Raw genomic sequence first — 67,777 nt, 5'->3', positions numbered from 1 at the left:
AGACATTCAGTCTCGAAAATCAAGAAAAGAGAATTACATTTTGAGATATCATACATAAAATAGAAATTAAATTTGTACCAGAAAATATAATACACGGCCAACGAATTTCCAATTGACAACTCCTCTCGAGATTCCCACAATGGTTTTGACTTAATTCTCCAAAATTATTCAAAATTAATTAGATTCTTTAAAAAAAAGAAAAGAAATGACAAAAAAAATAGATAACAAAAATAAGACGACTTGTCTCTCACGATTTCACAAAAAGAATGAATAAAATGGCGTTGTTTGTTTATCACCTAGGAAATTCGTTGCCAACATAAAAAAAAGAAAGTCACATAACAAAACTAGATTCACGCGACATTAAAACGAATTGTGATTGGTTAATCCAGGAATCTTCTAATTTTCTCACGCTGATTGGTTGGTCTGAATAAAAAGGAAATTTAAATCTTCTTAAAAATGAATTCTTCAATTTTGATAAAATACTGGATTCTTGTTATTCTTCATAATAAATTAATTCGAAAGGAATTATTTTGACGCAAGATGATAAATTATCAAATCCTCTTCCATATAAAATTAGACGTGGTGAATACCAATTGTTGTAATCCCAGAAGACTATAAGCGACACTTACGCACAAAGACTGGACGACTGAATATCTCCCGATCCCAAACTTACATTGATATACAGGAACGTGAAAATTATAGGGTTCAATTAGAGTTTCGAGCAAAGCTCGCAAAATATGATAAATCCTTCCAAGGACAGAAAATTGTTAAGTATTTCTCCAGGAAACGAAGTCGATCTTCAAATTTAGAGTAGTAAAGACAATAATATTGAGTGGCATCTTAAAAAGATCCAATTCCAAGGGTACGTCAGAAGAATAAAATCCACAATAATCAGAAAATCCAATATATCCAAAAGATAGCTTATGTTTGACCAGCGGGAAAATCCAAAAAGATGTAATTTTGACAAAATAGATGAATTGAAATAAATAATCCGAAAGTTTCTTGAAATCTTCAAGCTTCTTATCTTCAGGCGGTAGACTCGACCATTACAGATAATATTTTACATGAAACGAAAGAAAGGATAACAATAATTGTGACGCGATCTGAAGAAAGGGACCTTAGAAGCAAATCATTTTAAGGTTGGGTTAGAGTTACTTTTTTCCTGTTTGAAAGTTTCTTTTTACTTATTTCGAATTAAAATCAGTGTTTATTAAATATTTTAGTTTTAATGAAGACTTAAACTTTAATGATTTATATTGACAGTTGATCCTTTTTTTGTATTTTCATTTAAAAAATTGCAAACATAACCTATAATTTTTTGCTTCTAAGGTCCCTTTCTTCAGATCGCGTCACAATTAATTTCTAAATTTGGGTTTTAATTTAATTTTTGTCCTATATCTCGAATTGTTGTGAAATCATGGAGTAATTCTCTAACACGAATAAATAAAATTTTGAATGATAAAAGCGCGAAATAACTTTTTATATAAAACTTTGTGAATTGTAAAATAATAAATTTTACAACGTCACAATATACTATATAGGTTTGGTTCAATAAACAGATCACTTTTATTTTTTTGAGTGCCTGTGTTTTATTACCCAAGGGCAATAAAGTACTCATTATTACTCTAGGGCAATAATGACCACTTTATTGATGAGCTGGATTATATTTTCAATAATTTCAATCGAAAAGGGTTGACAGCATTTATACCTCCAAAATTGTGTTTTGGCTATCTGCTTTGCAAAAAGCCTTTAAATCAACAAACAAAAAATACCTCAAAAACTATTAACTTTTGTGAATTTGTCATTAAAATTTTTTTTTTCACAAGATCTTTAAACGTTTTAGCTATATATAATTTAACCCCGGACCCAAAATCTAACGCTCTGTACGTATGCGAGGTTTTTTTTTCATTTCCTTATACATATATATATAAAAACTGTACAATAATAATTTGGTATACATAAATATCGGTAGAAAAAATAAATTTTTGCTAAAATTTCATGTTATACGAGCGTGAATAAAAGTCAAAATAGAAACTCGTTAAATGTTCGCGCACGCCTTATGCTACTGTATACACATGAACAAAGTAAGAAGATGGTATGTATCGGCAAATAGCGTCGTTTGGTGGAAACGGTTATGTGTGTGTACATATAGTATATATGAAAGAGTGAGAGAGAGAGCAAGGGGATTCAGGAAGACTAGCAGGGCCATGTGGTTCTCCAGGAGATATCAAATCATACCTCGTACGTTGTACCGCCACCTAAATATAGTTTATTGCGTTACCAAGTATTAATGGAGCTTCTATAGAAACGTCAAATCCAGTCTTAAACGTTGTAAATCTATAAGAATCAAGGAACGAAACATCTTGACTTTATTTATCTCTCTTTGCGATTTTAAAATGAATTAATTATTGACTTCCGATTTTTCTTCATATAAAATTTTTCTTCAAAAATTTATTTTCCAAATTTTGCATTTCGCGTCGATGCTAAGCTATATGTAAACAATATTCTATGGGATATTAACATAATTAATAATATTAACATGTAACTGTTGTGGAGTTTTTAATCCTAACTGATGAAGCCTTTAAATTTCATCCTTTTTCTGTTTAAAAAATAATACAGAAAAATCGAAGCATGTGCCTTTGTGAAATCTATTTTAGCGAATCAAGTTATATTTCTTTGTTTTGATGACGTTTATTTAACTTTAGCTGTGAAATTAACTGTTGATTAATTAGATATACTGGTGTTAACGTCCCTTCTGCATTCTGGAAAAGGCCGCACACCAGGAAGTGTATAAATAAATATAAATAAACTGATCGTTTCCTTTGCAATATATATAAGAAAAAGGGAGACGTCTTTAAAAATCAGAAATTTTTTTGCCACATATCACAACCCCCGTACTGTATATAAAAAACTTTTTATATCTTTATATTATGAATATATATATATATATATATATATATATATATATATAAACTTTTTTCCGCAGGGCTCGAACTAGATCCGTAAATCCCGTAAAAGTCCGTTTTTTTTTAAAAAAATAGGTCCGTAATTTGATTGAAAAAAGACAAAAAGTTCGTAAATTCTATATATTACGATATAATTTATTAATTTCTCCGAAATTTAATTATTTTCAAAAATTTTAATAAAATTCTTAGCAAAATTTCAATTATTTTTAAAAACTTTCCTCAATTCACTGATTTTTCAACATATTTACTATATATATATATATATATATATATATATATATATATATATATATATATATATATATATATATATATATATATATTTAATAAAAAATTGTCCTAAAGAATTCAATTATTTTCATAAATAATAAAATTTTTACACGAATTCAATTATTTTCGTATAAATAATAAAATTCTTTTTAGGAATTCAATTATTTTCATAAATAAATAAAAATCATTGCACGCAGAATTTCAATTATTTTTAATAACAATTTTTATCGAATTCGTCGAAAAATGTATAATTATTCTTAAAAATTTTATTAAAATTCGTCAAAAGAATTCAAATTAATTAAAAATTTATTGATATAAAATTCTTTATGAGAATTCAATTTTAAGAAATAATCAATTATTCAATAAATTGTTTTTTTTTGTATGTAAATAATTGAATTCTAGTAGAATTTTCTAATAAAATTTGATTTAAAAATGGATTTCAGTTAAAATTTTCGATTATAATTGAATATTATAAAAAGCATTAGAGTATATAGCGCGTTCGAATATTTAGAAATAATTAAATTTTGAAAAGGTTTCAAATTAAAATCTTTGAGAATCTGAATTTTTTATATTTTTAACTAACAATCGTATAGATTTTCAAAAATGTTGATTATTTAAAAAATTTTTAATTTTTTCGAAAAATCAAATTTTTTGAAAAATAGAAAAAAAAATTGTAAATCAGTTAAAAATTACTTTTATTAATTTACTATAGTGTAATATATGATTTCAGGTACTGAAAAAGTGTAAATAATATTTTGATACCCCTAAAATCGGTCATTTTTGTTTGGCTCAAATTTTACTTAGTATTATCTTAAAAATTCAACTAATTCCACATTTTTTTTTATTTTTTGTTGCCAAATTTTTTGTAGGCTTTTCTAACGATTCTGAATAATCAATCGTATGGATTTTGAAAAATTTTAATTTTTTCAAAAAATAAAATTTTTAAAATGGCCGACATTTTTTTTTATTTTAACTATATATATGTAGAATAAATTTAAACCCTATAAATAATGCTAGAAAAAATATTGTCTCCTTTTAACAACGTAATTATCGATTTATAAATTTCACCGAATTTCTTAAAATTCAACATTTTTTCTTCTCTTTTCTGGTGTTTTGCTACATTATTTTTGTGCTCTTCATAAATAATTTACTTGTTTAATAGTCTGCACCCTTTGGTAAAAAATCAAAAATTATCAAAATTTCGAAAAACCGAATTTCTTAAAATTCAACATTTTTTCTTCTCTTTTATGTCATTTAGCTTCATTATTTTTGTCTAATGTAGCAAATTTCTTACTTTACATACTAATCTTTAAATAAAAAACTTTAATAACTTTTCCTGAAAAGCTTTTGCTTGAAGATTAAAAATCACTAATTCACTATTTTTTTTAGAAAAAAGTTGATATAAAACAAGTTGTTCATTTTATGACCATTTAGCTTCCTCAATATATAAAAATTGCGCGGTTTTGCAAACTTTTGAAAAACTATATGTACAAAAGGGTTCGTCTAGAAGATTTTTAAAAAATAAAATTATATAAATCATTTATAAGTTGTTATATAAATATTTGGTGAAATTTACACTTTCATTTGCCAATTGCTTCTATTTTATGATAGAATAATCATTTCAAAATATTAATATTAATATTAAATTAATTATGAAAAAAATACAAAATTTGAATTTTTTGTAAAAAAGAAAAATATTTATTAATTTTATAAATTTTGATAAAATATATACTTTGTATACCATCAATCGATTCGTTTTCTTGTCAAGAATGTAATTTTGAGAATAATTAATAAAAAATATTAACAAATAAAAAAATTATTTCAAAAAATACAAAAAAAAATTTTTTCTGAATTTTAAAAAAATTGTATAAAAAAAAATTTTGTAGATATTTTTGAAAATCCTTGTCTCAGATTTTAGGTATTAATGACTGCAATAAACCTGCAAAATTTCAGGACAATCCATCAAAATTTGTATGAGATAATTTGTACACAATTTTTGTGACATACACACACACATACATACACACATACATACACACACACATAATCTGGACATTTGCTCATAATTGAATATACATATGTTCTAGATGAAAATGAGTCCATATAACCTTCTTTTGAAAAATTGAAAATCGTCACCAAATGCAAAGCTTCCTCATTAGGAAGCAAAAACGAAAACAAATTTCAAAATACGTCTTTTTTTAAAATTTTATTGTAGAAATGGTTTGTATTTATCTAAAAAAGTTAGCTAAGGATAGTTTTGCATTCATTTTACAAAAAATAAAAAATTTGCATTTTGTTGATTTTTCGAATTTTTTGGAAAAATGTCATAACTTTCGTTCAAGTTAATATTTTTTAATTGAATAAGGCTATGACTTTAAGTTATGTTAATACCTATAATAGACTGTCAAATTTCACTTTAATTGGTTAAACCGTTTTCAATTCATACGCGAACAAAGTTTTGCATATATACAGACGCAGACAGACAGACAGACAGAAATTTTTTTTTTACATTTTTCGAATTCTAATGTCTCAAAATGAAAAAATATATAAAAGTTTTCAAGCTTGGAGCAATGTACAAACAGAAGTCTGATTTTATTAATATATAGAAGATACGATAAAATATTAACAATATTTTAGAATGGCTTCTTATAAGCAAAAAGCAGAGTTTGCAACTATTCATTATGTGATTATTATATAAGCCATGTTCATGTTTTATAGTTATGATCGGATTGGTGATATTTTTGTCAGTAATAATTGGTCCATAAATGGTCCGTTATTTTTCATTTTTGGTCCGTAAAGTCCGTATTTTTAAATACTTTCACTATATATGGTTCCGCAGCCCTTTTTTTCGTTTTTGGAAAAGTTCCCGTAAATGTCCCGTTATGATTTTTTCTCCGCATAAAAAGAATAAAAAAAAAAACAAGTGGTTTCATCTATAAATAAAAGGTACCCCAATTATTCAATTTTGAAGTGGTTTTAGAAAGTGAATATTCCAATAAGTGGCCGGATGGAATGACTGATGATTTTTGGTGCTGGCGTATATAACATTTCCGCATCTTTGTCATATATAGTTTTCTCACAAGTGGTAAAAGCGATTAGAGTGATTAGAAATGTTCTGGTTTCCTTCGTACCCCTTCTCTTTTATTACAAATTTATTTTTCTCCTAGGTATCATATATACTGTATATACAATATACTAAACGGAATAGAATTCTCTTATTATTTTTTCGCCAGAAGCAGACTTCCCCCTTATAGCATTGAATTCTCCCTAAATTTTCCCTTCCATCCCTTCGCACTTACTGATTATTACTTAATAGACTGATAATCAAGAAGTAAAAGAAGTCGTCTTTTTTGGTGGTACCTCCATCATCTTATATCTGGCGCCTGTTTCGTAAAAGAAAAAAAATAGTAATGTGATCATCCTTCCGGCAGATCACATATTATTTTCCACCAAAAGGGTGTATTATATATACTGCAGTTAGAAATATTAGGCTTTTTAATCGTTCAAAAGAGCAACATCAATTTTTTTTTTCTCTTTTTTTTTATAATTGCCTCTTAAGGTTGACAAGAAGCACATGTTGTCTTTACTGATATACAGAATTAAACTACTTCTGAAAAAGAATTAAGGGTAGTTAATTCCCTTCATGTTGTCTATGATGGACTAACAACAATTTTGAAGTGTCCACTTTGAGAAGAATTTATTTCAAACCACCAAATAATTTAATTAATAGAGACAGGAACTTTATGCTTGAATATAATAATCATAAATTTCAGAAATGCTGTCTAATAATGTTAAAATTCACATTAAAAAGTATTTTTGAACAATAATACTTGTGAAAGCATTAAAAAGCATAATTTTCGTTGCTAAGCAGCATAATGTGTCTGAGCCACATAATTGCCACATAATTCAATAAAAACATAATTTTATAATTGATGATAATTGGTGCCCCAAGGTGGCCACCCATCTTTTGAACGACTGTAATTCCTAAACGCATAATTAATAATATATGCTCTGAAATTGTATCTCATTTTTAAGAATTTTAATTTTTTAAGGTTTTGACATCATCAAATTCAAGGTGTTTTCAAGGTTTTCAAGGAGTAAAAAAAAATTTTAAAATATCTTTTCAAGGTTTTTAAGGTATATATAGCTGGACACCCTGTGAAAGTTTAGTTATTAAGCTTCAAAACACACTCTGGATAATTGTTTCTAGATTCTGCCCTCCATGACATATTTTTACAAAAAGTTATAATAATCTCGAAATCCGAAAAATTTTATGTAATACCTATATATTCATGTTATTAATATACATTCTCTTTTTTTTTATTAAATCCCACAGAATAAAAAATATTTTTAAAGAATTTTTTTCAAATTATAATTTAAAGTATGTTTTTACTCTCTGTGTGTTAAAGGGGGGAGGGGGATAAGAACCACTTGACTCCCTTAAAGTCTCACGGTCTTGAATTTTTGATGCACTCGAGTGATTTTTTTTTCTTTTATTCTCTATATATATTATTTCCTTTTTCCTATATGCACCTAATTTTTGAATATCGTGAGATAATTTTAAGAAATTTTGGAAAACAGAAAGAATATATATGGAGTGAAATGGATCAAGTTGCAATGGCGCCAGTCTTGATCACTCGATACAATTTACGAGTTCCTTTACGTCCTTTCCTATATATTGGGGTCCGACAAGTTTAGGTACCGCATATAATACAAAACTATTCTCATGTCCAACCACTTGAGATTTCAACATATTTCACGCATATAATAATAACCGAATACTAATTTGTTCCTGCCGCAATGTAAAGTGGAAACTAAATGAAGCGTGTCATTGGAAAATTTAGTTTTTATCTTATTAGAAAATTGGGGTTTTAAAATCAGTTGCTCTTTAAAAACAGTTAATTAAAAAATTTTTTTTTTAAAACTTGTGGATTTAAAAAATTTTTTTTTCTTAAAAACAATTTTTTTAAAACTTGTGGGTTTTTAAAAAATGTTGTTTTCTATAAAAAAAAGTTTTTTTAAGCAAAATTGTAAACATTAAAAATTTGTAACACAGTCTTAATGTTCCTTAAAATAATAATATTGTTAGCATAAAAATATAATATTTAGAAATTATAAAAATAATTTTTAATTCCTCCTTTTTTGAAATAAGTCATATATATATCTCCCGTGAGAGGATTTAAAGAAAGTATATAAGGCTATTTCTGTGATAAAGTTTCTTTTCAGAGGCAAATAATTAAGAGACACAAATCTTTTTGCAATATTCATTTCAATCTTCATGGATCATAAGAGGTTTTATCTCCACTTTCCCATGGCATGACACATACAAAAAAGGCTGAATCTGTCATCTTGATTTCAGTTAGTGCTTTATACCACTGACAGTTTTATTATCGATTTAAACGCCCATTATACTCGGACACGTTGTCTTTAATAATAAATATTTAGAATATCTTTCATACACTCTCGTTCTAAAATTAAAATATATAGATCTATACAGTACTATGGACAAAATTATTGTCAGTTCACCTCGTTTTTCATTACTGCAAAAAGTCATTTATTTTCTAATCAATTTTAAAATTTGGGGAATTTTTCTCGAAAAAAAACTTACTACATTATATAGTAAATGTACGAGTTGTGATCCAAGTATTGTTAAAGATTTCAAGATGATATTATATGATTATTATAATAAATATAATAATAATAATAATGTTTACAATTTTAGAAGTAATTTGCCACGACCCATATATATATAAAATTTTATTTTATCAACAAAGAAAATTTTTTAAAAATTCTCCTCAAAATTTCAATTATTTTTATAGAATTCAATTAAATTCTTCTCCAAAATTCAATTAACTTTCAAAAAATTTAATAAAATTCTTGGCAATATTTTAATTATTTAAAAAAATTTTTCTCAATTCAATGATTTTTAATATCTACTATATATATTTAAATAAAATTCTACGCAAACATATTTAATTACAGTGGCGGATCCAGGGGGGGGGGTCATAGGGGTCATGACCCCCCCCCCCCCCCCGGGGCGAAAAATTTACATAAAAAAAAAAAGGTCAGCTAATTATGGTCGTTGCTCGCCGAATCTATAAATGACCCCCCCCTGGAGTAAATTCTGGATCCGCCACTGTTTAATTATTTTCATAAATAATAAAAATTTCACAAGAATTCAATTATTTACAAATTTTTAAAAAAATTTCTCCTAAATAGTTCAATTATTTTCATAAATAATAAATTGTTTTTACAAGGATTCAATTATTTTCGTAAATAAAATTCTTTTCTTAAAACTTTTACATTAAAATTCGTCAAAAGATAATTCAATTATTTAAAAATTTGTTGATAAAATTCTTTATGAAAATTCAATTATATTCAATAAATTATTTTTTTTATTTAAATAATTGAATTCTGTAGTAGAATTTTCTAATAAAAATATTGAATTAAAAATGAATTTCACTTAATATTTTAGATTATAATTGAATATTAAAAAGCATATATTATAGCGTGAGTTTTTAGAAATAATTGAATTTTGAAAAGGTTTCATATTAAAATCTTTAAAAATTTTAATTTTTCATACTTTTAACTATATAATAATTCTGTAGAAGAATTAATTTTCTTGAAAAAAGTTTATCTCAATTTTACTTGAAATTATTTTTTTGAAGTTGTTATTTTTTTAATGTATATTTAATATTGAAGAGTTTTCGAATAATTGAAATTTTGAAAAATTAAATTGTAAACTAATATGAATTCGAAAATTTTCAAACAACTTTTTCAAAAAATATTAAAAATAATGGATTTATAGAAGAATTTTAGTTAAAAACAGGGGGAAAAAAATTTAATTTTGGAGAAATTACAAATTATTGCAGAAATTTAAGAATTCAATTATATTTTCATAAAATAATAAAATTCAGCGCAGAATTTCAATTATATTTTTACTACGCAATTTTAGTCAAATTACTCGAAAAATGTATATAATTATTCTTAAAAATTTTATTAAACTTAAGTCAAAAGAATTTAATTATTAAAAAATTTGTTGATAAAATTGTTTATGAATTATGAGGATTCAATTTTAAAAAATAACATTTAATTAATCAATAAATTAATAATTTTCGTATTTAAATAAATGAATTCTCGTAGAATTTTCTAATAAAAATTGATTTCAAAATGAATTTCAGTTAAAATTTTAGATAATAATTAAATATTAAAAGCAATAAAGCGTGAATTTTTAGAAATAATTGAGTTTTGAAATTAATTTTTTTGGAAAAGTTGAATTGAATTTTTTTTTATATTTGTTTAAAGTTTTTATTTTTCAATATATATATTTAATTGAAGGATTTATGAATAATTGAAATTTCGTAAAAATTAATTGATTTAAAGAAGAATTTTAGTTATAAAAATTCTTGAAAATAATAATTGAACTGAAATGATGAGAATAATTTTGAGGAAGTACAATATTCTTATAATATAAAAAAATGATTTTATCACTCGACCATCTTTATAATTATTATAAAACATGTACAACTTTAATTTATAGTTTTATAAGTAAAATTTTCCATACAACAATTTAACATTGTTATCTAAGTGTAGCAATTAAATTCTAAAAAACAATATTTATTTAGTATATATTATAACTTTCATTTTCACATTGGGACATGCCAGGAAACTGAGAATTTAGCACTTGAATGCTCGCATTGAATTTTGAAAAGTCGTGCTATTTCTGTCAAAATGTTTGTAGTTCATGTCATTCATGCGACGAACATATGTTAGTTTGTCAAGAAATAAGAATATTTTGATAGAAATGACATTTTTCAAAATTTCGTCAAACTGGAGGGACAGTATAGTATCCATTGGGCTGTACGGTTTATGCCTTATAATTTTCAATACGCTTTAACCCCTTTGACCTATCAATACTCTCTAAAAACGGTACCCTAGCTCATTGTAAATATACCTGTTAGTATATAAATATACAACTCGAGAATGTCAAATCTCAATTTGAGAGGTTTGGAAGTTTTTTGCTTCACGTGTCCAAATAGGATGTCAATGTTTCAAGAGATTTTCTCACTGAATTTTAAGGAAGCTGTGTTAGAAGGGAAAGAACAAAGATGTCATATACACAAGTGTGTGGCGCTATCCTGTCGACAGTGAAAGGATCTTGAGGGTTGGTCGGCGCCAGTCACTGGGCTCATAAAACCATGAAGGACGAACCCCTCAATTGAAATATCACGCCTATTTAGGACGGAACATGATACACTAGGTCACACGCAATATTATCTCCTAAACATTATAATCTTATCTTTTTTTTTTAGTTTACGTTATTTTCAATTAAAATTATTAAAAAATTGATAATTTTATATAATTATTTGTAACATTGTTTAAAAAATTTGTTTTCACATTATATTTTTAAAATTATTTAAATGTAAATTATAATTTGTAATCATATTTTAAGTTCTAGCGTGCAGCGAATATTGGTTTTTGTTTTTTGGCTTCCAAGGACCACATCAAGAAATTAAAAAATAAGAAACAACAGGTCTAATAAAATATCTAAAAGTGATTACGATTCAAGAACATTGGGAACATTTCCAAGCGGAAAGTTCACAATATGGACCATATAGTTAGCAACAGAAGATATTTTGGAAAATCCAAACTTGAATGTACAAAAGCTTTACACATTTCCTTTAAAGAGTATATATATTATATTATTATACACTGAAAAAAAAAATTATTTGATTCAAATAAATTATTTATTTGGTTGTAATCCAATAAATGTGTATTTGAACCAAATACATAAATATTTGAACTAAATATTTTATATTATCGCACCAAATAATTGTTTATTTGAATTAAATACAACTAATTCAAATCAAATAAATAGAATATTTAAATCTAATAAATGATTATTTGAATCAAAGGGACGCATGATTATTCCCCAAATGTCATTTTTCCGAAATGTCATTTTACCGAACTGCACTTTTGCGAATTGTCATTTTTGCGAAAAGCCATTTTTGCGAAATATCATTTTTACGAATAGCAATTTTTGCGAAAAGTCATTTTTACGAATTTCCATTTTTGCGAATTGTCATTTTTGTGAATCGTCATTTTTACGAATTGTCACTTTTGCGAATTGACATTTTTACGAATCGCCATTTTCACGAATTGTCCCTTTTGCGAATCGACATTTTTACGAAATGTCATTTTTGCGAATAGCCATTTTTGCGAAAAGTAATTTTTACGAATTGTCATTTTTGCGAAATTTCATTTTTGAGAAATGTCATTTATGCGAATTGTCACTCTTGCGAATCGCCATTTTTACGAATTGTCACTTTTCCGAAAAGTCATTTTTGCGAAAAATACAATAGTAAACTTGTAGGTATATATAGATTCACTATTGTATTTTTCGCAAAAATGACAATTCGCAAAAATGACTTTTCGGAAAAGTGACAATTCGTAAAAATGGCGATTCGCGAAAGTTACAATTCGCATAAATGACATTTCTCAAAAATGAAATTTCGCAAAAATGACAATTCGCAAAAACGACAATTCGTAAAAATTACTTTTTGCAAAAATGGCTATTCACAAAAATTCGCAAAAGTGACAATTCGTAAAAATGGCGATTCGCAATAACGACAATTCGCAAAAATGAAAATTCGTAAAAATGACTTTTCGCAAAAATTACTATTCGCAAAAATGACTATTCGCAAAAGTGCAGTTCGGTAAAATGACATTTCGGAAAAATGACATTTGGAGAATAATCATGCGTCCCTGAATCAAATTCAAAATATTCAACTCAAATATATATTTATTTGACCCGAATATTTTATTTAATTGTATCAAATAACTATTTATTTGAATCAAATACAACTAATTCAAATCAAATAAATAAAATATTTGAATCTAATAAATGATTATGTGAATCAAATTCAAAATATATTCAACTCAAATATATATTTATTTGACCCGAATATTTTATTTAATTGTATCAAATAACTATTTATTTGAATCAAATACAACTAATTCAAATCAAATAAATAAAATATTTGAATCTAATAAATGATTATGTGAATCAAATTTAAAATATATTCAACTCAAATATATATTTATTTGACCCGAATATTTTATTTAATTTTATTAAATGACTATTTATTTAAATCAAATTCAAATTATTTTAATCAAATAAATCGAATATTTTAATGTAATAAATAATTATTTGAATCAGGTATGAAAATTATTTCATTCAATATTGATAATTTCAACATCAACAAATATTAATAAAAAAAATAACTAATTGCAAAAGATAAATACTGATGACGACAATTCATTGATAGTTCACTTACACATTTTTTTATACACTTAAACGCAATTTTTATTACATACACATTTGAAAAATCCTAACGCTTGGGGGTACGAACCCACGCCTAACCGAATATTCACGCACCGAAGTCACGCACGCTAACCACTATACTATACGCTCGCATGGAACTCTCAAATCTTAAATACTCTCAAGTGTCACTAGCTCAAATAAAACTTGTAGAATTACTACAAGGCAGTGAACAATTTTGCCGCTATATTTTCAATACTTTATTCAATGTATATTTACGAATATATTTCAATATTTCTTTAAAAAATCAACTTATTGTAATATTTTTATTTATATATTTTTTAATAATATTAATTATTATGTCAATAATAATAAATTTATATAGTAATAATATAAATTTATTTGTAATAATTATAAATAAAATAAATTTATTGTGTCAAATAATTTTTATTTGCATCAAATAAACGAAATATTTGTGTAAAATAAATGAATGATTAAATGAATTAAATAAAAAAAAAAAAAAAAAAAAAAAAAAAAAAAATAATAATAATAATAGGGGAATGTAGTCAAGGTTGGTCTACTGTCTAGGTAGGCCACTCGCGTTTTTTTGTCAAGTTCACTAGCGCCACCTACGCGCATATTTGTCGAAGCTTGTCTTAGTGAAACCTAACTTTTTGTTCAATTACATTTTCGAAAAATCAAAAATTGTGATTTCTGTGACGTCGGTACAAAAAAAGCTCAAAAAAAGTTTTGTGCATAATGTGAAAAACCATTAATAAAAGATAAAAAACAAATTGAATCGTCAAGGCAAGTATGCAGAAAATTTGTGGGACTCATGGTTGAAAGGAAAACAAAGTAAAAAATCGAATCCCGAAACGTATTTCTTTTTGGTTACAACAATTCGGTAATGTTACTTACTGTCAAGGTCGGCCACTATGTGTTTAAAATGCGCAAAGATGAGGACGAGCTACTTCATTTGCAAAAACTGCAATTCTGTATAACTCATAATATAATTGATCATCTTATTAATATTTTTATTTAATTTTATTAATATTTTAGTGCAAAATTTTTTTTTATTTATATTTATTTTTTTATATTGTTTATTTTTATTATTTTGTTATTTCATTAAGTTACAAACTGTAAACAATAAAGAATCAATTTTCCGTAACTCCAAACATGTTATTTTATTTTTTAAAGATTAATACCCTTTAAATTTTAAACATGGCCGACCTTGACTGTAATGGCCAACCTGGACTACAAATTTTTTTTTTTTTAAATCTTTATAACTTTTTCATTTTTAAACCTGTCAATTTACTTTGTACAGAAAAAATGTTCCTATTAAACAGGACTTTCCAACCATATACTTCAATTGTCCAAATTCATTTTTTAAAAAAAGTTATAAACAAAAGTCAAAAAGGTGGCCGACCTAGACTATGTTCCCCTAATAATAATAATAATAATAATAATAAAATAATATATATATATATATATATTATATATTATTATTATTATTATTATTATTATTTTATATATATATATATATATTATTTTTTATTATTTATATATATTATTATATTAATAATAATAATAATAATAATTTTTTTTTTTTTACACAGGCACACAAAAAAAAAAAAGTTGTCTGTTCATTGAACCAGACCTACATGTCTTATAGTATTTTGGCCCCCTGAATACGAATATGAAGTCAGAATTGCTCCATCACCCTCTGTTTTTTTTTAAATCGAAAAAACTACCCTTAAGTCTAAAATTCAAGAACTAAATTTAAAAAAATGAAATAACCGCGGTTTTCTTCTGAGTAGAAGAATATATTTATGCGTATTCTTCTTTCAACAACTTAGAAATAATGTCAAAATTGCTCCATCACCCCCTGTTTTTTTAAATCGGAGAAACTACCCTTAAATCTAAAATTCAAGAACTAAATTTAAAAAAAATGAAATAACATTATTTCTGAGTTGTTGAAAGAAGAAAACGCATAAATATATTCTTCTACTCCGAAGGAAACCGCGGTTATTTCATTTTTTTTAATTTAGTTCTTGAATTTTTGATTTAAGGGTAGTTTCTTCGATTTAAAAAAAACAGGGGGTGATGGAGCAATTTTGACATTATTTCTGAGTTGTTGAAAGAAGAAAACGCATAAATATATTTTTCTACTTCGAAGGAAACCGCGGTTATTTCATTTTTTTTAATTTAGTTCCTGAATTTTAGACTTAAGGGTAGTTATCTCGATTTAAAAAAAACAGGGGGTGATGGAGCAATTTTGACATTATTTCTAAGTTGTTGAAAGAAGAATACGCATAAATATATTCTTCTACTCAGAAGAAAACCGCGGTTATTTCATTTTTTTAAATTTAGTTCTTGAATTTTAGACTTAAGGGTAGTTATCTCGATTTAAAAAAAACAGGGGGTGATGGAGCAATTTTGACATTATTTCTGAGTTGTTGAAAGAAGAAAACGCATAAATATATTTTTCTACTTCGAAGGAAACCGCGGTTATTTCATTTTTTTTAATTTAGTTCCTGAATTTTAGACTTAAGGGTAGTTATCTCGATTTAAAAAAAACAGGGGGTGATGGAGCAATTTTGACATTATTTCTAAGTTGTTGAAAGAAGAATACGCATAAATATATTCTTCTACTCAGAAGAAAACCGCGGTTATTTCATTTTTTTAAATTTAGTTCTTGAATTTTAGACTTAAGGGTAGTTATCTCGATTTAAAAAAAACAGGGGGTGATGGAGCAATTTTGACATTATTTCTGAGTTGTTGAAAGAAGAAAACGCATAAATATATTTTTCTACTTCGAAGGAAACCGCGGTTATTTCATTTTTTTTAATTTAGTTCCTGAATTTTAGACTTAAGGGTAGTTATCTCGATTTAAAAAAAACAGGGGGTGATGGAGCAATTTTGACATTATTTCTGAGTTGTTGAAAGAAGAAAACGCATAAATATATTTTTCTACTTCGAAGGAAACCGCGGTTATTTCATTTTTTTTAATTTAGTTCTTGAATTTTAGACTTAAGGGTAGTTATCTCGATTTAAAAAAAAACAGAGGGTGATGGAGCAATTCTGACTTCATATTCGTATTCAGGGGGCCAAAATACTATAAGACATGTAGGTCTGGTTCAATGAACAGACAACTTTTTTTTTGTGTGCCTGTGTTATTTTCGTTTCAAATAATTATTTAATTGATTGAAATATTTTTTTATTTATCTTGATAAAATGTATATTAGCTTTGAATAATGAATTATTCGGATTAAATATTTCAGTCTATTAGAATCAATAAAATAAATTTACTGAATCAAATAATTCTTACTTGCATCAAATAAATGAAGTATTTGAGTAAAATAAATGAAAGAATAGTTTCAAATAATTCAATATTTGTATTAAATAAATTTATTTATTCAATTCAATTAACTATATTTATTTGAATCAAGTACGATTTATTTGGTTCAAATAAGTATGATTCAAATAATTGCAGATATTTAAATCAAATACATATTTTTTTGATCTAACTAAAAAGTATTTAAATCAATTAAATATTTTTCAAATAATTTGAATTATTTGAATCAAATAAATTTTTTTTTCAGTGTACTTTGATGAGACAAAAACTATACTTTGGCGATGAGTTACAAAACAGATATCACAGATATTTTCGAGAAAACAGTAATTATTTTTTTGGACAATCCAAGGACACATATATATACGATTTTTGCACAGAATGTAAAATTAAATTGAAGGTTAATGCTGAAGATCCTTGAAAGAGCATCAATATTTAATTCACTAGGAAAAAATCAAAGTCTACAATTTCGAGAAAAAAAAATATTTCTAGATATATAATTTTAAAAACTCTTGCTAAAGATGTACTATCGAGTTTGATTATGCACAGAATTTGCCATTGCCTACATTGAACATTACTTCACAGTTTTACCAAAAAGATTGTTGTGGTTTTAATTATAGGCTTTATAAGTAACAGTAGCTTAAATGTATAACGAAAATCAAAAAATGGTAAATTTTAAACCTTTTCACGCACTTATAGTGTATATATAGTCATAAAGACGTATTTTTCTGATGACTGGCAGATGTTACGACCGCAATCTCTGTAATGATGACAATGAAGATAATAAGTGTGTCACAACGGGGTTTCTTGAGGGGTTGGTTGTTATGCAATTGTGAGAGCAATTCAATTATAATCAGTTGCATTTATGGAGAGGCGAAGAATGTATTAACTTGATCACAAACTTATGTCAATAATTTTACTTTCCTCCAATAAAAAAAATATATTTTTCATAATTTCTCAATATAATAATATAATAATTTAATTTAATTAAATATAATTAATATAATAATTTAATTTAATTAAATATAATTAATATAATATAATTTTATTTAATTTCGTATATATGTATGTTTTATATGAAAGTTGTTAAATGTAAGAAAAAATGTCAATATTATAATATAAAAAAACCTAAGGATAACAAAATCCGTTGCTGAGAGAAAATTGTAAATTTGCTGTAGTGCGGTTTTATGTATATATGAAGTACGACATTTTAAAATGAATAGCATAATAATTGTGATAGATAGAAGAAAAGAAACAATAATTCAAATTTTTTTCTCTCTTTTCGCCCTCGATCCACTCATAAAGGCACGTGGTTTCACATAACCTAATTATATCAAACCCTAAGTGATTTCATTTCCCTTAATAGTCTCTTCTCATTTTCATAAATGTAGCCTTTCTCTTGGGACCGTCAGTGCATGTTTAGATTTCTATTTATATGATTATATTCTATTTTTGTATATAGCTAAATTATTACATTTAGATTCTTTATATCTCTTTGATATACATAAAACTAGCAAAAAATAGCGTATATACTGAAGCTATTCCATTATGCTCATAATTTTCATATTATGAATGGAATGTTATTCATGGCAAGTAATTTTTTCAGAAAATATTAACAATTTACGTAAATTTACTTCAATAAGTATTAAAATTTAGTGTTTTCTTATTAACTTTCAACTGAAAAAACAAACTAACAAATTATTTTTTCAAAATCGGACTAGACAAAGTCCTTCAAAATATTTATTAAAAGATTTTTTCTGTAATGATATATGATTTGTAATTGTTACGGAATTAGCTCGAAAGTAAGTATATTGTAACTCAAAAAATAAGTATAAAATATAAGTTTATAAAATAAGAATTTAGAAAATAACAAAGAATAAAGAATAAAATTGTAAATGTATATATAAACTTAATATTTTGCAAGAATAATAAAAGATTACCTATACGGAAGATGCCTTGGGCGCCAGTCCTTTCTTAGGACACGAATAAAAAAGAAAGAAAGAAAATTGAGAATTAAATATAAATTAATTATCAATAAACAAGGCCACCAAGCTAATTACCAATCAATTAATCACAAAATAAAAATCCCTCAATGGAAAATGGTAGATATAGGGTTATTTAACCAAATAAACAAATATTCAAAATATTTAGAAAATTAAATCAAGAAAAATTTAACAATAAGAAATCAACAATTTATTCAATAAATTAAGAGATACATAGGATTTTTAGGATTTTGACAATATCAATCCCTGACAAATTTATAAAATCGCAGTTTTCAAGCAAGTTTGCTCAAGAATTGCTTAGAACTGATTAGAAGACGATTTTTGGTGCAAATCAATAAAATATGATGAAATAAACTATTGCTAATAAAAGTAAATCGGTTTTTCAGTTGATTTGATCAAGAATGAAGTTAAATAATGGTTTAATTTAATATGTTTAATATAATGTGTAAAGTGAAGTGCTAACCTGACAGTTCAAGTGCGTGTTTCACATTTAATTTCGTATATATAAAAATGTATACGAATTAAAGGAAAATTTATTTATTTTGATTTAATTATTAACTAAAGTAAATAATTCTAATAATTATGAACGTGATTATTATAATACTAGCTGTCGTACCCGTCTTCGACGGGTTTTAGTTTCTACCAATACATTTAAGTTTCTACCAATCTGGAAAATCAGGAAATAGCTAGGGAATTTAATTTGACCGGAAAAAAATAATAATTAGTTACCATTATAGCTATTTTAGTAGGAAAATATTACTATTTGAATCAGTGATTGACTTTTTATTATCAAATTAGTTATTTTAACCAATTCAAATGCAGAGAACAATATTTATCAATTTGTAGTACTTTAATTAATGTATTAAAAAAATTAAATTTTCCATACAGTTTTTGGAGTTATAGTAGAGTCTAATTGGAACTAATTGTATCGCAAGTAGACCCTACGTTACGACTGCTAAAACCTAACATAAGACCTAAATTTTAGGCTGAAAGTAGGGCTTAAATTTTGACTCGGGTCTGTTTTCATAAATATTATACATCAATAAAAATTGAAGTAAAAAGCAATTTTTTAAAAGCGAATTAATATAATGAAACTTTTTCTTAATTTGATAGGAAAATTCCCGGTTCGGCATATTCCCAGCTTTTTACAGTTTTTCCCGTTTGGTAGATACCCAGTTAAATGTATTAGTATAAACAGAAAACTGTACGACAGCAAGTAATACAATCTATATTTATATGAACTTAAGAAACAGTATTTTCATAAAATAAGTAAATTTTTATAGCCATTTGTAGATTTATTTATGGATAAAATCAAGTAAATTTAAATTTGACAAAAAAGAGATAAACCGTGAAAAGTTTGGACAAAGCAGGGAATTTTGTTAAACAAAAATAGACACCGTGTTAACTTTTGTCTTTACATTGCTCAAAACATCTCTTAAAGTTAAATCTAGAGTTAAAATGAAAAAACGTTTTAACATGTAAGTTTTTGCCTAGTGGCATAATATGCTTGTATTGTATCACAGGTGACTTACAATTCTTGACATCCTGCGAAATCATTTTAATCATAAAAAATTTCCATTTTCAATATTTCTGAACTTCTTGAAAATATTAGATTGATTTGATAAATAATTTTGAATTGCACTATTTTGACATCAAAATATTAATCAGAGACTCCAAAAATACTACTGAATTATACTTCATATAGTAATTAGTATCGATTTTTTGATATATGGAAAATTTTTTTATATTTCTTGTAGGATAGTATTTTTTGCAAAATTATGATAAAATCTGACTAAATAACATATAATATTCATTTTTAGAAAGTTTAAAAGCTATCCATTAAAAATTGTGAAATTTGGAAATTTTCCATTTTTCAAGTTTTTGAAAATATTTTTATATTTACATCTTAGTTGTAGAATAGTATTTTTTGAAAAATTATGCTAAAATGTGACCAAATAACATGTAATACTCAAATATAGAAAGTTTAAAAGCAATCCATAAAAAAATGTAAAATTTTGAAATTTTCGATTTTTTGAAAACATTTTTATACTTACATATTAGTTATAGGACTTTATTTTTTGCAAAGTTATGCTATAATGTGACTAAATAACATATAATACTCAAGTATATAAACTTCAAAAGCAATCCATGAAAAATAAAAAATTTTGAAATTTTCGATTTTTTGAATTTTTTGAAAAAATTGAATATCTCCCGTTCTAATTAATATTTTTTAAATCTGTAAATTTATAAACCTTCCTTGGGTCAATACCTAATAACCTACCAAGTTGGACTTAAATCGATTCACATGTTTTTGTGTGATTGGGGTACAAAGTTTTTGTGACAGACAAACATACATACATACATACATACATACATACATACATACATACATTAAATTTTTTAAGAACATTTTTGGAATCTCTGATGTCCATAATAACTAATCATGTTAACATTTTGAAGTTTTAAGCAATGTACAGACAGACATCTGATTTTATTAATAAGGATATTTTAATTTAATACATTTTCGTATTGACAGATTGTGTGTATTTTGGTGTGCGATTTTACCAACAAAACACATAACTTTGTAGTTCGATTATAAGTTTTAGATGGCGTTAAATTATTTTTCAACAATTGGGAATTTAAATAAATGAAATTAAAATGATTGAAATCAAGTCTAAAAATTAAATTTTTATTAGTTTTAAAACAATAAAATAGATAAAAAAAGTATTTCTTTATAAATTCGAAACATTTCTGTTTATTTAAATTAATGCTTTAAATTAAATAAAGTGACATAGGGTCAAACCATTTTATTTCAACTAAAGTGGTCGCCGACTAATTTTAAAAAATTGTAATATTCTACAGGAATGATACTGATGTTACTAAAATCACAAAATAAGAAGATTTTTTAAAAATAATTTTATATCTTTTGTAAAATATGAATTTTAAATATGACCTAATTTTATAATCCCATTTCCTCATTATTTGTTAATAAAAATCCCAAAAATAGGTTAATTTAATGATGAACTTTGGAATAATATTTTATTTATTATTTTATATTTTTAAATGCTTATATCAATTTATAATAATAAATTTAGACATTCTAAACAAATGCCAATAATTTTGATTATATTTTTGTACTAAAATGTATTTCTTTTGAATTATTTTCTACTGTCCGAAAATTGACAGTTTTCAGCATTTCTAATATTTAAAATTCATGTTTTACAAAAGATATAAAATTATTTTTAAAAAATCTTCTTATTTTGTGATTTTAGTAACATCAGTATAATTCCTGCAGAATATTACAGTTTTTTAAAATTAGTCGGCGACCACTTTAGTTGAAATAAAATGGTTTGACCCCATAGTAAACCAATAATTATAATTAATTAATAATTAAATTATAATCTTTTTAAATGTTAAAAGAGGAGTTAGGTTTTGGTTTTCAGGAAAAAAATTACAACCAAGTCCATGTAGGATGAAAATGAATGTATTTATTCAATCCTTTAATTATTTAATAATACTTTTAATTATTATATTTAATGACAAAAATTGCTTTCGTAATAATCAAATCTTAAAAATATTTAAACTGTTTACATTTATGTACATTTTTCTAAAGATAATTTTTTACCAACATGAATAGAAAGTTGTATTTCTTTTTTTTGGCATCAAAATTTTCATATTATGCCTCCAAGTAAAATAAAAAATAAAAAATTGAATTACTATCTAAATTTAGCCGCTATTTCTTTTTTCAAAAAAAAATATCTCGATTTTCCCATCAAAAATGCAAATGATAATTATAAATTGCGGAGAAAAGAATGTAAAAAAACTTACACACAAGGTAAACAATTTTTCTCCTAAGGAATGTTTATAAAATACCTTTTTATATAAATTCATAAATTAATGCCTGATTCTCTTGAATTTGCTTAAAAAAATTGTCTTTTTATTGTCTGTTTTTTTTTTTTGAAAGAAAAAAGATTTCTAACTTGTTTCACATTATATGTCTCTTACTTAAAAAATATCCTGTTAAAAAGAAAATGAGAATCGGCCAAAAGTGTCAATTGCATAATAATGTAAAATTGAAATACGAAAGAATATTTTGATAGCTATATAAGTAAACGTTTCTTATTTCCAGCCAATTTTTGACATTACTTCTTCAACTTCTTGAAATATTTCTTCGGGCTTCTTCATTCCATCAAATTTATGAACGCAACCCTCACGATCGTAATGTTCAATAATTGGTACAGTGTCTATAACATAATTATCCAAGCGTTTTTTTAAACTTTCTAAATTATCATCACTACGTCCACTTCCTTCAGCTCCACGAGCTAAACAACGAGTCACGCACGTCTCATTATTGCAGTCAAAGTAGAAAACTCCTTTTAAATCTACTTTGTCCTCCATCGTCTAAAAAATTATTTAACATTATTATTCATTCACTAATAAAATGTATAATTTCTACATTACATAATATATATAATTCTTCTGTTCAAAATAAAAATCTTACGGCAAATGCGACTTACCTAGGTTTTTACTTTGAACAGGAGAATATTGCTTACCTTATTTTTGAAATTATCTAAATAATTTGTTCATCCTAAAATGAGAATAAATGTTGAAAAAAATTGAAAAAAATTTTTGTGAAATTTTCGAAGGCAAAAGCAGGCAAAAGTTTACATTAATTTTAAAAATATCAAAAGCAATATTTTCTGAGTTGTTAGAAATATATCCTTCCATAGTTTGTTAATGTTGATAATGTATATGATCTTGGGAAGGTAAGATTTGAATAAAAATTCAAAAGTGTGTCGTTAAAAGAGCGACGTTCCGTTGGCTAGGGTTTGCCAACCTCATCAGGCTAAAATTTATTAAATATAGATAAGTTACACTTCAGTATTTTTTTTTGTAAAGGTCTAAAAGCACTATTTCTATAAATTAACAATAATATATGATTATTTTCTCTAATGAGTGTCAATTTAAATTTTTATTCAAATCTTACCTTTCCAAGATCATATACATTATCAACATTAGCAATATTTTCTTTTTATAAATATAAACTAAACATACAATGATAATGTTCTAAAATTAAAAATACGTTAAGATTTTTCTTGTAATTTTTTAAATAGAAAACATCTAAATCTCTATATTTAAAAAATTGAACAAATAGAGGAATTTTTTTTCTAAACCGTAAACTCCGTATAACCTAATTTTTATTATTTTCCTATATATATAATAATGATGGGTATTAAGTCATAAATTATGACACTAACATCTTCTTATCAAATAAGTTCAAGATTTTTAATTATACTCATGACACGTGAACGAGAAATCAACTTCAAAGTTACAAATATCTATTTATTCTTTTATTTTGAAAAATATAAATTAAATGACATAGTTTCTAATTGAATTTTAATTTATTTTAACTATTTTCGTTTTTAATTTTGTATATTTTATATTTTAATTTTAATATTATTATTTATTACATCGCATTACCATATTTTATTAATTATCTTCTAGAAACTTGAAAAGAAGTTTTTATATAAAAAAAGACGAAAATTTAAAAAATTTAAATATTTTCTGAATCAAAAAATTTCTAGTGAAAAAAGGCACTTTATTAAGTAAGAAAGTTAAATAAGATAAAAATTACTTTTAGAAATTTAAAAATGAAAAGAATAAAATTTCACGCAAATTATTAAAATTATTCTTGTCATTATTGTAAAAAAGTTATTCGAGAATAGGTGAATATTAATGAATCATAGTTAACAGATAAAATTCGTGTAAAGGGAAAAAAATGTATTTCTTTGAATTTTGAAAACGTAAATTATTTAAACAATAATTAAAATAAGAAGCAGGTAAGTATTAATTATTATTCATAAATTATCGTCAATTAAATATTATTGTCAACTCACCTTAGTCCAGCCTTGCAGATTATCAGCATTTCTTGGAAATCCATCAATGAGAAATCTCTTGTGTTCATTATCAGAAATTTGCATGGCACGATCCAATAGACTACATGTTATTTCAACGGGAACAATTGTACCGTTTTTTATATGATTTTCAATTAAATCGCCAAATTCTGAGCCTGGTTTTACACGCTCCTCACGTAAAAGATCACCGGCTGACAGATGAACATAACCGTACTTATTGACAATGTGTTCGCATTGCGTTCCCTTACCAGCTCCAGGCCTACCCAAAATGAATACAACTTCAGGCTTTTTCGAAATTGACATCGTTAAATTTCTTACAGCAAACTGACAAAACTTAAACATAAAAGTTTAACACGCACTTTGCACTATTTATGCAGCACACAAAGCTTTGACTCAGATAGGTTGTAAAGTTTCATGAAACTTTGGAAAATGAAATGTTTCATGAAAGTTTCATTGCTTCATGAAACATTTCAAAGTTTCAAGTTTTAAGCGGGAAATTTCAAATTCAATGCAAGAAAGTATAATAATTAACGCATATTTTGTTGTCAAAAACATGAAGTATTATTACTTACTTTAATATCTTTCTTTAATTTTTATAAATAAAATAAATAATTAAAAAATATATTAATAATTTAATTTTAAGTCACTCGTTAGAGGTAATATTTCAGGTAATTTTTAGTTAATATTAACATAACTACTCTCGTGTTTTCGGATGTAAACAAAAAATTTTCATTAAATTGTTTCGAACTAACCTAAAATTTCTAGAGATTATCTAACCTAAACTGACAACTGCGCATGTGCAAATAAAGCTTAATTATTGGTTCTTCAATGTTTCATGAAATTAATGAAACTTTCGCTTATGAAACATTGAAACTTTCAAATGAAAGTTTCATTGTTTCAATGAAACGTTTCATCACTCACAACCCTACTCAGATCAATTAATAAATAGGCTTTTGTGTATATGCAAGCGTATTAATTACAGGGTTGCCAAGTTCTAATGAGTAACTTTACGCTCAGACTGCCAGGGTTGGGGAATGACGCCTTCCTCTCGGACGAACGTGTCGCACTTGTGTATGTTGCCATGGAAACACATGAGTGCGACACGTTTGTCCGAGGAAGGCATTCCTGTGTACACCCAAATGCATATATGCTGTCCAGTGTCCTTCCAAAATACAACAAGTAGATTAAATAACTGAATATTCTCTATAAAATATAGAAAATAGATTTTAGAATAAAAAAAATAGAATTTTTAAGTAATGGGATTTAAAATCCAATTTACCACATATAAATGTTAACCCCTTCGCAGTTTGGAAAAATAATTATATGATTGGCCCATAATGTAAACATAATTGACGTGACGTATATTACGTACCCAACAACGTAACTAGCAATTTGGCAACTGTGAATCCGACTTAATAGTTATTATGTTTTTTTTTTATTTTGAAGACTGCGTGCTGCTTCCCATCCCTTTGAAAGTAGAAAAGTGGCGGGTGGTATCAGCTGGAAATTGCAAAAAAAGAATATAAATTACAACATAACCTTGAATAGATTCATTTTTCATAAAAATTATGTAATAAGAACATTTATAAATCATTACTTTTTCTTTTGTATGAATAGAGAAAATTGTCATTGATTTCTGTAAGTAATACAAATCACATGATATTACTCTTTATACGTATATAGTACACAAATACATTTACTTTAATTTTAAGGTTAGAACGTGATAAAAAAATATATTTTAAATTCTTGCCTATCCGAACTGTAAATAATAATTTTATCTGCCTTCTATTATAGTTTATTTTTTAAATTATATTTAAACTGTAAAGTAATTTCTACTGAATAATCTTATCAATAAATGTTAAAATTTTACTTTAGAAAATTCCATACTGCTCGGATTTTAAGCGGCTATCTGTAAATCGATTGGCGGCCAATTTTTAAATAATTATGTTTATTGAAAATAATATTTGTATTTAATTTTTTTAAATTAAAAATTAATTCCTGAAAAACGAACAAAAGTGTTCTTTATTTAAAATTTTAAATTAAGATATTTTTCTTTTTAAAACATTTTTCAACAATGATTAATTTTCTCTTGTATCTGAATTCTTGTTTTTCAAGGTCAAAAATCTAATTAATACTGGTTAATGATGTTTTATAACATTTTCATCATTATACGATGTTAGATCAAAATTTATATTTAATTTAATTAAATTAAATAATTAAATTTATATTTAATTTATATTTATTATTTTTTTATTGAATAAAATTAATGAAGTTTACCTTAAAATTAAATGGGTTTTAAACAATAAATTTCTTAATTTTTACATTTTACATTTTTACATTTTTTACTTTAGCTTCTTTTCTACTTTTAATAAATATTCTTAAAGTAAAGGATATAATAAATTTTGTCTTATAAACAAAAGAAATATTTTAAAAGTCAAATTAATAAACTTAAATTTTCTATTCAGTGTTAATTTTTATTTTTTTGATTGCAGACTCGAAATGAGAAGAATCATCATGTTAGGAAAATGTATAAATTTCACGTGTACAACTTTCATTCGCACGAAACATTCTAGTCATAAATTTAATTTATGTACAACAAATCTTTGTGCCTGTAAACGATTGTTGCATTGTTCTACAGTTAATTTAGAACATTTTCAAAAAAATAATAATTTCAAGAAGGAGGATGTTAATAGACAGTCAAAATTATTAAGTAGCAATCAAACAGAATTTCCAAGTCAGAAACGAAATATGGGAATTGCTGAAAAATTTGTAAATAATTTATCACCTAAAATTCAACCCTACATGAAGTTAATGAGGATAGAAAAGCCAATAGGTAAAAAAAAGTGTTAAATTTTTTTTTGCTTTCAAGTATTTCCTAAAGAAGCTATAATCGATTAATTTTATGTATTTTGAGTAACAAGTTTTTTTCTAAAATAGGTTCCTGGCTACTATTTTGGCCTTGCGGTTGGAGTATAGCAATGGCAGCACCAGCAGGATCTCTACCTGATCTAAAAATGCTAGCACTCTTTGGATTGGGCAGTGTTATTATGCGTGGTGCTGGATGTACAATTAACGATATGTGGGATCAGGATATCGATAAAAAGGTACAATATTGATTTCAAACTTTGGACTTATCAGCTTTAAGGAATTCAAGGAAAAGTCAGGGATTTTTAGTAAAAGTACTGGAAAAAAATGAATTTTTAAAATTCATAAGAAAATTCAGAATTTTGATGTTTTTCTTGTAAGCCTTCATAAACTATGAAATTACTACGAATTCTAATACGAAACCTTCAATTTTTTCTATTTCTGACAATAATTTCTTTTTAAATAACTTAATTTTTCAAGAACTATCATAAAATTATGACTTACAAATTATTTAATAAATAATTTTACTTAAATATATCTAAATTAATTGAATTTTACAAGAATTGCGTTTTCAATTTTCATCAACAGATCACAGGAAATAAAATTTTAAAAATTTCAACTTCTGAAATTTAATAATTTCTAAAAATTAAAACTATAATCCTTTTAAAAATTTAATTATTTTCTACAATTTTTAACTAAACTTCATTTCTAAGTCAATTATTTATATTAATTTTTAATGATTTTCCGAAAGTTCTTTGAGAATTCAATTATTTAAATACAAAAATTCAATTTTTTATAATAATTGATACCGTCCATTTTTCAAAGATATTAAAGTAGAATATTTTCAAAAAATTTTAATAAAGAAATTCACAAAATTAACTTTTTAAATTTTTTTCTGAAATTAAATTATTTTCAAAAATTTGTCTCAATCAATGATTTTCAGTAATTTACTATTATAATAAAATTGTCCAAAAGAATTGAATTTATTTTTAAAAAAATTTAATAATTAAAGTTCTACGGAAACCTTTAGTTAATTTTCTAAAATAATAAAAATTTCACAGGAATTGAATTATTTACAAATTTTTTTTAATAAATTTCTTCGCAATCATTCAATTATTCTCATAAATAATAAAATTTTTACAGGGATTCAATTATTTTCGTAAAATAATGAAATTCTTTTTAGGAATTTAATTATTTCATAAATATAATAAAAATCATTGAAGAATTTTAATTATTTTTAATGCAATTTTTAATCAAACTCCTCGAAAAAATGTAATTATTCTTAAAAATTTTATTAAAATTTCAAATTCGCCAAAAAAATTCAATTATTTAAAAATTTATGCGAATAACATTTTTTATGAGAATTCAATTTTTTTTTTTATTTAAATAATTGATATTCTTGTAGCATTTTCTAATAAAAATTGATATTCATTTAATAAAAATGAATTTTTAAAATTTTAGATAATAATTGAATATTAAAAGTAATGTAGCGTGAATTTTTAGAAATAATTGTATTTTGAAAAGACTTTAAATTAGTTTTTGGAAATCTCAATTTATCACACTTTTAACTACTTAACAATTTTGAAGAATTTATTTTTTTTTTTTGAAGTCATTTGAAGTCTTCATTTTCTTATAATATATTCAATTCAAGAATTTTCGAATAATCGATCGATTTATGAAAATATTTGAATTCTTGCAACGAATTTTATTACGTATTTTTATTTTAAATAATTGAATTCTTTTGAGAAATTTTACTACTACTTTTATAAATAATTGAATTCTTGGGAAGGAATATTTTATTACGATTTTTGTAAATAATAAAATTTTTTTTTTTGAAAAAATTTTATGGATATTTAAATTACCGTAAAACATGAAGATATCACTCCGAGTCGAAGACTTGGAGTGATCGATATCTTCATGTTTTACAACAAAAATTTTTATAAGTTGTTAATTTCAAAAGGTTCGAATTTAAAATTTTTTAAAATCTTCATTTTTATGGAAAAATAATGATTAAATGTTTATTTAAAATAGAAGTTATAAATGTATTTGAATAATTTTATAATTAAAGAAATTTTTAATTGTAATAGAACATTTTTTTAAGTATCTAATAATTTTTTTTTTCCAATAATTTTTTAGGGTCAAGGAAAAACAAAATTAAATTTTTGTTATAAATAGTTATTTTTGTTATAAATCATAAATCTTGTTTCTATTTAAATTACAAAAAAAATTTAAACTCTTAGGTAAGTAGAACGCGGTCCAGACCTCTTGCTGCTGGAGATGTAACACCGTTCCAGGCGCTAGTGTTTCTCGGCGGACAATTAAGTTTAGGACTTTTAATTTTATTGCAACTGAACTGGTACAGTATTCTTCTCGGTGCAAGTTCACTGGGTAAGTAGAAACAAATAATGAATTAATTGAATTAATAAACTAAATAAATTAAAGCTATATATTTAAAATTACTAACCAGGGTTAATTTTATACTATTACATCAGTAATTAATGGTGAATTTATAAAGTTTCTAATTTTTCAGGTTTAGTGATAATTTATCCTCTAATGAAGAGAGTAACATATTGGCCACAATTTATATTGGGAATGACTTTTAATTGGGGTGCATTGCTTGGATGGTCAGCAATTCATGGCACTTGCGATTGGTCCGTTTGTTTACCGCTCTATATATCAGGAATTTGTTGGACAATATTGTACGATACAATTTATGCTCATCAGGATAAATACGATGATTTACTTGTTGGCATTAAATCGACAGCTCTTAAATTTGGTAGAAAGACAAAATTATATTTATCCGCTTTTGGAGCAAGTATGATTGGTGGATTAATAACATCCGGCGTAATTATTGATCAGACATTGCCATATTATGTTTCCGTAGGATTAGTCGGCAGTCATATTGCTCATCAGGTAAGGAAAAAGAAACAATTTTTTTATTCCTTTTTACCATGGTAATTTTTAAAATTCGTTTTTTTAATTTTTTTCAAAAATTTAAAAAAAAATTTTTAAAGTATTTAAATATTCTAAATTGTTTCAGATTTACACGTTGGACATTGATAATCCAAATGACTGCGCAAAGAAATTTATATCAAATCACAGTGTGGGAATGTTTCTCTTCTTTGGTATTGTTTTAGGTAATTTATTAAAAAATTATTCAAACAAAAATAATAATAACAATAACGTGAATGATAGTCAGAGTAAAAAAAATCCTAAAGATTTTAATCATAATCAATTGTCGTTAGTCGCTAATTAATAGATTCGTTCTTGCAAAATAGAATATTTTATTTTAACAAAAATTTTGTATAGAATGTTGTATAAAGCGAAAAGCGAACAATTGTTTGCTTGAGGGAAACCAAAGAATGTAATTGTCAAGTTGAAGAAGAAAAACTGAGAAAATGAATAAGGTTTTAATTATTTAATAAACTGTTTTTGTTTGCAAATTTTGTACAAGATTATTTACAAAAAATAAGGAAATTCTACTATAAATTCTACTTATAATGAAATAGGTAGGATTTTTAGACTTCAATTTCCGAAACATTGTTTTCCTGCATTTTTTCTAATTTCATTTTAACTTGACGCTCTTCAAGAGCTGAATTATAACTCTCTTGGGTTAATAGTTTTTTCTTTAAATCGTCGATAAGTCGAATATTTGGCAGGACAATTGCTAAATAACCGCCTTTATGGGGCGGTTCCAATAAAAGCGATGGATCCTTCGCTAGGGATTCATTTACTTCCACTAACTTTCCTGTCATGCAACATTTAATCACATGATTCTCGCCATTGGACAATGTTATTGTACAAATTGTGGAATTTTCCTGTAGAGGTTGAGCGCCACGTTTCCCTTTACCCGACACTTGATTCTTCATTCTGTCCAATTTTTCACTCACACGAAAATTTACATTTACAATTGACGATGAATTGTTGTGAAGAATCACGTGACTTGGCGCTAGTGAAATCATACAAATTCGATTACTGTGAACACGAATGCAAACATCGTCGCCTGGCTTTTGAACATCGATTTTATAAAATGAAGTGAAATAACGATCGGTTACGGATGGCCATGGTGTTGATAAATCGACACCGCATAACATTGTGGATGCATCATAATTATCAGGAAAGGGAAATTCGGATTCGTCCATTTTTTCCTCTGGCTGAATTATATTTACTTTTTCCCCATTAATTTGCGAATCACTTGATTTTTCATCGTCGTTAATTAATAATTTCATCTTTTTGCTTATTGGTTCCGTCATTGTGGCAAATTGACTAAAAAAAATTTAATAAACTTATGTCCTGTCAAGACATTTATGGAAAACAAATTTTTCTCTTCTTCTCTGGAGTAATTGAATTTTATTCCTCTTTCTTAAATTCTTCTTTATTCTGGAAAATAAACGTATTAATTTTTTCTCTGTATAAAGTTATTTAAAAAATTTAATTTTAATTACTTAATTAGAAAAATTTACTTTAATTCTAAAATTATAAAAGTTATAAATTAAGGCTAATTAAACGAAAACATTCGGACAATGAATAAAATATTTATTTACTCCAACGTTTCGAAATCTAATTTGACTTTACAGTTTGCAATACGTTTTTACTTAATTTGACAAATTATTTTTATTTTATTGTGAATTATTGTATTGTGAACCGTTATTTATTTAATTATTTATTATCTATGTGTTATTTATTATTTATTTATTGCTTTTATACCAAGACGGATTATTTATTTATGGTATGTTTATTATTTATTTTATTTATTATTATATTATTTTTTATTTTTATTATTTTTTACTATTTATTATTTTTAATTATTATTAAATTTTTATAATTGTATTATTAATTTTTTCATAAATTTAAAATTTTTTTATTAATTTTTAAATTGTTGTTAACTTGTTACTAACTTTATTATTGATTATTTTTCACATTTTAAAATTTTTTTAAATTATTTTTAATAAAAATTGACTAAAAAATAATCATTTTTATAAATATTTATTAGTTTAATAATTCATTTTCGTATTTCGAGGATTCTTTTCGATCGGAAGAAGTTCACTTTCCACCCGAATGCAACTTGCACTTTTTGTTACTTAGAGGATTCATTGTTTCACATATTATTTTCATGCCCGGCCTGCGATCATTTATTTGCTCCCATCATAAAGAATGAGTGTAATAACCTCTCTTCACTGGACAAATGGTTAAATGTTTTGTCATCGAATAACCCACTTGTAATTAAGAAATTTGTTAATTGTTTTGTTAAAGTCTTAGATTCTCGTATACTCTATAATAATGCTTGACTGTTCTCTTGACGCGTCTTCTTTTTCTTATTTTTTATATACTATACGCAACTCCCTTGTAATCACATTTATATGTGTTGTAAACAAGTGAAATAAATAAAATAAATAAATAATTCATTTTCTAATTTTATGAATTATCAATTTATTTATTAACGAAACAGATTGAAGTCATGAAGGAAGACAAAATAATAAAGAATTTTAATTTTAAAATCAATTAAGAATTTTCAAATTCTAAACATTTTTAAAGAAATTAGAAAACAAAAAAAAGTTCCTTGATTATCAAAATAATTATTTTAAAGTAAAAATAAAAAATAAATAAAATGTTTACAGAATTTAGTATAGAAATAAATAATTATATTTATAGGTTATGTAGCCTTTAAAAAAATACTTTATGAACGTTAATTAATTTGTAATAAAGAGAAATAATTAAAATTTACCAGTTTTCAGATGTTTTTCGATAATTTATGAATTATTATTCGACAAAAAGAAGACTAATCATTGAGTTTGATTAACAATAATTATAAAGAAAATATCCAAAATATAATACATGTGATCAACAAATGTAAAATAACTCAAAATTTACCGGAGGTTTATTTGTTGCACGCAGGGTTCGGGAATTCGGGAAATACTTTAATCAATAACAAAATTTTGTCAACAAATCGGTAGTAGAATAATTTTGCCCAATCAGACGATTGAATTTATAGAACTCATTTTTTGATTGGTCAAATCTATTTGCTGTGATTTTACCTTTAGGGTATGATCACATGTTGCCTTGAGGTTCCCATCCCTGCATGAGCGGTTCACACACACTGACAGTGACACACACACAGTAGGTGTTTTTTTGATGTGAAAATAAACATGGCATCTTTAATTGGTTTTCCTCGACTTTTTTCATTTGGCATTAGTAATTGTGTGAAAAGGTTTAACAGTAATTTGCTTCCCACACAAAATTTGCCAGGTTTGATTATTTCTTTCAAAAATTTTTTAAATTATTTATGTACATTCTTCGGTTTGTTTATGTCGTCTTTTTATAACCTCACTTTTTTGTTTCTATAAAAATTAAAAATTGGAAAATATTTTTAAATATTTAAATTGAAGACAAAAAAATTTGAGACAATTTATTATTAGTATAGTAAACTGTTAATTTTTTATTATTACGTTTAAAAGTAACTTTTTTTGAAAAAATGTGTTTTTTCCTTTTAATAAAAATGGTCATTCCACGTGAAATTCGTTTAAAAAATCAGAACTTTTTGATTGTAACAATTAAAAAAAATTTTTTTTATATAGAAAAATATTTTTAAATATTAAAATTGAAGTTAAGTATAAAAAATTAAGAGACAATTTATTATTATTAGTAGTATTGTTAATTTTTTTATTATATATTTACATTTAAAAGGAACTATTTTTTTTAAATAAATGTGTTTTTCTTTTTAATAAAAATGGTCATTCCACGTGAAATTCGTTTAAAAAATGTTTTTTGATTACAATTTTTATTTTTTTTATTTTTTTGCTATAAACATAAAAATATTAATTATAAATTTTGCATATTTTAATTGAATGTCCTGCTTTTAGTCAAGAGAAAAAAATGTTTTTAAATGTATCAACAGATTTGTATGGGTTCGAAAATATTTTGTTCAAAATTTTATGTAATTAAAATTTCTATTTTATTAATAAATATTATTATTTAACATTTTAATTTTACTTTAAACTAACAATAATCAAGTTTTTATATATTAGAAAAAAAGCATTTTTCTATTATAAATGGTTTAAAATAAAAGAGTATTTACTTTTATTATATTTTTATATATAAATTAAATAAATATAAAATAAATAATAATTAATAAATTTTTACATAAAATTTCTAACAGTTCACAGATTGAGTAACACGCAAATTGTTAGATTAAAACACTATCTGCCTTGGTTTACGGACCGCGTACAATATAAACCAATAGTACCTAATTTAACAGAAGAAGACGAACAACTTGCAACTGGTAATTATTTAAATACAATTAAAAATATATTTTTTTTAAAAAATCAATTATAAATATTTAAGTATCGATTTTAATAAAATTTTCTAAATTTTTTTTTTATTTAACAAAAATAAAACAGATGTAATAAAGGAGATTAACAATCAAATTGCAACTGAGAAGGCTGGTCGACTTTTTGCTGTGGTACAAATTTGTGGTAAACAATTTAAAGTAACGACAAATGATATTATTGTCATTCAAGGCTATTGGCCACCTAATGCCGGCGATGAATTGAAACTTGAAAAAGTATTACTCGTTGGCAGTAAGGATTTTACTTTAGTTGGACGACCAATTCTTAATAATGAATTGGTTAATATTGACGCCACTGTTATTGAAAAAACATTTTCAACAACCAAAACACATTTTAGATTTCAACCAAGAAAACAGTTTCGTAGAATTCATTGTAAGTCTAATTAATATATATTTGAAAGTTTTAAGTTTTACATATTTGTTATTTTAAAATCTTACAAGGGTTCAAAATAAATTCTTTTTGACTAAATTAAATATTTATATTTTAAAATAATTTATATCGTTGATAGTCATATTTATTTAACAACATCAAATTCTTTAAATTTATTTTTGAAATAAATGTTTTCTTAAGACTTAATAATAATACAAACTTAAAATTCAAAATTTGACTAGGACCCAAAAGTAATGTGTAAAAAATATATTATCCCGCAATGTACTTAAATTAAAATTAATATAAATTATAATATTAATTCTTATATATTAAATAACAATATAAATATAACTTTTTATTAAATATTAAATTAAAATAATAAATAAAAAATTTAACAATTTTGAAAGTGGAATTTTTAATAATTTAATTTGAGAATTAAAAATTAATTTTTTTTAATAAGGTATAAATTTGATATATTTTAATTTAAAACTAAACTTATTTTTCTTTTCAGTTCTAAGAATTCAACACACAATGCTGAGGATAAAATCGATAAACGTAATGGGAAAAGTAGGAGAGGTGAAGGAATTCGAGGGTCTCGACAAAGTCTTTTAATTATTATTATTATCATCATTATCCTGTATAGAAAACCAATTTATAATGTAATGTTTTATATAAAGAATTCTTGTTAAAAATCATTTTTAAGCTAATTTTTCTTATCAATAATTATTATAATTTATTTTGCAATTTTTCATATAGCTTTTTGTAGAAATTAAATAATTGTGCTAATGAAGTAAATCCTTTATTACAATAAATTTATTAATAAAAACTTTTTAATAAAATGAAATTAATAATGAAAAAAAACTAATAACAACAAAACTCGTTTTTGAATTTAGCGCTAAATGTCATATACAAATACTTGTGAAATAAAAAAAAATAAAGTTGAAAAAAGTCTGATATTTAAAATTATTCAAATGAGTCTATTGTTTAAAATTATATTTATCTTATCGTTAATACTGTCAAGGAAAAAATTCCAACTTTTCTGTTCAATTCTTTGTTTTTAATATAATATACAATTATGTGGAATAGATTTTAAAAATGGCGCCGAAGGGAAACAACACCTGATAAAATTTAGCCTTGTGTCCACAATATATTTTTTCTAACATTCTAACCGTAAAGACAATTTATTCTAGTCACAAGTGTTATGAACATGAAGAGAAAAAATTTACGACTCCCCTCTCTTATTGTTAAAAAAAATCAGTCATAGTTGCATTCAATAGATATGAAAAAGAACAATTTGTCACTATAACAAAATTCAGTGAGTATTGACTTCTGTATATTTATATTCATCGTCTGCTACATTGTTTTATTTTGAATTATCTTTTATCATGTGAATCATAATGCAAATTGTTTGTTGTGTTATAAATTTTACCGGCTTATGACATTTATTATATTTACGTTATCTGAGCTTTATTTATTTCGAATTTTCTATTGACATTCTTATCTTTTTTTATTATATAATTTCAAGGTTAGTTTCATTTTGAATAAATCGAAATAATATCTTTTTGAATATAATATTTTATTTATTTATATTTTTTAATAATAAATTTTATTTTAAAAATTTTTGTTTTTAAGTTGTTAATCTTTTTGCAGGCATTATGATTAAAATGGGTTAAAAAATAAAAAAGTTTTATAATTTTCAATGAAAATGCGAGAAAAAAAATATTAAATATAAAAAATATTAAGAGGATCAAAATTTTGAATTTAAAAAAAAATTATCTGTAAAATGTATATAAATTTACGTACATTTTTAAGATATCTCATTTTTGAATTGTAATTTATTTATAATGACAAATAAAAGGATAAAAATAGTTTTAAAATTACAATAATAATAACTAAAATAAAATTATTGATTTTTGTATCGTATACTGTAAGAAATGTTATATTTGGGGAAAAGACTATAGTTAAAATTTCAGTCCATCAATTTTTGCGTTATTTAGAGGTTAACTTATTTTTACCAAATATTTAAAAAAATAAATATATATATTTAAAATTTTCTATAATTTTATCTCTATTATCTTTTGTTTATGTAATTTTTTAGTTAATTTGGAAAATATAAATTTTTAAGGTGGCAGAGGTTTTTGGTAATAAATTGCTTTTTTATAGAGACATCTTTATTTAGACTTTTAACAATGGTACGCAAATTAGTTTATAATTATGAGATTGCAAGCTATAACTTTATTTTCGGCTATATATTTCATTTATCATTGTAATATTAATTATAAAGTATACGAAAAAGACAATTTATTTATTTATTTTATATATCCTATATTAAAACACAAATACTTCGAAAATAATATTTCATAATTAAATAATAAATAAATTAAATAATATTTAATAATAAGTAAATAAACTTGTTTTCTAAACAATAAAATATGAAATTATTGTTAAACAATTATTAGTTGATAACGTATGAGATTAATATTTTTCGAAGTATATATACACATGACATTCACAACAAAAATTGTATATAAGAAATTTATGTAATATTTAAAATTCTTTATCACATCGGAATATTGAAGTTGACACCCGAAGCGAAATAAATCACAAGTTTACTAATTTTTAAAACTTCCTATTTCAATAAAAACACATTATATTTTCCACCAAATTTTTTTCTTTTGTACGTGAAAAACAGTTTTTTTTATTTTTAATTTGTAAATAATAAATCTACGTTAAAGGAAATGAATTTATCATTCGGTGATTAAATATTAAATTTGAAGAAGTTAACAATTTTTTTTTTAACTTCTTCAAATTTAATAAATCTACGTGTTACGATCGACTTCGTAACTAAATATCCCTTCATCGTGATAACAAAATATCATACGTATTAGAGAAAATTGATAATGAATTCTTAAAGTGAAGAATAATAAAGGCTCTAAGTGAGAAATCGTGTTAAGAAAATTGATTTAAAATAAATGTCAGTGAAGTACGAATAAATCGATAAATGAAAAATGATGTATTGAAGAAAACGGATTATAAGAAGTTTAAAAGGAATAATGTCAAATAACGAATAGGTGAGTTAGTTGTTTACATACACTCAAATAATATTTCACACACACAAATATTATATATTTGAAAAGATAGAGATTGTGTTAGAATCATACACGTATTAAACACAAATAATTATATATTATCGTTGTAAACTAAAGATATTACAGAGAATAAAAAAGGGATAAGTTCATATGCATATTAGAAGGTTTTAAAGAGAAGAACAATACATTATAATTATTTGTAATTCTATTAACTTCATTTAATACATCAGTAAGTCCTAAGAATACCTAAGTCCGATCATTTCTTAAAAAAATATTCTATCATATTGGATTGGTATTTTGAATTTTGGAAAAGTGGCCTTATTTTCGTCCGCCATCTTGATTATGTTAATAATTTTTTATACCTGCGAGGATTCGAGGACGCTATATATATATATGGAGTTTTTAAGTTAATTCTTTTTTCGTTTTCATTTGAAAAATATATTTTAATGTATTTGCTTGCAAGAAATCGTTTTTATATTTATTTAGTCAGAATTTTGTTATGTAGACATATGGAGTTATAAATGAAGAAAATCTATAATTTTAGTTTGATTTTCCATAATATTTATATCTTTCAGCGATTATGTTCTTTACAATAAACTTTTATCTGATTGATCGTCACATATGTGATAACCTGATTTTATCAATATTGACGTATTGTTTAAGTCTCTCGTTCGTTGCAGATAGTTAAAGATCCAGTTTTTCTTCAAATTGATATTAAAACAACTATTTTGATTATAAAAATCCTTAGTGAACGTAATTGCTCTTCAGAAACAATGAATTATTTAAATCAAGAATACTACTTAAAATGTTTATTGTTTTCTTTTTGCAGAGATGCCGGAACACGTGGAATTACAACATTTAGTCGACGGCGATATAGAACGTCACAATAAGTCGACAATATTTCGAAAAAAATTTTATCCCAAATGTAAAACTTGTCCGTACTTGGGATTGGTTTTGGCGACAGTATCGTCATTGTTTTTTTCCCTTTGCAGTGTTATTGTAAAGGGTTTAGTAGATATAAATCCCATGGAACTAGCTGCCTTTAGATTTGTTGGCGTTTTACTACCGACAATTCCAATTTTAATTTACAAAGGTGAACATCCATTTCCACGAGGGAGAAGATTTATGCTGATTTTACGAAGTTTTGTTGGAACCACGGGTCTTATGCTCAGCTTTTATGCCTTCCGGTAAGTAAAGTTATTATAATTTAATTTCCATTTTGTCCAAATTTTACAAGTCGAAACTTCGATTATTAGAGTTGGACTATAATTCCACATTGACTAAATAAATTAAAGTAAATAATAAACAAATTTAGAATGATCATGTAGTTTGGATTATCGAGGTCTCTATGGAAAATATATAGTTTGGGATGACGATGATTATAAAGATCTGGTTTATCTGAAACTCAAGACCTCAGTGATCATTTAGATGATTTTTATTATTATCTTTCGATGAGAGAATATAATTAAGATTTATGACATAGATGATATTAATTTTACAGGCACATGCCCTTGGCTGACGCTTCGGTTGTCGTCTTTTCAGTACCTGTCTTCGTGGCCATATTTGCAAGAATATTTTTAAAGGAACCTTGCGGTTTATTTAATGTTATTACTGTTTGTTTGACGCTAATTGGTGTGATTCTAATTACGAGGCCGCCATTAATTTTCGGCCATACTGTTGAATCTCTCTCCGACTCGCAAATTGAAACAGACATTCCCGATGTTTGGGGAGCGATTGCAGCTTTTTCAGCAACAATATTTGGCGCTAACGCTTACGTTCTACTTCGTGCTTTAAAGGGCCTTCATTTTTCAGTGATTATGACAAATTTCGGTTCGTTTGCACTAATACAAACTGTCATGTATTCCTGGTTAATTGGCGCACTCTGTTTACCCCGTTGTGGAACAGATAGACTCCTCGTTGTTGCGCTGGCATTTTTTAGTTTCGGCGGACAAATTCTTCTCACATTAGCCCTTCAAATGGAACAGGCTGGACCTGTTGCAATTGCTAGGTCAGCGGACATTGTTTTTGCCTTTTTATGGCAAGTGTTATTCTTCAACGAAATACCAAATAAGTATTCAATCGGAGGCGCTATTCTAGTCACGAGCTCAGTACTTTTAACGGGCCTGAGAAAATGGGCCATATCCCTACCCGAAAATTCCACATTAAAAAAATCACTCGGAATATTAGCAATGTAGAAATGAGAAAAATTTCGCTTCTGAGCTCAAATCTCTAAATAATAAAAATAATGAGGCTCTCCATTTTTTTTTTTGGAAAATATATTTATTACTATGTTTAGCGGTCAGTGCAATACGACTGAAGCAAATGTTTTGCATTTGATATTTTTTTTATCCATAGACTGTGTGAAGAGAATATTATAAAACTCTTAAAATCTCCTATATACTAAATCTACGAGTTTTAGAGCAAACCTTCGAACTAAGTGTATTAGTTTGAAATTGAAGATTTGTTCTGAACTTTTTCGACGAATTAATGTAATCCTTATGATACTAAAAATCTTAAGAATCTTTTTATTGGCGTAGTCTAAAATAAAATGTAGAATTTTGGGGCAACGTAAAAATTTAAACAGTTTGGCTTGTTATTAGATCTACTAAATACAACTTTGTAATTGTCGAAAAGTCAGGTAATAATTAGGAGTCTTATTTTTATATTTACTACTATCACAAAGATATTAATTTTTGTTCTTTAAATATTACTCTTCTCCTTTTAAGAATTTTATGACTTTTTACGATTTTTAATAGAATTATAGTAGAAAAAGCAATTTGATAATTTTTGTAGGGTGAATACAGATAATTTCTGATTGTATTACTTCTGGCTTTTACTCTACATAATTTATATACAAGTATATTATGCACCATAAAAGTAAAACTCTTTCAAAAATATTTCCTTTCAAGGAACACTTAATTGCAGGAATAATTTGTGCAAAACGTGATGTACTTTATATAAAATGAGTATTATTTTCTAGGTTTTAAAAGTTTTTATTCCTAGTCCAGAATAATGTTTTCTCTCTATTCAATCTCTTCCACAAAAAGAAACCCTTTAGCCATGTAGGGGATAATGATGCTTGTATTGTTGATAAATCTATAAGCAAAATTTATCTGATAAATGTAAATTATACAAGCGCTTCCAGCAGATTTTCTTGTTGTGAAAAGCTTTTCAGGTCTGTATCAATCTCTGATAAATAATCTTCTAGACGTCACAAGAATTCAAAAAGCATTTCTGAAAACTGACTTGAAATTGGACTGATTGATCTCACTGTTTGTGCTTCCTTTTCTGTTATCGATTTATCCACTTCCATGTTGATTTTCGCCCCAAGCTAATCGCTTGATGATTATCAAGTACACGCTAGCTTCAACAAAACATGTACAGTAAACCATGAAAATAATACTCACGTTATATAAAAAATGTATTATTTCTCAATAATCAATATCGAACTATTTGGAGATTTTTCTTAATTTAATCAATAGAAAAATATTCGTAAGATTGAATTAACAAAATAATTTATTTAGAGATTTGTTTTTCTAGTATTCAATTTTTCAAAAGGTTTTAAATAAAAATTTTAAACAATTCTTAAAAATTATTTTCTTATCCTTCCTTTTTATCCTGAGAATTAACTAAGCACAACTGTTAAGCTCAGGGGAAACATGCCGAACTTTCATCCTCGGGTGTACGCGAGCACAGTCCTATAAAACTAATGTATAAGCAGGTGTGGTCAGATTAATTAATCGCTACTCAAAGTGATAGCACGATTAGTATATTGTCTTCCAAAAAGGCTGAGTGAAGAATTGGAAGGACTGATTATCTCCATTTTTTTGTATTTTTCCTTGTTAAATAAATAAAGTAGAGTTGGCTCTCAGTTGAGTAACCAACTCTTTTAAAAATTATAATATCAGTTATTTTTTACGGCGACAACATAATTGTTGGTGGCGGTGGGAGATTTAAAATTGTTTTGGAAATTCATCCAGATTTTGAGTATCTAGAACCCAGAGCTACTTCCAGATAAACAAAGTGATTATCCAAAGTGAACGAGAGAATCAACAAAAAAGCAGATATCCAGAGTAATCCAGAGAGTTATCCAGATCTACGAAGTGTTATCCAGAGTGTTAATTAAGCATATACTAAAAAAAAAATAAAAAATTGAAAATCAGGCCATAAGTCAACCTCTATTATTTATAATTAATGATTTAATTATTTATTTTATATCTATTATCAAGAGTTTTCAAAAAATTCTTAGTATAATATTTCCACCACATTATTAAATTCAAACTTTTATATCAGTATTTTTTCATTCGAACGGGTAGATGATCCTGATTGTCATTGTAACGTTCGAAATCGTAACTATTTTTAATTTTTTTATTCAAATCTTTTTAAAATTATAAAATTATATAGTCTAAAAATTGGAAATTATGTATTTAATTTAAGTACACTATACATAAATGAAAAAAACACTAAGGAACTATATTTAATCCACTCGTCAAATTTATTATTTCTAAATATCACTAATTCTTAAAAAAGAAATAGGTACTTTAAATAGCTTTCCTTAGTTTCACAAAAATTACTAAAATATTATTAAAAAAAACTAGATTAAAAATAATGGCAAGGAGTAAAATTACGCCATTTATCAAGGAATTTGCAAGCTTGCAAAAAGCTTCCTTGGTAACAATAAGTTGTCGGGCCGTGTGTATAAGTTTCTCCCACCTCTAATAATTTGAGTCGATTTCGAGGGTGTGACCGATGTCACAGGTGGAATAATCGAGGAGTCTTAATAATCATTGTTACGTTCAAATTCGTCACCTATTTATTTTTTTAGAAACAACGATTTTTATTTTAATTATATAAAATCCATTCAATCATTTTTGTAACCTAAAAACGCAATCAACATTCTTACACAAAACACATATTTATTGTCAATATTCAAAAATTCCAACATTAAGCAAATTCTTAACAACCTACTTTTAATCGTTTATTTAGCACAAAGAATCAAGTAAAGTACAATTTTCTTTATTTTAATATTGCAAGGTAAGGTTTCCTTTAGTTAATTTCAATTATTTCACAATAACGAAGTGGTTCAATTTTAATTTTCGCAAGTTCCAAATTCTGCAAGTCGTCGTAATTTCGCTTAGTAATAACTAAGTGCAATAAACTGTATTGAGGATTTTTCCCACCTAATTGTCACTCAATAAAAAGAATTGACAAGGGGAAATCTGGGCAGTTTAATTCATGCAAAGTGACCTGAACGATTATATATTTTAGTCATATAGACTTGAGAATTTTGTCATTTTGTGAATCAAAGGGTGTAGTCCCTATTTATTGTGCAAAAGAAAATAAATATTGAATAGAGATTATATTCATTTCAACGAATACCAAGATTGAAAACAAACGAAAATTGAAGGACAATTGCTGCGATTTTAAAATAAAGAAAAGGAAAAACAAACGATTAAAAGTGAGTAGAGAATTTCACATTGCACCTACACATACAAAACAATTTCAAAGCATACATGAATTTTCATATGTTGATTTTATAAGATTTTTCTGAAAACGAATATCTATTTTTCTCTTCCTTGAAATTTATATTTTTTAATAGAACATATATATTGTAATTTGAAAAATTAAAAGTCAATAAAATATATGTATATTTTATAATTAAATAAATATTAACTTAATACCAATTTCTATTTTTATTAATTGTAACCATACAATTGAAATAAATAATTGTAAGAGAGGAAAAGTCCCCTACCTTTCAAATATTTTTGCTGAAGAGCATTATTAGTTATCTTGATTGGATTTAAACTAAAAGTAAGATAATTTCTTTGTTAAGAATGAATTTATTTATTATTTAATAAATATTAAATATTTAAATTATTTCACCCCGTAGTGAACGTCAATGCTCTAAGGAAACAAATAATTTTATTTAAAGGCAGTGGATTCCTTTTCATTCTTGGTTATCATTTCAACCAATCGGGTGAGAGACCGTATTTTGGAAAGGAATGAATTTATTAATAGGATAATCTAATTTTTAAATAAAATCAGCAATAAAATAATATTAAATGACAAACTTTTATTATATATTGAAAACAATCGTTTATGATAATGAATTGTGTATGTGTACTTTTTGCGTTTGCGTATTCAGTATACTCACTTTAACTGTGTTGTAGTGTCTGGAACCTTACATCAAGATTTATTTTATTATTATCTTTTTAATTTTTTTAAATATTTTTCACATATAAAAATACTATGTCAATTACTCTTTTTAAATCACTCAATGAAAATCTCTGGAGTCCCTTCTTGAGACGTAAAGGCAACTTTTGCCTAGCTTCGGCTACTATGGCCAAACATACTTTGTTTCGCCAAGATTCACGGGCAACTGCCATGATTTCCCTTTGTCGATTCTTTTTATTGAACGACATTTTGGTGGGAAAGACCTACTTATTATTAAGTTATTACTTAATGATTATCTGCTACCTTGCAGATTTGTTTGAATGTCATTACCCAAGTTCTGTTGCTTGGATGAACCACTTTTTACATTGAGAAATATCGTAAGTAAATTCTACTTACTCTTAAAGAATATTTGACACAGTTTTGCACATTATAAAGTATCACAATCTTCATTTCATTATTTAGATCTTAATACAAAATTCCTTACTGAATGTTGTAATATGTGTGTTACAAAGTGTCATCATGTGTTAAAAGTGTGATTGTTACCTCATAAATCGACATGAATAAATGCTTATTGAGTTCATTTAAATACAATATGTTTTTTACTAAAAATATAAAAATGTTACGAAGTCATAATTAACCATTTAGAAGAAAAAATAATTTTCTATTCAAACTTTTGTCTTAATAAAACTTTTACAATGTTTCTTGAACAAAAAGTTAAAAAAGGATAATTTGGTAAACGTAAATATTCTTTTCTGAGTGAAAAACAGTTTTTTTTCCTTCAAATCGTTGATGACAAACGTGAATACTTCTTCCACGTCATTTATAAGTGTAATCAAATAAAATTTAAGGAATGTATTTTTTATTATGTCGATTCTTAAAACCTGGAAAAAAATTTTAGAAGGCCTGGAAAACCTGGAAATGTCAGGGAAATTTTTTTCAGATTAGTTGTAGACACCCTGCTATTTACATGAAAATAGGATTTATCATTTCTAGTTATCTCTTACTATTAAAAGTATAAAAAAATCTCTATTGGTAATTTTCTTTATGATTTTTTAGATGTTTAAGAAACTTTCTAAAGAATATTACTCATTATTTAGTATTGGTAATCTTTGTTACGTTCAAATCGTAACTATTTTAATTTATTTAAATATTTTTTTTTAATTTTATTAATATTATATAGAATCTAAAATGGGTAAACTTGTTAATTTAAATTAAGTAACACATACACATAAAATAGGGTTAAAAGAATTCTTTATATGATCTTCTCTTCAATTGATTACTTATATTATCGAATTTTTTTATTTATTATATCTAAACTTGAGAAAATTCGAAATTAAATATTTTTCAATAGTTTTTACCTAAATATTGGGTGATTAGGGAATACAAAATAAATGTTATCAAGTATGGAAATCGTCTACAACCCTTGGGAATTTACCGACTCCCTTAAATTAAAAAGATATTTCTCTAAAGAAAGGATTTTTTTTAAATAATATTGTGGAGAATGTCTAAATTGAATGCACATTGGCGAAACAGGATATAAAGTATCAAACTATATCACGCCATTCTTGAGGAATTTGCAAGTTTGCTAAAAGCTTGCTTGGCAACAGCCAGGTTTGGTGAGCCGTGTGCGACGGATTCTCCCAGTTAACCGATTTAAGTCGATTTTCCAGGGTGTGACCGATTGTCCACGCTAATTAATCGAAGAGTTTGAATTAGTATTTCCAGCAGAGCGGACGTTACCATTTTTTTATATTTTGTGATTTATTCCCGCAAAAAGGCGGAGGTTTTTGTATTTTATTTCCCCGAGTTTAAGGGTTGATTTTATATAATTTGAATTAATTGAATTTAATTAATTACTGTTGTGAAAATATATAATATTCAGTGAAATAATAATAATTCAAAGTTGATTGTTGAAGATTATAATTGAAATAAAGTGATTTATTTAAAAATAAAAATATTAAAGAAAATATCAAAGAAGCTATTTGAGATAATTAGAATTAAAAGTGAAAATATTTGAGAATACAATTTGTGCGAAGAGTAGAGTGAATTTAATAAAGATTATTAACAAAAAAAAAGAGAATTTTAGAAGCAAAAAGAAATAAAAATATTGAACCTCAGTTTCTTTGCGGTTTGAAGATTTACTTCCCTCATTCTACATTTAATAAAGAATTTCAGAATTAATTACAAATTTAAAATTTGGTGACCCCAAAATTTTAAATATTAAAATTAATTTTTATTTTTAAAATAAAAAGAATTTATTTAAAGACCATTGAAAGAAGAGCATAAAAGATAAACTAAAAAAGGAAGTAAAAGTGAATACGAGAACACTATCACAGGTGTAACTAGAAGTCATAGTAATAACTAATAAGAGACTTTTCTGTCTCTAGTAAAAAGAGGAATATAAATTTTAATAAGTTACAATTGGTGAGTTAATTAATAATTATTCTGTAATTATCTTTACACATTTACACACATACACTTGTTAGTTAATTTCTGTAAATATCAATTATTGTTTAAAAACGGAAGTATATTTATATGTTATAATTTTTCTATTGTCATAATTCTAAATATTGGGATTTTGCTTTATCAAATCTGATATTATAAAAGGTATTTTTTTAAAGGTATAGTTGTTATAAATTTAAAAGGGTACACATGGAAGTAATAATAAGATAATATTAAATGTAATAGAATTAACATTAATCTTTTTAAACACACTGAATAAATAGACTCTTGTAATATTGTATTACTCATATTACTCAGTGTTTTATTGAAGTTCTACCTTACTTTTGCCACCTTTTCCTTTTTTTACTTCTTTCAATTAAAATACCGTCTAATCGGAGACGTTGAACTAATAACGTACTTGAAGGGGGGATCCTAAATTTTTAATAACAATATTTATTCGAAATAAATTCAACATTCATTTCTTACTATAAAATATTGAGTGTTTTATTGACTTAAGACTATTAAAAATTCTTTTTAATACAGTTAAGTCTGAATTCGATTTAAAATATAAAATCTTTCAAATAAATAATAATTAAATCATAAACAATCGAATTCAAACATAACAATCTTTGCATTTAATTGCTAATTTTATGAATTAAATAAAATACTATTATTTTTTCTGCACATATGATGATATGGTGTCTTATTATTCTCCACGAGAAAATCTTAACCTTCTTCAATTTCATTATTTTTCTATCACAAAGTACCGTCTAATCGGAGGTACTGAAGTAATAGTGCACTTAAAGGGGGGATCCTTTATTTTTTTCTAATAATTAATTAATAACAATAAATTCAAATAATCGAATTCAAACCTAACAGTCATTATATTTGTAACGTTACAAGCCGTATCGTTTTTTTATATTTATTAAATTAAATTTTAATAAATTGTATCCACAATTACTATAATTCAAAGAGTATATTTCTTATTATAGTTAATTATAATTGTGAAAATATACCTAAGAAAAAGTAAAGGATAATGAAAGGGTCATCCGAGTCACCGAAATGAACTTTTTTCTTGTTCAGAAATACACTTTAAGTAACTTTTGATTCTTGGTAAAATTCCGTTCAATGACAGTTCTTTCGAAATATTTTAGAGCTTTTATTTTATCATAAATTAATCAACAAAATATTTTTATAGAACTGAATACATTGCAAATGTCAGAGTTTTGCAAATATGTCAACAATTTATAAGGAAATCGCATTGCGAGTGCATCATTATTCTTATACAGATTTGAGAATCCAAATTCCATAACCTCCTTCGAATCAAACATTTTAATCGAACAAAAATAATTGCCAAGTATGAATTATAGGAATAATTTTACAAATGTCTTATTTAGCTCCATAAATTAAAAGTATCAAAGACTCTTTTGGGTTAATGGCCAAAATGTAGTCTGTTGATAAAATGGAAACGTAAACGTTTCTAAAAGGTCTTTGACATCCAAGACTCGGTTACAAAATCACATGTTGCAACCAATATAAGGAACTAAACATTTTCGCACAGTAAGAGGGTGCAATGACATTAAAGTTATTCCAAGTTATAATAATTATTGGCCAATATAAGAATATATTTCCCAATCCTTTAACCCTCTCCACTACATTCTGTCACACCCAAGCCTCAATTTCAGGTATTAAAACTGATGTGCCCCAATGTAATTTGCTTCTTCGCGACAGTTAACTCCTGGAGACAGGTTATCGCGAGGTTGACCGTCTGCGAAACTCGGCCGGTTTAAGGGTTCGCCACGGGCAACCGAATTCGGGCGGACGTTAAAATCTAAAATCGCGAAGTGTTTGAATAGCTTGGACTGAGAATATTAATAGTGAACACTAAATAAATTAAATTTAAATTTGTCTACTGCTCTCGTTCGTACATTCTATAATTTTGGCAGCCCTTTCGTCATACTTAGAATTGCTTTGAATTTATGATCATTTATGACAACGATCATATGACAAGTTCAAAGCAATAGACATTCGAATTAAATAGTTACATAGTGATTAAAGAACTGAACCGAGTAGAGACGAAAACAAAATAGTTCAATTGCCCGTTCTGATAAGGAGGACCAGGTGTAGATGACCCTTTTCTCCCTTCTGTTAAGTGCGGTAGGAATTGAGGCCAATATTTCGTAAGTAACCAAATAGTATCGTTTCCAAATTATGTAAATCCTTTTATCATGAATATTAAATCATAATTTCATCTAACTTCTGTTCATATTTTCGAAATCTGGTTTTAAGAAATTTAAAAACTGTAACAAAACTTGGTTGTTTTAAATATATCTTATTTAAAATAAATTATTGTGATCTTTTATTTAAAGAATAATGACGAGCTGAAAATTCTCTTAATAAAACTATCAAGAGGCGAGATGTACTGAAAAGAGAAAGATAACGACCCCATAATTTATCAAAGAATTGAACTATATAAAATATTATAAATTCCAATTCTTTCTTTGTTACAACTCCGAAGACAGTAATTCTTGATTATAATTATATTTTTCATTAATTTTTGTAACAATATTAATGTATAATAGTTTGTTTATTAAATCCTTTATTTAAAGAACCTGGAATCATATATATAAAGTTAAATTTGCTTACAGCTTCTGAAAGAGGACAAAAAAATACATAAGAAACATGATGTGCAAATTTTTTTTAGACAACCATCTTTGAAAATGGTGAGTGCAAATGTGAAGAGTAAAAAATGGACTTTTGGGACTAAATGGGTTAAAGGTGTTTTTATAAATACATGAGGGTAGAATAATGTACACAATTTATTTGTAGTCAAATCTATCAATTATATACTAAAAACTCGTATTCTGATTGCATTTGCTTGAAAGAGTCGGTTTTCTTACGTAAATTTAGAGCAATTTGTTTAAGTAATTAAAAATTTGTTATTAAAAAAAATCTGACGTGATGGAGACAAACGGATTTGGATTCACCGACCAAAAATGCTTTAGGATTACAAACTCTGGTTCCGTGGCAGTAAAAAAAAATTTTCCTTTTCTTTAAACAAAATGTTTTAGAACTTCCATTACACAGTATTTTGAGCGTTGGGAATGTAATTGAAAAATATACTTAAAATTAGAACAATCCATATATGATATCTTAAAAGCTATTAATTAAAAGATGATTTAAGGTCATGTTGTTCCGTGTGACGTTTTTCCAAAGTAAAGTATATGGGGCACGTGACCGTGTATCCGAAAGCGTACCTGATAATTTTATTATATCCTCATGAGGGATATATTGTGATTTAGCACGCACTTTTCTTTCTTTTGCTTGTTGACTAGTAGATGCACCGTCTGTAACATGCGTAAATTAATTATTGTATTAAAAAAATCATGCTTTCATTTTTAAAAAAAAGTTTTTAAAATTTTATGCATATTGTGCAAGAGAAAATAAGTTTACTACTTATTTATGTACAGTAAACCGAGCAATTAGCATACCCTAAGAGTTATTATCCAGAACGACTGTTTAAAATGTAGTAATATCCTAGTAAGAAGCGTGGAATTAAAAAAAATGATAAATTATTAATTCTTTTGAATTCCGCTTCTGAAAAATTCATTTCGTATTCATTTGTAAAAGCAGATCGAAAGGAGGCTTAGTTTCGTTATTTCTAATACCTTTTTGATATTTTACACGAAAGAAGAACTTTAGCTTATTAATTCCTCTGGAACTCACCTGAAAAAACGAAAACGGAGTGCGGGGTGAACGACAGTTAGTGGCCGAGGAGACGGACATATTTGATTCTCATTCTCGTTCTGGTCACTGCAGCTCGAATATCATCAACGATTTCTATAGCAAATAAAAAGAATTATGATTCCAAGATTTGGTGCTTTTACTTGTTAAATAAATAAAGTGGAGTTGGCTCTCAGTTGAGTATCCAACTTATAAAAAATAATATTAGTTGTTTCTTACGGCGACAACATAATTGATCGCAGCGCAAGGATATTTAAAATTATTTTAAAAGTTTGTTACGTTCAAATTAGTAACTTAATTTTTAATTATATCGAATCAATTTAAAAATCAATCTTTTGTAACCTAAAACACACCAAATTTTAAAAGTTTGTTACGTTCAAATTCGTAACTTAATTTTTAATTATATCGAATCAATTTAAAAATCAACCTTTTGTAACCTAAAACACACAAAACATCTTACAACAACATTTTATTGAAATGTGTAAATCAATTGAAAGGTTTCTAATTGAAGTTTCTAATTGAAAGGTGTAATATTCATACTAAAATGATTTCTGTATAACCTGATTTCAAAATAGTCCTAAATTATTTTGATATTTAGCTCAAATATTAAGCAAGGTGAAATCCTTTTTATTGACTACTAAGGGTTTTTCTTAAATATTTATGAGTATTTCGCAATAGCCATAAGTGGCACATTTATATTTGGTAAATGCCAAATTCTGCTTATTGACAATGTTGAATTTAGTGCAATAAACTTTAATGAGGATTTTTCAACTTAATTGTCAATCAATAAAAAGAATTGACATGGAGAAATCAAGGCACTAGTAGCCCGTTAAACTTGTCGAGATTAAGTTATGCTTTTTAGCCAGTTTGTATTTGCAAATAAAGTAAACGATTTTGGTCACAAGTGTAGACCTAAGGTCAAAGTTTCCCTAAAAATAAAGTTTTTCTTACAACTATTAAGAGATATTTGAGTAATTTTTATAAATAGAGAAAATAACTGAGGATTAGACCGGATAATAAAAGGACTTAGCAGAATATCATTAACTGAAATGTAAGTAACAATAATTAAAACACAGACACGACACTAATACACAAACAAAATAACGTAATTGAATTTTTTTTGAAATATAAATAAAATCATAATATTAATTGGTGACTGAGATTTTTAGTTTGAACCTCTTCAAAATATGTTTTCATGTTTAACCTACAATTGAAACAATAATTGTAAAGAAAAGTAACCTACAACCTTGTTCAAATTTAATTTGCTGAAGAGTATTTTTTTTCGTTACTGAGAATTAATTTTAAATTAATAATAATTAAAATCTGCAATTTATATTATTATTAAAAATCGATTCTTAACAAAGTTCATCCAGATTTTTAGTATGCAGAACTGAGAACAAATGACCATTTTCAAGATTTATGCAGTGTCAGGATAAAATCAAGCAGTCTATAGATAGTATGAAAATGTATAACACCTCAAGAAACTTTCGTAACACAGGAAATAGAAACAACTGTAAGTGTCAGCACATTCTTAAGAAATATACGTAAAAAATTTTGAAATTAGAATTCGTCCTCAGAAACCTTAAACGCTGAATGAATATTTTAATATTGCCTCAGAAATTAACGTGAACATGAAAGTTAAAAGAATAATTGACAATTTTACCAGAAACCCAAGTGTTACGAATAGAATTTAAATAAACAAATAGTAAAATAAATAAATTATTTTATTACTAATTTAAATTTTATCGTGATAACGAAAAATGCTCTTCAGCAAATTGAATAAATTTGAAAAGATAGGGGACTTTTTCTCTCTCACAATTATTGGTTTCAATTGTGTTGCTCCAATTAATAAAAATAGAAATTGGTATTAAATTAATATTTATTTAATTATCAACTATACATATATTTTATAAACCTTTAATTTTCCAAATACAATTTATATGTTCTTGGATATAAATTATAATAAAGGAAAGAAAATATGGATATTCTTTTGTATAAACTCTTATAAATTCAACTTATGAAAATTTACATATTTTTTGTAAAATTGATTTATGTGTGTGGGTGTAATGTGGAATTCTTTACTCACTTTTAATCGTTCTGTTTTCCTTCTTTTGTTTCAATATCGCAGCAATCTTCCTTCTTTTATTTTTATTTGGTCTCAATCTTGATATTCGTTAAAACGGACTTGATCTCAATTTAATAATTCTATTTCACAATAAATGGGGACTACGCCCTTTGATTCACAACAAGGATTATATTTTCTGAAGTCTTTATGACTAACAATATATAATCGTTCAGGTACTTTGCCTGAATTAAACTGCCCAGATTTCCCCTTGTCAAGTCTTTTTATTGATTGACAATTTGGTGGGGAAAATCCTCAATGCAGTTTATTGCACTTAGTTATTACTAAGCGAAATTCTGACGACTTGCAGAATTTGGTACTTGCGAAATTTAGATTTTGACTACTTCGTTGTTGTGCAATAATTTACAAATAATTGAAAGAAACCTTGCCTTGCGATATTAACATAAAAAGAAAAATGTGCTTTGCTTAATTTAATTGTGCTAATTACCCGATTAAAAGTGGGTTGTTAAGAATTTTGCTTAATGTTGGAATTTATTGGTGTTGCTAATAAATATGTATTTTTGTGTAAGAACGATAATTGTGTTTTTAGGTTACAAGTCAAAATTATGAAATGGATTCTATATAATTCAATTAAAATTCGTTGTTTCTATGTAAATATAAAGGTTACGAAGTCATGATGAACACCCAGTATCAAAACCAAGATTTAGAAAAAGCAACCATTGCAAAAATTTAGGACATACAGAAGATGTTTGTAGAGTAAAATTAAAAGGTTTACCACCACGTCAAGAGAAAACTCAAAATTTTCAGTCATGACCAATCAACACCAGACCGAGTGCAGCTAAGCGAAGAATTTTCTTTATCGGAGAACCCGCTAAGCACGACCTTCCACATATCCCAAGTTTTTCAAATTACAAAAGATGAAAATAAAAAGTAAAAAGTAAAAAGTGCCCCCTCTTGGATTAGGTCCATATTTAGTTACTCAGAAAAGAAAAACAATTTTTGCGTGTGTAAATCGCGACATTTATAAAATTTCCGCCCGATTTGAAATTCTCCAAGACGGTAGTTTTTAAGGATCCAGAGCGGTAAGTACTTTGTATCGTTCTGGACTAATTAAATCTCATCCTCCCCTTATTGTATGAGAAGCAGATGAAAATCTTTTCTTTCATAATAAATAAACTTATAATTATTACTTCTAATTCTTTTCACTTTATTACTAATCTTTCTTTATCCCTTCCTTTTAATTAATTCTGAATTACACAACAAGGAATAACGAATTCCAGTAAGAAAAACAGAGCTCTCGCTCTAGCAGTTTGGATACATCCAACAAACTAGAAAATAGGGTCGTCTCAAAGGCCCAAAGTAATTCAATAAATAATTAATTATTATTTTAATGATTTAAATATTTTCTGGTTCGTATAACACTTCCACTTCCTTGTAAGTTTAAAATTTATTTATTTTTATTTATTTAATTTTTTTAATAAATAAATTTCATAATGGCCAACAGTAAGTATAATAATTAATTATTATCAGATTGACTTATGATCGGATCGAATACCGGTGGATGCAATAGCTTTAAGTAATCAATTAATAAGTTTTAGGTTTTAATTATTTGTCATGTAATTATTGAAAATAAAGGTGTTGTATAAAATTAAACAAGACACATAAAAATAAATAAAAAACAAAAATTTATTGCATTAAAAACAAACGGTTCTGGTTATGCACAACCAGATATCAGATACATTTCCACTTCCAAATATATCGTAAATCTTTGACAGAATTGAGTTAGCACAATATTTTTCAGTGTTCGATCTCGCGAGTGGCTTTTACCAAGTTGAAACTAATCACAATAATTGACATAACACTTTTTTCTCTACAGGTAGAGATCATTATAAATGTTGGATATGATTAATGAGTGTGTGTATGTATGATGTCATGTATTTATTGAGATACTTTTTTTAATTGATTTATTAATTTTGATAATTTAATTATTGTGAATAAATCGATATCTCTCGTTGTTTAAATAATTTTGTGTTTATTATCTATATATGTATTGCTTATCTTATTTTATTTATTCTCTTAACTTGTACATACGAAAACTATAGATCGTTTGCCATTTCTAATTTTTTAATATAACCTGAAATAAAATCTAATTTATTAAAAACATTATCCTTATTTTCAGAATTTAAAGCCTTTTTGAAATCATAATTTCTTAAATTTCTAGAATTACATATACCAAACAAATCATTAACAATTTTAATAAATTCTATTATTGGTTGACAGTTTTTGCAATCTGGAAGTTTTAGATTATCTTTATGATTATTTTTATGACTGTAGGGGATCAGTAAAAATTTTACTCCAAAGACTTTAGCTTGAAAAGATATATGGGAGGAATGTCTTCTAGTTGAGATTAATGCACAATGGGAATACAGGAGACAATTCCCAAATCTTAACACATAAATACCATATTTATTTTAAAAATACGGGCTCTCACCCGATTGATAGAAATAATAATCAAGAAGTAAAAGGAATTCACTATCTTTAATTAAATTATTTGTTTCCTTAGAGCATTAACGTTCACTACGGGTTGAAATAATTTAATAATTTAATATTTTATTAAGTAATAAATAAATTCATCCTTAACAAATTGGTGGCAGCGGTGGGATTTTCTCTCTTTATGAACACATTAATTTTATTGTTATTTATATATGTCTTTATGTATGAAATTTTAATTTTATTTGCAGTTAATATAAAATAAATTTTAATACAGTGCGGGGAGTAGAATTTGTATAGTTCGTTAACGTCGAACTTTAGGGAAACAGTAAAGTATTGGATATTCTGTAATTTTGTTTTACACGAATCAATCCAATATTATTTAAATATAAAATTTTAATTAATATTGAAATAAGTCATACATCTCACAACGGACCAAGGTCTCCCCGTACCGTTGTTAGCAGAGTTTGACGATCGTTACGCCCATACCTATATTTTGTTTATCCAACTCCCCAAAGTTACGGAAGTGAGATTCAATACATTTTTAAAATACTTTTTAAAAATATATTGTGCCATTCATACGCTCGACTTTTACGTAAGCTTAGAATTTATTTTTTTAAGTGAAACTAAAAGTTTTTGCAGGATTGAATATTCTATAATTTTGTTTAAAACGAATCAATCCAATATTAATTAAATTAACATAATAAAAAGAAATAAAATTCCTCGAAACAATTACACGTCTTTTAAAATAAAAAATAATATATAAATAAAATAAATAAATAAAATAAATAATAATTTTCAAGTCTGTCGGAGGAATTCAAACTGCCAGAGCGTGAGCTCTGTTTATCTTACTGGGATTCGTTATTCCTGGTTGCCGAAAAATTCAGAAATTAATTAGAGGAGGGGGTGAGGAAGATATAGAAAATTAATAGAGAAAGAATTAAGAGTAATAATTATAATTTATTATAAAAGAATTCATCTGTCCCTCAAACGATAAAAGAGAGGGGGGATAGGGTAAAACCAAACCAGAACGATACAGTGACTTACCAGTTCTGGAACTTAGAATCTACCGCCGTAAAGTCTTCTTTAGGCGGGCGGAAGTTGAGTGAATTTTTATTCACACACGCACAAAATAGTTTTTAAAGTTTACTATATTCCTAATTTCTTTCCAAACCTTCGAATACATGGCGGACGCGATAACTTTTCGAAACCGGCCGGTCTTTCAACAAGAAAATATTACTTTAAATAAATTTACTTCACTGTCTCGAATTTTGAAAAACGGCCTCCGTGGACTTCGGAGTAAGTTGGTATTTTATTTTACGTCCGACCAAATTATTCGTGTAAGCACACAACCAATTTGGGTCCTCGGTACCGGACGGGAACGTTATAGGTTAAGAATATTCTTTTACACCGATGCCAGAGTGTAGCCTCTGGGAGTTGCGGAAACCGAACTGAACGATTTAGATGTCTAATTAATGTGCTTTTATAGTTTTACTTCCTTAAGAAATATGGAAAGGTGGGGACAGGGCGTTGGACCTGTAGCCATGCCAAAACTGCTGGCCTTGCATTTTACAGGAATCGGTTTAATGCACTATGTTGAAATAATTTTATTCCCAGAAGAGAATACTTTTAATATTCTTTTAATTATTATAATAATTTTCAATTTTGTTTTTCGAATTAATCTTTCAAAAAAATAGGATTAATGTGAGCTGGAATAATGGAATCCCAGTAAGATAAACAGAGCTTACGCTCTGGCAGTTTGAATTCCTCCGACAGACTTAAAAATAGGGCCATCTCAAAGGCCCAAAATAATTTATATAGTTAATTTAACTATATTAATTATTTAAATATTTTCTGGTTCGTAACAAACTGATGGTGGCAGCGGTGGGATTTTTCCTGACGTTGCTACCCCTCAGAATTTAAGGGAGGAATTTTCTTATAAGGGATTTCTGTCTCCTTTCGAAATTTTCACGTAATAATTTTCTTTAAGGTCATCTTGAATCTGAAAGAAATTGAAAAAAAAATTGTTAAATATTTTCTTTTCGTTTTCGCTGTTTGACTGAAAATAAGTAGTATGTGACGACCCTATTTTTATAGTTGGGGCTCTAGAACATTATTTGAGGTTAAATAGAATTTCTTTTGACAGAGAGAAAAATTCATCTTTCCTCATTTAAAAAAAAAACAAAAAAAGAAGTATTTTCTTTTACTTTTCCCTAAAATTTTATATCTAATTTCTTTTCAATACCCAATCTTAATTTTGACTTTAATTAGTTCGGAAAAATTAAGAAAAGAAAAATAATTTTCTTTAATTAATTTCTCCTGTTTGATTGAAAGTGAGTAGTATGTGACGACCCTATTTTAATAGTGGGGGCTCCAGAACCTCATTTAAGGTTGAACCAAGGTTTCTGTCAATAAGGAGAAAAAGGTGTTGATTATTATTATTTTTTTGATTGATAAGAAATAATTTCTTTAATGTCAGCCTAAATTTGAAATAGAAATTGAAAGGAAAATTTATTAGAATTTTCTTTTAATTCACTACTTGACTAGGAGTGAAGAGTATGTGATGACGCTATTTTAATAGTGGGAGCTCCAAAAACTCATTTAAGGTTAAGTTAGAATTTTCACTGACGAAAGAAGATTAATTTTTGTTTTACTTTCATCTTCTTTAATTTAGATTCACTGTTTTCAATACCCAATTTTAATTTTGACTTTAATTGGTTCGGAATAATTAAGAAAAGAAAATAATTTTCTTTAATTATTTTCTCCTGTTTGATTGAAAGTGAGTAGTATGTGACGAACCTATTTTAATAGTGGGGGCTCCAGAACCTCATTTAAGGTTGAACCAAGGTTTCTGTCAATAGGGAGAAAAAGGTGTTGATTATTATTATTATTATTATTCTTTTGATTGATAAGAAATAACTTTCTTTAATATCAGCCTAAATTTGAAACAGAAATTGAAAAGAAAGTTTAGTAAAATTTTCTTTTAATTTCACTACTTGACTAGGAGTGAAAAGTATGTGACGACCCTATTTATAGTGGGGGCTCCAGAAATTCATTTAAGGTTAAGTTAAAATTTTACTGACGAAAGAAGATTGATTTTTGTTTTATTTTTATTCTCTTTAACTTAGTTGTCTACATTTAACATTTATTTCTCTTTCATTATCTAATTTCCTTTAGTTTATCTTAATTTGTCTGAAATGTTTTGCAATGCCTCATAAATGTAGAAATGTGCACGGAGGAAAGAAACTAAAGAACTTGATAAGAATTAGGAATTACACTAAAATAGAAAAAGAACTTTTAAGTGACAAAAATTTAAATAGACTTATAGCATTAAGACGCAAACCCGAAAATCAAGTTGAAACCTCGTCGGAAAATTCGGAAAACTCCCTAAGCTCATGGAAAGAATTTCATGATTGTCTTGAATACGTAACGAACGAAGCCAATGCCGAATTAGCTCTCATAAACAGAAGGAAATTATTCATTAAATGGAAAAGCTAGAGAAATTTTAAACTCTGACATCTCTCAGACAATTTTTCTTTCATTTTCCAACTAAAAATTTTCCTTTATCTTTTTGGGGGAGAATTTCTTGTTTTTTGTAATTTGGACTTTTCTGTTTTAACACAGAATCAAAATTTAGAATCACATATTATAAGATATAAAGTATTTTCTTGATTCTATTTCCATTTTTTTTATCATGCGTATTCCATGCAAGTTACAAGGAATATTCCGCGGTGGCGATGAAAAATAATCGCTAATTTAAAAATGGAATTAGAATCGGGAATGAAAGGAAAATGTTTTCCCTTTTATGCTTTTCCTTATTTTATCTTATTTTTTTTAAATATATGCAAATGAATAAAATACCTGTTGTAAACTAACTGGTTTAAACCAATTAGTTTATAACGCTGCCCAGTTTGTCTCCAAGATTAATCTTATTATTCATAAAAGGAAAGAACATTTTTTTTAACAATAGCATCTTCATATTATTCAGTTCGGTTTCCGCAACCCCCAGAGGCTAAACTCTGGCATCGGTGTAAAAGAATATTCTTAACCTATAACGTTCCCGTCCGGTACCGAGGACCCAAATTGGTTGTGTGCTTACACGAATAATTTGGTCGGACGTAAAATAAAATACCAACTTACTCCGAAGTCCACGGAGGCCGTCTTAAAAATTAAAATAGTGAAGAAGTAAAATTTTATAATTCTTTTTGAAATCTTTTTTGTCGAAAAGACCGGCCGGTTTCGTGTTGTTGCCGCGTCCGCCCTGTTTTAATGGTTTAGGAAATTAATTTAAGAAATTAACAACTAAGAACAATTAAAATTTCATAATTGTGCGTGTCTAACCGCGTTTTGAAAAGTTGTGAAATCTTCGCCCGCAGAAAGAAGACTCTTCTGACGGTAGTGTTAAGGATCCCGGGACGGTAAGTACAGTGTCGTTCCTGGCTTAATAAGTACCACTTTCCTCCCTCATATAATTGTGCGAGAGATGGAAGTAAGAGCATTTTTATTTTAACCAAATAAACTCATTTTCTTTAAATCTAACCTTTACTTTGCATTCTATTTTTGTTCTTTCCCTCCTCTAATTAATTTCTGAATTTCTCGGCAACCAGGAATTACGAATCCCAGTAAGATAAACAGAGCTCACGCTCTGGCAGTTTGAATTCCTCCGACAGACTCGAAAATAGGGCCATCTCAAAGGCCTAAAATAATCTATATTGTTAATTTAACTATATTAATTATTTTAATATTTTCTGGTTCGTAACAAACTGATGGTAATATTTTAATAGAAGATCATCCAAATATTCCCACCGGACTTTATAAAATACAAAACTAAGTTATGAAAGCACCTGTTTATAATTATTCTTATCAACCTTTGGAAGTGCCAAACAAAATTGAAGGAACACCTATAGAGAAAATTGATTATGACGTAACAAACGATAAAAAGTTTGAAAATAAAACAAAATTAAAAGCTGAAGAACTATCTAAACGATGATTAGAATTAAAAGATAAAACGAGATTAGATCATCTGGACAAAAATACAAAAGAAGACATGTGGAGAATAATCGGAGATTATCACATTAATTTTACCTTAGACGATGACGAAATTCCCTGCACTAATTTGACTAGTCACAAAATTGTATTAAAAACTGGAAAAATAATCACTGACTGTTACGTATGAAATTCGTAATAAATTTATAGTTTTCTTAATTTTTATAAACAAATTATTTAAATTATATAGATTCATTTAAAATTGGAATTCTGCACGGAGAAAAATAGATTATACAATTAGGAATTTAGAAAATAAGATCATACTGAATATAATCTTATTAATACCCTTTATAAGCTATTTACAATCTTTAAATCTTTTAGAATTATTTATGGTATTTACAATGGATTATACATTTTATAATCCAAAATCGAATCAAATTATAATTCTAAATTATAACTATACGGGTAAAGGTGCTACTACTTAAAAAATGAAAAAAAAATTTCTATTCTTCAAGATTGAGTAAGGCTCAGTCCCTACTTGAAATCTGGTAATTTTCAGATGATTAGAATTACTAAATTTGGAAGAAATAAATTTTTATTTTCGTTTTTACCAAATTTTGATTGTCTGATGGCGTTCGGGTGAGGGTGCTACTACTAAAAAATTAAAATTAAATTTTCTATTTCTTAGGATTGTGTAGGGCTCAGTCCCTACTAGAACTCTGGCAATTTTCAGATGAATAGAATTATTAAGTTTGGAAGAAATAAATTTTTATTTTCGATTTACCAAATTTTGATTGTCTGATGGCGTTCGGGTGAGGGTGCTACTACTAAAAAATTAAAATTAAATTTTCTATTTCTTAGGATTGTGTAGGGCTCAGTCCGTACTAGAACTCTGGCAATTTTCAGATAAATAGAATTATTAAGTTTGGAAGAAATAAATTTTTATTTTTGTTTTTGCCAAATTTTGATTGTCTGATGGCGTTCGGGTAAGGGTGCTACTACTAAAAAATTGAAATAAAATTCTCTATTTTTTAGGATTGTACAGGGCTCAGTCCCTACTAGAACGCTAGTAATTTTTAGATGAATAGAATTGTTAAATTTGGAAGAAATAAATTTTTATTTTCGTTTTTACCAAATTTTGATTGTCTGATGGCGTTCGGGTAAGGGTGCTACTACTAAAAAATTAAAATAAAATTCTCTATTTTTTAGGATTGTGTAGGGCTCAGTCCCTACTAGAACTCTGGTAATTTTTAGATGATTATAATTGTTAAATTTGGAAGAAATAAATTTTTATTTTCGTTTTTACCAAATTTTGATTGTCTGATGGCGTTCGGGTGAGGGTGCTACTACTAAAAAATTAAAATTAAATTTTCTATTTCTTAGGATTGTGTAGGGCTCAGTCCCTACTAGAACTCTGGCAATTTTCAGATGAATAGAATTATTAAGTTTGGAAGAAATAAATTTTTATTTTCGATTTACCAAATTTTGATTGTCTGATGGCGTTCGGGTGAGGGTGCTACTACTAAAAAATTAAAATTAAATTTTCTATTTCTTAGGATTGTGTAGGGCTCAGTCCCTACTAGAACTCTGGTAATTTTTAGATGATTATAATTGTTAAATTTGGAAGAAATAAATTTTTATTTTCGTTTTTACCAAATTTTGATTGTCTGATGGCGTTCGGGTAAGGGTGCTACTACTAAAAAATTAAAATAAAATTCTCTATTTTTTAGGATTGTGTAGGGCTCAGTCCCTACTAGAACTCTGGTAATTTTCAGATGAATAGAATTGTTAAATTTGGAAGAAATAAATTTTTATTTTCGTTTTTACCAAATTTTGATTGTCTGATGGCGTTCGGGTGAGGGTGCTACTACAAAAAAATTAAAATAAAATTCTCTATTCTTTAGGATTGTGTAGGGATCAGTCCCTACTAGAACGCTAGTAATTTTCAGATGAATAGAATTATTAAGTTTAGAAGAAATAAATTTTTATTTTCGTTTTTACCAAATTTTGATTGTCTGATGGCGTACGGGTGGACCTGCTTTTACTAAAAAATTGGAATAAAATTCTCTATTTTTTAGGATTGTGTAGGGCTCAGTCCCTACTAGAACGCTAGTAATTTTCAGATGAATAGAATTATTAAGTTTAGAAGAAATAAATTTTTATTTTCGTTTTTACCAAATTTTGATTGTCTGATGGCGTTCGGGTGAGGGTGCTACTACTAAAAAATTGGAATAAAATTGTCTATTCTTTAGGATTGTGTAGGGCTTAGTCCCTACTAGAACTCTGGTAATTTTCAGATGAATAGAATTGTTAAATTTGGAAGAAATAAATTTTTATTTTTGTTTTTACCAAATTTTGATTGTCTGATGGCGTTCGGGTGAAGGTGCTACTACTAAAAAATTAAAATAAAATTTTCTATTTCTCAGGATTGTGTAGGGCTTAGTCCCTACTAGAACACTGGTAATTTTCAGATGAATAGAATTGTTAAATTTGGAAGAAATAAATTTTTATTTTCGTTTTTACCAAATTTTGATTGTCTGATGGCGTTCGGGTGAAGGTGCTACTACTAAAAAATTAAAATAAAATTTTCTATTTCTCAGGATTGTGTAGGGCTGAGTCCCTACTAGAACTCTGGTAATTTTCAGATGAATAGAATTGTTAAATTTGGAAGAAATAAATTTTTATTTTCGTTTTTACTAAGTTTTGATTGTCTGATGGCGTTCGGGTGAGGGTGCTACTACTAAAAAATTTAAATAAAATTCTCTATTTTTCAGGATTGTGTAGGGCTTAGTCCCTACTAGAACTCTGGTAATTTTTAGATGATTATAATTGTTAAATTTGGAAGAAATAAATTTTTATTTTCGTTTTTACCAAATTTTGATTGTCTGATGGCGTTCGGGTGAGGGTGCTACTACTAAAAAATTAAAATAAAATTCTCTATACTTCGGGATTGTGTAGGGCTCAGTCCCTACTAGAACTCTGGTAATTTTTAGATGAATAGAATTGTTAAATTTGGAAGAAATAAATTTTTATTTTCGTTTTTACTAAGTTTTGATTGTCTGATGGCGTTCGGGTGAGGGTGCTACTACTAAAAAATTGGAATAAAATTGTCTATTCTTTAGGATTCTGTAGGGTTCAGTCCCTACTAGAACTCTGGTAATTTTCAGATAAATAGAATTGTTAAATTTGGAAGAAATAAATTTTTATTTTCGTTTTTACCAAATTTTGATTGTCTGATGGCGTTCGGGTGAGGGTGCTACTACTAAAAAATTTAAATAAAATTCTCTATTTTTCAGGATTGTGTAGGGCTTAGTCCCTACTAGAACTCTGGTAATTTTTAGATGATTATAATTGTTAAATTTGGAAGAAATAAATTTTTATTTTCGTTTTTACTAAGTTTTGATTGTCTGATGGCGTTCGGGTAAGGGTGCTACTACTAAAAAATTGTAAATAAAATTCTCTATTTTTTAGGATTGTGTAGGGCTCAGTCCCTACTAGAACGCTAGTAATTTTCAGATGAATATAATTATTAAGTTTAGAAGAAATAAATTTTTATTTTTGTTTTTACCAAATTTTGATTGTATGATGGCGTTCGGGTAAGGGTGCTACTACTAAAAAATTGAAATAAAATTCTCTATACTTCAGGATTGTGTAGGGCTCAGTCCCTACTAGAACTCTTGTAATTTTTAGATGAATAGAATTGTTAAATTTGGAAGAAATAAATTTTTATTTTCGTTTTTACCAAATTTTGATTGTCTGATGGCGTTCGGGTAAGGGTGCTACTACTAAAAAATTGAAATAAAATTCTCTATACTTCAGGATTGTGTAGGGCTCAGTCCCTACTAGAACTCTGGTAATTTTCAGATGAATAGAATTGTTCAATTTGGAAGAAATAAATTTTTATTTTCGTTTTTACCAAATTTTGATTGTCTGATGGCGTTCGGGTGAGGGTGCTACTACTAAAAAATTAAAATAAAATTCTCTATTTTTTAGGATTCTGTAGGGTTCAGTCCCTACTAGAACTCTGGTAATTTTCAGATGAATAGAATTGTTAAATTTGGAAGAAATAAATTTTTATTTTCGTTTTTACCAAATTTTGATTGTCTCATGGCGTTCGGGTGAGGGTGCTACTACTAAAAAATTGGAATAAAATTGTCTATTCTTTAGGATTCTGTAGGGTTCAGTCCCTACTAGATCTCTGGTAATTTTCAGATGATTATAATTGTTAAATTTGGAAGAAATAAATTTTTATTTTCGTTTTTACCAAATTTTGATTGTCTGATGGCGTTCGAGTGAGGGTGCTACTACTAAAAATTGAAATAAAATTCTCTATTTTTTAGGATTGTGTAGGGCTCAGTCCCTACTAGATCTCTGGTAATTTTCAGATGAATAGAATTGTTCAATTTGAATGAATTAAATTTTTGTTTTCGTTTTTACCAAATTTTGATTGTCTGATGGCGTACGGGTGGACCTGCTACTTCTTAAAAAATTAAAATAAAATTCTTTATTTTTTAGGATTGTGTAGGGCTCAGTCCCTTCTAGAACTCTGGTAATTTTCAGATGAATAGAATTGTTAAATTTGGAGGAAATAATTTTTTATTTTCGTTTTTACCAAATTTTGATTGTCTGATGGCGTTCGGGTGAGAGTGCTACTACTAAAAAATTGAAATTAAAGTTTCTATTTCTCAGGATTGTGTAGGGCTCAGTCCCTACTAGAACTCTGGTAATTTTTAGATGAATATAATTGTTAAATTTGATAGAAATAAATTTTTTTTTTCGTTTTTACTAAATTTTGATTGTCTGATGGCGTACGGGTGGACCTGCTACTACTTAAAAATTTTAATAAAATTCTCTATTTATCAGGATTGTGTAGGGCTGAGTCCCTACTAGAACTCTGGTAATTTTTAGATGATTATAATTGTTAAATTTGGAAGAAATAAATTTTTATTTTCGTTTTTACTAAGTTTTGATTGTCTGATGGCGTTCGGGTGAGGGTGCTTCTACTAAAAAATTTAAATAAAATTCTCTATTTTTCAGGATTGTGTAGGGCTTAGTCCCTACTAGAACTCTGGCAATTTTCAGATGATTAGATTTATTAAATTTGGTAGAAATAAATTTTTATTTTCGTTTTTACCAAATTTTGATTGTCTGATGGCGTTCGGGTGAGGGTGCTACTACTAAAAAATTAAAATAAAATTCTCTATACTTCAGGATTGTGTAGGGCTCAGTCCCTACTAGAACTCTGGTAATTTTTAGATGATTATAATTGTTAAATTTGGAAGAAATAAATTTTTATTTTTGTTTTTGCCAAATTTTGATTGTCTGATGGCGTTCGGGTGAGGGTGCTACTACTAAAAAATTGAAATAAAATTCTCTATACTTCAGGATTGTTAAGGGCTCAGTTCCTACTAGAACTCTGGTAATTTTCAGATGAATAGAATTGTTAAATTTGGAAGAAATAAATTTTTATTTTCGTTTTTACCAAATTTTGATTGTCTGATGGCGTTCGGGTGAGGGTGCTACTACAAAAAAATTAAAATAAAATTCTCTATTCTTTAGGATTGTGTAGGGCTCAGTCCCTACTAGAACGCTAGTAATTTTCAGATGAATAGAATTATTAAGTTTAGAAGAAATAAATTTTTATTTTCGTTTTTACCAAATTTTGATTGTCTGATGGCGTACAGGTGGACCTGCTACTACTTAAAAATTTTAACAAAATTCTCTATTTTTCAGGATTGTGTAGGGCTCAGTCCCTACTAGAACTCTGGTAATTTTCAGATGAATAGAATTGTTAAATTTGGAAGAAATAAATTTTTATTTTCGTTTTTACCAAATTTTGATTGTCTGATGGCGTTCGGGTGAGGGTGCTACTACTAAAAAATTTAAATAAAATTCTCTATTTTTTAGGATTGTGTAGGGCTCAGTCCCTACTAGAACGCTAGTAATTTTCAGATGAATAGAATTATTAAGTTTAGAAGAAATAAATTTTTATTTTCGTTTTTACCAAATTTTGATTGTCTGATGGCGTACAGGTGGACCTGCTACTACTTAAAAATTTTAACAAAATTCTCTATTTTTCAGGATTGTGTAGGGCTCAGTCCCTACTAGAACTCTGGTAATTTTCAGATGAATAGAATTGTTAAATTTGGAAGAAATAAATTTTTATTTTCGTTTTTACCAAATTTTGATTGTCTGATGGCGTTCGGGTAAGGGTGCTACTACTAAAAAATTAAAATAAAATTCTCTATTTTTTAGGATTGTGTAGGGCTCAGTCCCTACTAGAACTCTGGTAATTTTTAGATGATTATAATTGTTAAATTTGGAAGAAATAAATTTTTATTTTCGTTTTTACCAAATTTTGATTGTCTGATGGCGTTCGGGTGAGGGTGCTACTACTAAAAAATTAAAATTAAATTTTCTATTTCTTAGGATTGTGTAGGGCTCAGTCCCTACTAGAACTCTGGCAATTTTCAGATGAATAGAATTATTAAGTTTGGAAGAAATAAATTTTTATTTTCGATTTACCAAATTTTGATTGTCTGATGGCGTTCGGGTGAGGGTGCTACTACAAAAAAATTAAAATAAAATTCTCTATTCTTTAGGATTGTGTAGGGATCAGTCCCTACTAGAACTCTGTTAATTTTAAGATGATTATAATTGTTAAATTTGGAAGAAATAAATTTTTATTTTTGTTTTTACCAAATTTTGATTGTCTGATGGCGTACGGGTGGACCTGCTACTTCTTAAAAAATTAAAATAAAATTCTTTATTTTTTAGGATTGTGTAGGGCTCAGTCCCTTCTAGAACTCTGGTAATTTTCAGATGAATAGAATTGTTAAATTTGGAGGAAATAATTTTTTATTTTCGTTTTTACCAAATTTTGATTGTCTGATGGCGTTCGGGTGAGAGTGCTACTACTAAAAAATTGAAATTAAAGTTTCTATTTCTCAGGATTGTGTAGGGCTCAGTCCCTACTAGAACTCTGGTAATTTTTAGATGAATATAATTGTTAAATTTGATAGAAATAAATTTTTTTTTTCGTTTTTACTAAATTTTGATTGTCTGATGGCGTACGGGTGGACCTGCTACTACTTAAAAATTTTAATAAAATTCTCTATTTATCAGGATTGTGTAGGGCTTAGTCCCTACTAGAACTCTGGTAATTTTCAGATGAATAGAATTGTTAAATTTGGAAGAAATAAATTTTTATTTTCGTTTTTACCAAATTTTGATTGTCTGATGGCGTACGGGTGAGGGTGCTACTACTAAAAAATTGAAATAAAATTCTCTATACTTTAGGATTGTGTAGGGCTCAGTCCCTACTAGAACTCTGGTAATTTTCAGATGAATAGAATTGTTAAG

The 67,777-nt window shown here is 26.4% G+C and overlaps 5 protein-coding genes across 8 annotated transcripts; 3 read left to right on the top strand and 2 right to left on the bottom strand.

Moving 5' to 3' along the window:
* Positions 1-22,825: 22,825 nt before the first annotated feature.
* On the bottom strand, positions 22,826-25,224 carry LOC122505868 (UMP-CMP kinase). The gene is made up of 2 exons (XM_043617734.1): positions 24,810-25,224; positions 22,826-23,313 (listed from the first exon to the last, which is right to left on the bottom strand). The coding sequence occupies exons 1-2, from the start codon at positions 25,167-25,169 to the stop codon at positions 23,032-23,034; spliced, it is 642 nt and encodes a 213-aa protein (XP_043473669.1). The 5' UTR covers positions 25,170-25,224; the 3' UTR covers positions 22,826-23,031.
* A 1,069-nt stretch (positions 25,225-26,293) lies between these two features.
* On the top strand, positions 26,294-31,135 carry LOC122505864 (4-hydroxybenzoate polyprenyltransferase, mitochondrial). The gene is made up of 6 exons (XM_043617727.1): positions 26,294-26,465; positions 27,320-27,660; positions 27,765-27,931; positions 29,933-30,080; positions 30,223-30,605; positions 30,733-31,135. Exons 2-6 carry the CDS (start codon positions 27,327-27,329, stop codon positions 30,946-30,948), a joined length of 1,248 nt encoding a protein of 415 aa, XP_043473662.1. The 5' UTR covers positions 26,294-26,465; positions 27,320-27,326; the 3' UTR covers positions 30,949-31,135.
* Positions 31,096-33,576, bottom strand: LOC122505866 (protein Abitram). The gene is made up of 2 exons (XM_043617732.1): positions 33,418-33,576; positions 31,096-32,072 (listed from the first exon to the last, which is right to left on the bottom strand). The coding sequence occupies exon 2, from the start codon at positions 31,943-31,945 to the stop codon at positions 31,211-31,213; it is 735 nt and encodes a 244-aa protein (XP_043473667.1). The 5' UTR covers positions 31,946-32,072; positions 33,418-33,576; the 3' UTR covers positions 31,096-31,210.
* Positions 33,577-33,780: 204 nt separating this feature from the next.
* LOC122505867 (39S ribosomal protein L21, mitochondrial) lies at positions 33,781-36,102 on the top strand. Its single transcript, XM_043617733.1, has 4 exons — positions 33,781-33,938; positions 34,849-34,971; positions 35,090-35,410; positions 35,919-36,102. Exons 1-4 carry the CDS (start codon positions 33,839-33,841, stop codon positions 36,017-36,019), a joined length of 645 nt encoding a protein of 214 aa, XP_043473668.1. The 5' UTR covers positions 33,781-33,838; the 3' UTR covers positions 36,020-36,102.
* A 385-nt stretch (positions 36,103-36,487) lies between these two features.
* On the top strand, positions 36,488-42,080 carry LOC122505865 (solute carrier family 35 member G1). 4 transcript variants are annotated; one of them, XM_043617728.1, is made up of 3 exons: positions 36,488-36,722; positions 39,326-39,683; positions 39,998-42,080. In XM_043617728.1, exons 2-3 carry the CDS (start codon positions 39,328-39,330, stop codon positions 40,689-40,691), a joined length of 1,050 nt encoding a protein of 349 aa, XP_043473663.1. In that variant the 5' UTR covers positions 36,488-36,722; positions 39,326-39,327; the 3' UTR covers positions 40,692-42,080. The 4 variants fall into 4 exon arrangements, with proteins under 4 accessions (XP_043473663.1, XP_043473664.1, XP_043473666.1 ...); XM_043617729.1 differs by lacking the exon at positions 36,488-36,722 and adding an exon at positions 38,224-38,478; XM_043617731.1 differs by lacking the exon at positions 36,488-36,722 and adding an exon at positions 38,585-38,725.
* Positions 42,081-67,777: the final 25,697 nt, after the last annotated feature.

The sequence above is a fragment of the Leptopilina heterotoma genome, unplaced genomic scaffold (assembly GCF_015476425.1).
Source record: "Leptopilina heterotoma isolate Lh14 unplaced genomic scaffold, ASM1547642v1 Lhet_38, whole genome shotgun sequence".
In the NCBI taxonomy this organism is placed as follows: Eukaryota; Metazoa; Arthropoda; class Insecta; order Hymenoptera; family Figitidae; genus Leptopilina; species Leptopilina heterotoma.
Note: the sequence above shows the minus strand (reverse complement) of the source record. Positions and strands in the feature narration are given on the sequence as shown.

Excerpts from the sequence above, each read along its gene's own strand:
- LOC122505868 (XM_043617734.1), bottom strand. The coding sequence starts at position 25,169 with ATGTTTAAGTTTTGTCAGTTTGCTGTAAGAAATTTAACGATGTCAATT. Across the intron at positions 23,314-24,809 it reads ATCTGCAAGGCTGGACTAAG|ACGATGGAGGACAAAGTAGA; the intron begins GTGAGTTGACAA and ends ATAATTTTTTAG.
- LOC122505864 (XM_043617727.1), top strand. The coding sequence starts at position 27,327 with ATGAGAAGAATCATCATGTTAGGAAAATGTATAAATTTCACGTGTACA. Across the intron at positions 27,661-27,764 it reads GAGGATAGAAAAGCCAATAG|GTTCCTGGCTACTATTTTGG; the intron begins GTAAAAAAAAGT and ends TTTCTAAAATAG. Across the intron at positions 30,606-30,732 it reads GCAGTCATATTGCTCATCAG|ATTTACACGTTGGACATTGA; the intron begins GTAAGGAAAAAG and ends AAATTGTTTCAG.
- LOC122505866 (XM_043617732.1), bottom strand. The coding sequence starts at position 31,945 with ATGACGGAACCAATAAGCAAAAAGATGAAATTATTAATTAACGACGAT.
- LOC122505867 (XM_043617733.1), top strand. The coding sequence starts at position 33,839 with ATGGCATCTTTAATTGGTTTTCCTCGACTTTTTTCATTTGGCATTAGT. Across the intron at positions 34,972-35,089 it reads AGACGAACAACTTGCAACTG|ATGTAATAAAGGAGATTAAC; the intron begins GTAATTATTTAA and ends AAAATAAAACAG. Across the intron at positions 35,411-35,918 it reads ACAGTTTCGTAGAATTCATT|TTCTAAGAATTCAACACACA; the intron begins GTAAGTCTAATT and ends TTTTCTTTTCAG.
- LOC122505865 (XM_043617728.1), top strand. The coding sequence starts at position 39,328 with ATGCCGGAACACGTGGAATTACAACATTTAGTCGACGGCGATATAGAA. Across the intron at positions 39,684-39,997 it reads CTCAGCTTTTATGCCTTCCG|GCACATGCCCTTGGCTGACG; the intron begins GTAAGTAAAGTT and ends TTAATTTTACAG.